This window comes from Primulina eburnea, chromosome 14 (genome assembly GCF_022965805.1).
Source record: "Primulina eburnea isolate SZY01 chromosome 14, ASM2296580v1, whole genome shotgun sequence".
NCBI classification, from domain to species: domain Eukaryota; kingdom Viridiplantae; phylum Streptophyta; class Magnoliopsida; order Lamiales; family Gesneriaceae; genus Primulina; species Primulina eburnea.
In genome coordinates, this window is record NC_133114.1 from 801046 (window position 1) to 872757 (window position 71712).

A 71712-nucleotide genomic window follows, 5' to 3' on the forward strand; every position below is an offset into this window, starting at 1 on the left:
CAGAGAGTGAAGGTACACCGATTGTTGTTGAGGAACCACATGTAGTATCCCGATGCCTAATTTGGATTAATTATATTTCGGTGGGATCGGAAGGACCGAACAGGGTTCGGATCGTCCGATCAGGGTTCGGATCGTCCGATCAGTATTCGGATTGTCCGAGACAGGTGGATGGAACCGTGGAAGACATGCAGGATTCGGATCGTCCGATCAGGGTTCGGATCGTCCGATCAGGGTTCGGATCGTCCGAGACAGGTGGCTGGACACGTAGAAGACATGCAAGGTTCGGATCGTCCGAAGTGGGTTCGGACCGTCCGAAGTGTACTGGATCGGATCTTCCGAAGTGGTTCGGATCGTCCGAACGTTGGCTATAAATAGAGGCGCGAGGCTTCATTTCTTACTCGCCAATTCCGAGTGTTCCAGAGCGTTTCAGTCGTTTCTGATAGGTTTCTAGTCTTTTTCCGAGGTTCAGGCACTAGCAGGGAGCTACTGGTTTTGTAGCGGAGCTGTGCTCTATTTGGGAGCTAGCGGCTTTCAGTGGGCTGACTGCGGACGCAGGCGTGAGTTTAGGGCTGATTGTTAGGATCTGCTGGTTCGAGGTACGAAAGTACTATCCGAGATATCCTGGTCGAGTATACATTCTTATATGTGTTGCATGATTATTTGCTGCATTGTTATATGTTATATAATGCATGCTATTATGTCACGCTTTATGATGCATGTTGCATTTCATGTTGAGCCGTATCTCCTTCGAGATAGCCTTTATTGTTGAGCCGTATCTCTTTCGAGATAAGCTATATCTTGTGGGGACGCTCAGCCCTGTCTTGTGGACGCATGGACACCGAGAGTACACAGTGGCCGACGGGTCCGGAGGGCTTCGGTGATCCGGGACATTTTAGGTCCACGTCTGATCTTGTAGTGGATGCAGTGACCCAGAGGAGTACCGCGCGGCACTATCCACTTGGCGCCTCTAGACTGAGCATATTGAGATCTTTTGTGACTCCTGTTTCTTGACTACCCTGGTATCATATCATAGCATGTGCATTTCATATAGGCTTGTATACTCATGCTTTTGTACTGGGCGTTCTTATCGCTCACGTCCTCGGTTTTGTTTATCTTGGACACCCCATTCCCACGGGGCAGGCCTCAGGTTGGATGGCTCAGGAGGAGGAGGAGGAGGACGTTGAGTAGCCGGTTGAGTTATTTCTTCAGTACTCTTTGATTTCGATATGGTTGTACCATATACTTTCATTTTAATTTGAGTTGTTCTGGATTTTCGATTGGGTTGTATAACTTTCATTTGTTGACCTTTTCCGCCATTATCTCTGATTGTTATTAATTAAGTTAATTGCATGCTTAGTTCTTGATTAGTAGGTGATTCTGGAACGGGTCACTACATTTATGGTATCAGAGCATGCGTATGATTTTGGGATATAGATTCTGTTTTGGGATTTTTCGTTGACCATTTTACCATTTTTTCCCCATTCTATGTTGTAGCGATGGCTGACCACTTTGGTGATGAGAGTAGCCAGGGGAGTGTAGGTCGTTGGGGTGACCAGGACGATCGTAGGCGTCATCGTGAACATCGTCATCGTCGTGATGGTCCTAGGCGTTTTGAGATGCACCGTTTCATTCAGATGGGGCCTAAGCCTTTAGTCGGTGGTGAGACTCCCGATGATGCTGAGGATTGGTTAGAGCGCATGGAGAGTTGTTTTCGTGCATTCCAGTGCACTGAAGAGCAGCAGATGAAGACCCTTAGTTTTCTTCTCGAGGGCCGTGCGCGTAAGTGGTGGCGATCGACTTCTGCGCCGATAGTCCAGTCTCAGGGTAGGGTGACTTGGGCCGATTTCCGTGCAGCTTTCATGCAGCTATACTTTCCTCCAGCCCTTCGCCAGGCAAAGACGATTGAACTTCTGAATCTTAAGCAGGGTAGTATGTCTGTTGATGAATATCAGCAGAAGTTCTTCGAGTTGTTACCCTTTGCTCCTCATATTAGTGGCAGTTCTGAGGTCAAGTATGACCATTTCCTTCAGGGTCTTAACCAGGAGATCTTTGATCGAGTCACTGTCTGCGATAATCCTACTTCTTATGATGGGTTAGTGAACCGGTGTCGCCAGGCAGAGATCAGTCTCCAGCGTGGTAGGTCTATTCTTTCTTCTAGACCTCCGAGTACTTTGAGCCCTCGATCTCAGTCTTTCAAGAAATCTGGTTCTTCTTCTTCTGGATCTGGATCACGGTCTAGCGGTGTTTTTCGCTTTGGTAAGAAGAAGGTTTCTTGTGTGCATTGTGGGAAGAACCATCCGTCGGAGCAGTGCCGATCAGCCGCGGGAGCTTGTTTTCAGTGTGGAGAGATGGGTCATCTTAAGAAGAATTGCCCTCAGTTGCGAGGTGGAGCAGGATCTGGTTCCGGATCTCAGACGACTGTTCAGCAGAGGATGCAGGGTCAGGCAATGGGTAGTTCAAATCTTCGACCTCGTGCCCAAGGTCAGGTTTTTGCGCTGAACCAGGATCAGGCTGCAGATGAGACAGAGAGAGTCATAGCAGGTACTTTTTGTTTATGCGGTATTCCTGCTTTTGTTCTTATTGATACCGGAGCATCACATTCATTCATTTCTGCAAGATTTGTTAAGCGTCATAAGTTACCGTATGTTTCTCTAGACGTCATTCTTTCCGTTTCTACTCCGATGGGTCATTCGGTGTTAGCAAAGCGTCTAGTGATGGGTTGTCCCTTAGATTTTGAGGGTAACGAATTGACTGCAAATCTTATGATCCTAGAGATAGAAGATTTTGATTGTATTTTGGGTATAGATATATTGACTACCTACCGAGCTACTGTGGATTGTTACCAGAAGCTTGTTCAGTTTCGTACGACTGAGAGCTCTAGTTGGTTTTTCTATGGTGAGGGAGCGCGACCTCCGATGCCAGTGGTATCTGCTCTGAAAGCCTGTCGTGCTTTAGAGTCGGGCGGGGAAGGCTACCTCATCTATGCGATTGATTCGTCCACAGGTAGTGTTGGTATAGATGATATTCCAGTGGTTTGTGAGTTTCCTGATGTTTTTCCAGATGAGATTCCTGGTTTTCCTCCGATTAGAGAGGTGGAATTTGGCATCGAGTTAATGCCAGGGACTACACTGATTTCTCGTGCCCCCTATCGTCTTGCTCCATCAGAGATGAGAGAATTGAAGCAGCAATTGCAGGATCTTCTTGATAAAGGTTATATTCGCCCGAGTGTTTCACCTTGGGGAGCTCCAGTCTTGTTTGTCAAGAAAAAGGATGGATCGATGCGATTGTGTATTGATTATCGCCAGCTGAATCGTGTGACGATCAAAAACAAGTATCCATTACCTCGTATTGATGACTTGTTCGATCAGCTTCAGGGTACCTCTGTTTATTCCAAGATTGACTTGCGATCGGGTTATCATCATATGAGAGTCAGAGATGATGATATTTCCAAGACTGCATTTCGTACTCGATATGGGCATTACGAATTTCTAGTTATGCCATTCGGATTGACAAATGCGCCAGCGGTGTTTATGGATCTGATGAACCGAGTCTTTCGGGATTTTCTAGATCAGTTTGTTGTGGTTTTCATCGACGATATCTTGATTTATTCTCACAGTGTGGAAGAGCATATCCATCACTTGAGGATTGTGTTGCAGATTCTTCGCGAGAAGCAATTGTATGCTAAGCTGAGTAAGTGCGAGTTCTGGATTGATCGTGTAGTATTCCTTGGTCATGTGATTTCCAAGGAAGGAATTTCTGTGGATCCTAGCAAGATTGAGGCAGTGCTGAATTGGTCACGTCCGACGACGGTGGCTGAGATCCGTAGTTTTCTAGGTCTGGCAGGGTATTATCGTCGCTTCATCGTGAATTTCTCTCAGGTAGCTAGACCATTGACGCAACTTACTCGGAAGGATGTGCCATTTGAGTGGTCATCTGAGTGCGAAGATAGTTTCAGAGAGCTTCGTCGACTTCTGACTTCTGCACCTGTTTTGGCGTTACCGTCAGGATCTGATGGTTTCAGTGTTTACACCGATGCCTCTTTTCAAGGCTTAGGGTGTGTGTTGACGCAGAATGGTCATGTGATCGCTTATGCTTCCAGACAGTTAAAATCTCACGAGGAGAAGTACCCTATTCATGATCTAGAATTAGCTGCTATTGTGTTTGCGCTAAAGATCTGGCGTCATTATTTGTATGGTGTTCAGTTTGAAATCTTTACTGATCATAAGAGTCTGAAGTATCTGTTCACTCAGGCTGCGTTGAACATGAGACAACGTCGTTGGATGGATCTACTTAAAGATTATGACTGTGTGATCAAGTACCATCCAGGTTCTGCGAATCTCACAGCCGATGCTCTTAGTCGCAAGGTGAGAGCCTCTGCACTTCAGACCAGTGCTATGTCTAGTACTGTCCAGGATTGTTGTTCGTTGGGGTTTAAGTTCAAACATCGGAAAGGTATGGAGAGCATTCGTGTTGCTACCATTTTATCTGAGCCAACTTTGTTCGCTCGGATTCGAGATGCTCAGATGTCTGATCTCAAGACTCAGAGATTAGCTCGGTTGGTTGGTGGAGATAGCAATTTCCATTATCAGTCTAATGGTCTTCTATGTTTGTCTAATCGGGTTGTAGTACCAGAGGATGATACTTTGAGGGAAGAGATCTTGTCTCAGGCTCATCGAAGCAAGCTGAGTATTCATCCGGGAAGCAATAAGATGTACAAAGATTTGAGGACACGATTTTGGTGGAAAGGGATGAAGCGCAGCATTTATCAGTTTGTCTCCAAGTGTCTAGTTTGTCAGCAGGTTAAGGCAGATCACCGTCGACCGGGAGGATTATTGTTGAACTTACCTATTCCTGAATGGAAGTGGGAGCATATCGCGATGGACTTCATTACTCACTTGCCATTGTCTTCGAGGAACAGTGATGCTATTTGGGTAGTGGTGGATCGACTCACCAAGTCTGCTCATTTTCTGCCATATAACCGTGATTTCACTTTCGATCGTATGGCTCGATTGTATATTCAAGAGATTTTACGTTTGCATGGAGTGCCAGTCAGTATTGTTAGTGACAGAGATCCTCGTTTTACCTCACGATTTTGGGGTAGTTTCCAGTCAGCATTGGGTACTTCACTAAGTTTGAGTACGGCTTATCATCCAGAGACCGACGGTCAAACAGAAAGGACTATCCGTACACTTGAGGATATGTTGCGAGCTTGTGTTATGGATTTCGGAACCGCTTGGCAGGATCATTTGCCTTTGATTGAGTTCGCGTACAACAACAGCTATCATCGTAGTATTGGTATGGCACCATTTGAGGCGTTGTATGGGCGACGTTGTCGTACTCCATTATTCTGGGATGAAGTTGGGGAACGACATGTTGAGGGACCGGAGTTAGTCCAGCAGGCTATTGATAAAGTTGCAGTAATCAAGAAGCGGATTAAGATTGCTCAGGATCGACAGGCTAGTTATGCGAACACCAAGCGTCGACCTCTTCATTTTCAGCCAGGTGAGAAAGTGTTTCTCCGAGTTTCGCCTTTTCGCAGGATTTTGAGATTTGGTCTCAAGGGTAAGCTGTCTCCGAGATTTATTGGTCCATTTGAAATATTGGAGAGCGTGGGAGATTTGGCTTACAGACTTGCATTGCCGCCGTACCTATCAAGTATTCATGATGTGTTCCACGTATCTTTGTTGAGACGATACGTAGCGGATGAGTCTCACATCTTACATCCCTCTGAAGTTCAACTTGATTCGGATTTGTCTTATGTGGAACGACCAGTTCGGATTCTAGATCGCAAAGACAAGGTGTTGCGGAATAAGATCATTCCTCTTGTATTAGTGCAGTGGCATCGCCGAGGCACTGAAGAAGCCACTTGGGAACTAGAGAGTCGTATGCGGTCAGAGCATCCAGAGTTGTTCTAGTTGTAGTATTTTCAGTTATGATTGTAATTTCTGTTGTACTTTCGGTTGTAAATCCTTCTTAAGTTGAATGTATTGTTGTTCAGAATTGTCATTCTTCAGTCACGATTTCGCGGACGAAATTCTTTTTAGGGGGGAAGAATGTAGTATCCCGATGCCTAATTTGGATTAATTATATTTCGGTGGGATCGGAAGGACCGAACAGGGTTCGGATCGTCCGATCAGGGTTCGGATCGTCCGATCAGTATTCGGATTGTCCGAGACAGGTGGATGGAACCGTGGAAGACATGCAGGATTCGGATCGTCCGATCAGGGTTTGGATCGTCCGATCAGAGTTCGGTTCGTCCGAGACAGGTGGCTGGACACGTAGAAGACATGCAAGGTTCGGATCGTCCGAAGTGGGTTCGGACCGTCCGAAGTGTACTGGATCGGATCTTCCGAAGTGGTTCGGATCGTCCGAACGTTGGCTATAAATAGAGGCGCGAGGCTTCATTTCTTACTCGCCAATTCCGAGTGTTCCAGAGCGTTTCAGTCGTTTCTGATAGGTTTCTAGTCTTTTTCCGAGGTTCAGGCACTAGCAGGGAGCTACTGGTTTTGTAGCGGAGCTGTGCTCTATTTGGGAGCTAGCGGCTTTCAGTGGGCTGACTGCGGACGCAGGCGTGAGTTTAGGGCTGATTGTTAGGATCTGCTGGTTCGAGGTACGAAAGTACTATCCGAGATATCCTGGTCGAGTATACATTCTTATATGTGTTGCATGATTATTTGCTGCATTGTTATATGTTATATAATGCATGATATTATGTCACGCTTTATGATGCATGTTGCATTTCATGTTGAGCCGTATCTCCTTCGAGATAGCCTTTATTGTTGAGCTGTATCTCTTTCGAGATAAGCTATATCTTGTGGGGCCGCTCAGCCCTGTCTTGTGGACGCATGGACACCGAGAGTACACAGTGGCCGACGGGTCCGGAGGGCTTCGGTGATCCGGGACATTTTAGGTCCACGTCTGATCTTGTAGTGGATGCAGTGACCCAGAGGAGTACCGCGCGGCACTATCCACTTGGCGCCTCTAGACTGAGCATATTGAGATCTTTTGTGACTCCTGTTTCTTGACTACCCTGGTATCATATCATAGCATGTGCATTTCATATAGGCTTGTATACTCATGCTTTTGTACTGGGCGTTCTTATCGCTCACGTCCTCGGTTTTGTTTATCTTGGACACCCCATTCCCACGGGGCAGGCCTCAGGTTGGATGGCTCAGGAGGAGGAGGAGGAGGACGTTGAGTAGCCGGTTGAGTTATTTCTTCAGTACTCTTTGATTTCGATATGGTTGTACCATATACTTTCATTTTAATTTGAGTTGTTCTGGATTTTCGATTGGGTTGTATAACTTTCATTTGTTGACCTTTTCCGCCATTATCTCTGATTGTTATTAATTAAGTTAATTGCATGCTTAGTTCTTGATTAGTAGGTGATTCTGGAACGGGTCACTACACCACATCTTCCTGAAGAAGCTCAGTACATCAACAACAAAAATTTTGGTGGCTATGGAGGATATCGAGGTAACCCTCCACTAATACTTATCATCCTGGTTTGAGAAATCATGAGAATTTTTCATATGCAAATAATAAAAATGTGTTGAATCCTCCACCGGGTTCCATACATCAAAAGAGGAAGGAAAGCATTCGTTTGAGGATTTGGTAGGGACGTTTGTTGCCGATACTGGAAAAAGAATGGCGAGGACTGAGTCTCGTCTTGACAATATGGAGACTCACATAGGAAATATGGGTGCCACGATGAAATTTTTGGAGACGAAAATCGGACATCTGGCTAACGCATTGAGATATCAGAACATGGGTCAATTTCCAAGTAATACTGAAGTTAACCCAAAGGAGCAGTGCAAGGCAGTTACTTTGAGGAGTGGAAAAGAATTGGAAGTTCAAAGTCCCCAATAAAAAGTGGACAGTGAGAAGGCAGTTCAAGAGGGTGAAACTGGGGATAGAAAGGAGAAGAAGACTAAGGAGTCCAAGACTGAAGTTGAAGTTGAAAGACCTCCTATATTGAAGCAGACCCTTCCATACCCTCAGATGTTCGAGAAGAAGAATTTGGATGATCAGTTTGCGAAGTTCCTAGAGATTTTCAAGAAAATTCACATCAACATACCATTTGCTGATGCTTTGGAGCAAATTCCAAACTATGCGAAGTTCATTAAAGATGTGATGTCTAAGAAAAGGAAGCTGCAGAAGTTTGAGACCGTTAAACTGACTGAAGAGTGTAGCGCCATTCTGCAAAAGAAGCTACCACAGAAATTAAAAGATCGAGGGAGTTTTAGTATTCCTTGCTTTATTGGTGGTTCTCAATGTAGTAGAGCTTTATGTGATTTAGGAGCAAGTATTAATTTGATGTCATTTTCTATTAACAGGGAATTGGAGCTTAGAGAGATTAAACCAACCACTATCACCTTAAAGCTTGCAGACAGAAGTCTCACGTATCCACGTGGGATCGTTGAGGATGTACTGATAAAATTTGATAAGTTTATTTTTCCTGCTGATTTTGTGATTTTAGATATGGAAGAAGATCATGATGCTCCATTAATCTTTGGGAGACCTTTCCTAGCGACTGGAAGGCCATTGATAGATGTGCATAAGGGTGAACTCACCTTGAGAGTTGGTGGAAAAGCAGTTATTTTTAATATCTATCATGCCATGAAGGGCTCAAATGAGTTAAGTACTTGTAAAAACATTGATGTTATAGACTCATGTGTATCTCTTGATTGTGCAGGAACTAGGGATCCTTTGGAGAGTTGTTTGATAGGTGCTACAGGAACTGCTGATGAAGATGATTGGGAAGTGAAAGAGCAACCTGTGGCTCTTGATGTATTACAGAAAGAAAGAAAAAAAAGATGCACCACTTGAGGAGTTGAACGTAGATGAAAAAACTGATGTAATACCATCTTCCCCTGACATGAAGGAACTGTCAAGCCACCTTTGCTATGCATTTTTAGGTGAGAAGTCGACATATCTGGTAATCATCTATTTCTCCCTTACTTGTGATGAAAAAGATAAATTATTGAGAGTATTGAGGAAATTTAAAACTGCATTAGGATGGCCGATTTCTGATATTAGGGGAATTAGCCCCACTATATGCATGCATAAAATTTTGATGGAGGAAAGACCAGAGAAAAATCCCCAACTCTGGGGGCAATTAAAATGATCTCCGGAGGATCAACCGATGGAGTATCTAACCAGGCCCGGAAAGCTTGGAGCCGGCGAGAAGTTTTGAATGTGAATGTCCTAGGTGGAGAGGAAGAACCAACCATTAGTTTCGGGCCTCATGATTTACAAGGAGTCATCCTACCTCACAAATGGTCATCCGAGCTAAAATTGCAAATTATGATATAATGCGAGTATTCGTGAACTCGGGCAGTTCCGTGAATGTCATATTCCAAGAATATGACCAGATTGACTACCTGGGCAGAACCTTCTAGTGTGGCCGCCGAGGCATATGCCTGAGCTTTAGCAGTTGCCTGTTGAACAAAAGCTTTCTTCTCAGAAGTGGCTTTCCGGGCAGCGCGTTTTTCCTCCTCAACCGCCTTTTCAGCTGCCCATCTTCGGGCGAATGCTTCTTGCATTTCCGAGTTATCTATCAAAAAACAGGGGAAGAGAAGGAATGTATGAGAAATCTGAAGCCACGACTAAATTGGTCCCTAAAAAAGTAAAAAAAAAAAACCCTCTGGGGGCTTATTAGCCCGATCAGAGGGACCGAGGATCCGAATTTGGTAAGAAGAAGGAATAGAGCCTAGGACTCTAAGATCTTCCTCAGCCCTGGGGCGTAGAATACTTTCCATGGCAGAAAAATAGAGAACACCCAGAGCCCCAAGATGAGGAGAACTAGGAGCCCAGACTTTACCATTCCCTTTTTTTAGAGCTAGGGAAGGGCCAGAAGCAGTGTGCTTGGTTTTTTGCTTTTTTGATTTTCCAGGGAAATGATCGGAAGAAAGTTTTTTGGGAGGGGAAGAGGAAGAATCAGAGTGCATCGCTGCAGACTCGTAACAAGACGAGCCATGCGCATTTGCCCCAGAAGTACAGGAGGTAGAATCCGACATTTTCTAGGAATAAAAAGAGTGAGAAGAACTTACGAGTTGACGAAGCTAGACGGAAGGAGTTGTGATCGTCGGAGGAAGAAGAATGCCGGAAACGAGAGAGGTTGCAAAGAGAGTACGAGAGCGTAAAAATGGAAAATAGGGGAGTCTATGGCCTTATATAGGCCGAGGAAATTCATCAGAACCATCAATCTAAAAACGAATGGATGGACGAGATGTCTCTCGAAAATTGTGCGAGGAATTTGAATAGGTGGGTACGAAATTCGAAGCGACATTCGACCTTTCGACTACTAGGGCTTACCTCATACTCACGTCAGCCCTATGCCCTATGAGTTTCCCGCCCAAACCTATTTCTTTTTATGCGGGTTTGCAAGTAGAACTCTAGCCCGACTATTTGAGGGAGGGAGTGGTGATATCCCGGGAAATACCCCATAATTATCGGGGTCATCACCAATTCAGAACTCGGGTAAGTAAGAGATCTGAGCCGCCTTGCTTCGTGTCAAGCAGGGGCCGAGCTCATATGTCATCCCGAGATAGAGCCCGGGCAGCCAAGAGACTGGAGTAGCGAGGATGGAGTTCATCTGTGAGCCCGAGAGGATAGAGCCCGGGCATTCCAAATACAGGTATCATGTCTTAGATTGTAGGTATTGGGCACCATGACTTGGTCATCATGAGGAGATTTTTTGGCATATAAAAGAGTGACCAGACTCAATCAAAGTAAGCATGAGTTGTCAGACTTAACAGTGTTAGTAAAACAGAAGCATGTGCAGCCATCCCATCATGAGTAGTAGCTGGGCATTGAAAAAAAAATCACCATTGATTTTCTTCCTATAAATATTAATGTTTATTTATTACTGAAGCATTCATATACATATTCTCTTGCAAAGGAAACATTTACTCTCCTCACAAAATATTGACTTGAACATCAGAATGGCTATGCCGAAAAACCATTCGACGCTCTACTAACGATCTCTGTTATTTTCTTGATTGTGCATGTATTTCAAAAGCAAGGAAAACCCCTTTTTTTGGACAATCATAGTCCGACCCGAAGAAATTTCTCACTCATCTCACACCTAATTCACCCGGTCACATCATATATATGTGTGTGTACCGTTGTTATATGGTTTGATTTTGGAGATATAAAATAATGAATATTTATATTGCAGATATATTAAACATATTTATAATTTGCATGGATAATGTGTATATTTTTACACAAACAATTTAGTCATTGCATTAATTTGTTTTTTTTTTTTGGATTGGGTGGTTTAAAAATTAATTTGGTATCATGATATTAATTTTTTAAAAAATATCCAAAATATCATAGTTACAATAACAAATCTAATCCATCATAATCTAAAAAAATATGATAAAAATTAACTCCTAAAAAATTTAATATTAGTTTATGAATGTTTTGGAAAAGTAAGCCAATATTTTTATTGGAATACAAAATGCATGCATTGTGTGATACTCCATATATAGACCAACGTAGCAGTACGTAGAAATATCGGGAAACAATTGGCGGTGTTTTTGGAAATTGGCCCCCTTGGGGTGCGGATGGGTGTAGCCAGTTGCCATGTGGTGAATCCAGTTGGGCTGTGTTTCAGTGAACACGTTGTTCGATTATATGCCATAAATCTAATGTAAATTATTGTTATAATTCTTGCCTTGCTCGATATTTTTCTTAGAATCATCCTCCGACGAGGTTTTATATATATATGAGTAGGTTTCTTGTAAGACGATTTCACGAATCTTTATCTGTGAGACGGGTCAATCCTACCGATATTCACAATAAAAAGTAATACTTTTAGCATAAAAAGTAATATTTTTTCATTGATGACTCAAATAAGAGATCCGTCTCACAAAATACGATCCGTGAGACCGTCTCACATAATTTTTTGCCTTATATATACTTGTATCATTATTATATATTATTAATAATTTTTAATATAAATTTGATTCAACACAATTTTATTATATTTAATTTTCCAACGGATAAAATAATTACTATTAGTGAAAATAATTACTATTAGTGAATGACAAAAGAGGACACGTATATTTAAAACATGCTCGATAGAAGATAATAAAGTAATAATGAAATGAACATTTATTTGCATCTGATTCTTTGTAGTCCATTCCAATGAGAATTATCGTGTTCCAATATTCAGGAAATGACAAAAACTTGTGTGAGAGGGTCTCACGGGTCGTATTTTGTAAGACAGATCTTTATTTCGGTCATCCATGAAAAAGTATTACTTTTTATGCTAAAAATATTAATTTTTATTTTGAATATCGGTAAGGTTGACCCGTCTCACAGATTAGGATCCGTGAGACGGTCTCACATTAGACCCACCCTCAAGAAAATAGTCATTTCATCCATTTACTCATCGTTTTTTATATTTATAAATTTTTTCCCTAATTTATCTTAGCTAGTATAAATATGTATCTTAATAATTATATAATTATTTAATAAATATTATGTACAATAATTTGAATGAAATAAACTAATCGTTTCATTCATATTTATTTCATTCATATTCTCTTTCCATTCAAAAATAAATTATATTCATACGTTATTTCATTTCAATATATCAATAATGACCATGGTGATCATGAATATCATATATCTTATATATATAGATACGCATACAGATTTGGTTTTAGAGAAAATATGTCGAAACTAACTTTGGTGTTATAGTTTATGTGATACTTATTGTCCCACATCTTAAAAAACTAAAAATTTAAAATGAGTTTATAATGGGCTACAATGGACTTCTATAGTAACTTGGGTTAATCATTTTCGTAAAGCAAGGACGAATACGAAGTAGTTGCTATAGAGACCCATTGTACAGTCACGCAGCCGCGAGCCCGGGCTCGGGACGTGACAGTTTTATATTTAAAATAAATTTAAAAAATAAATATCTCAAAGTACAAAACAATTTATGATTTTTTTATTTGATAAAAAAATCATAAAAATATATTTTATAAATTTGTAACTCATATCTCGTCAACTTCCATAAACTTTAAAATTACTAACATGTCTCATTATCTTTATCTACATTTTAAATTTCCAAATGATCATATATATATATATATATATATATATATATATATATATATATATATATATAGTTTTGATATGCTACACACCTACCGTGCACACTTATGTGAGCACCGATGAGGTCACAAAAAAGTTTGAGAGAAACACAACACTGAAAAGTGAGGTTCAACTGAAGGCAAATCTGGAGATCTCGTGCAAGGTTTTTACGTGCGCCTCAAATCCGAAGGTAACTCGATGTTGTCGGAAAATTTCTCACTCTCGATAGAATTTGTGTGTGAATGTGTTAGAAAACCTTGGGTATAAAAATATGTGCGTGAATGTAAATCGAAGTTGTTAGAAATAAAAATTTGGTTCGATGTATGTGTGAATGTAAGTGCAGCTCAAATAAAAATTTTTCCGTGCGCCTCAAAAGCACAGTTTGCTTGAAACCTCACAATTTTAATAAATGAAAAGAAATTTTAATATCTAAACAAAATTAATTTTGTTCATTTCATATTGTAGAATGGAAGAAAACAGCGGCGCTGAACTGTCATACATTCCCCAAGTTGGAGACAATCAAAAGCCAGAAATATGGATGAAATTCGAATCTTTGGAGGAGGCGTTTTCGTTCTACAACCAATACGCACGAGAATCTGGGTTGTGGGGCGGTAGGTTGGACGGGAGAATCGATTTTGTGAACGCCCCTCTGTCCCCCTCTGTCCGGCTTTTTTAAAAAAATTAAAACAACGTTTAGAGACGGTTTTTAAGTAATTCCCGATTTTTCAATCAATGTTTAGATTTGTATTAAAATCAATCGAATCGAAATTTTTTGTTTAATTTCATTTTTATATAAAACTGAATCGATAGACCGATTTTATTAATATAAAATTTATTTAATAAGTTTTGTTAATTTAGTATGAGTTTTTTGATATAATCTTTTTAAATTTTTATTTTATGTATATTTTTATATTAAGCAAGAGCCCCTTATACTAAACATAATTTGGTTTTGTGACGAACATGCGTCTATCAATAAATTCAAATACACATTCTTTAAATTGAAATATTCACATATTTCATTGAGATTTGTGCGCACCCGGACTCTTCTATTTTTATTTTACATTGAGATTTTAGTCCAAATAGCCCATGTAGCCAAAAAAAAAAAATTAAAAATAAAAATAAAAAATAGAAGCCTATTTGAACGACAAAAGCACCTCTTAAGCAGTGTTTCTTTAGAACACAAGTAAAAAGTAATTTATACTAGTTACTTTGTACAAGCAGTGCGTGTGTGTACAATCTTTTTTATAATTATCGAGAGACTAAAGTAAAATTTGACAAATTATCGAGAGCCTAAAGTGCTATTTGAATTGTTGAAAAAAAAATAAAGAAAAAGTGTTTGTTAAATTTTAAAAACAAAAAAAAATTATAACATTCCTATTATATAAGGGCAAAATTGAGAAAAAAATTGGTGTCTATTTTGTCTCTATTAGCAACATTCTTAATATATAGTATAGATTTGGATAAAACAATTAAATTTTTTAAAATAAGAAGTTGGAGTTGATAACTACTTTTTGTTTTTTTTATGACAATAGAACTAGCAACGGACATCTTCAGTGCGCATCAAAGAAAACACTCAAACTAATGTAATAGTCTGCAAACTATGTTGGTTAGGTAAACTGTTCTGGGCAAACTATGTTTGATAGACTTGCGAGAGAAAATGTTGATAGCGAGAATCAAACCAATGATCATTGGTGAAACATTCAGATGTTCCCACCAACTTGGATACTTATCCGTGATGACCAACATCATCCTTTGTGTATTGTATCTATATCCTTTCACACGTACATCGATACATGTTAGGATGACCCCTAGCGTCTTGTTATTTTTCTCTAAGGAGTGTACTACCTCGTTATGAACCTGAGTGCCGTTTCATCAGAGAAATTTGTGAATTTGTCAGACTAATCATTGAGCCCTCCTCTGTTTCCTAGGATATTCACCCGTCCGTGCAGCCGGTACGGAAGAGGAACGGTCCGGACACTCCTGTGCACGGGAGGGACGTGCCCGATCACTCACAGTGATAAATGTATAAAAAACAAAAAAATTGCTCAGCATTTTCCGGCTTAGATCTACCTGCGGCTCGCTGCCGCAGGGTAGGTCACTCCGTTGTTTCCTCACCATGCTCCAATGTATGAATATCTTGAGAGTGTCTGTAAAACTTTGCTATCTAGGTGATTCCTAGATTTATTTGATGGACAGAACAAATAAAAAGTATTTGAAATAATAGCTAAAATTTTAATGGGGTTTCTATCTTAATTTTGTAAATGACGTCAGTTCTTCAATCAGCATCATTTCTCTGTCTTTATCTAAATTTGGACTCTATTGCCAATTCTTACATTTTTTCATTTTAACTAAAACACTTGTTTTATGTTTTAGATGTGTTGAATGTTACTGTTTTCTCATTTATTTCCATTGACACGGGATTTATACTAGTTTTAAATGGATGATGGGTTACAACTGGCATTTACTAATTTTATGCCTATTTACGTTTATTAAAACATTAATTCAACTATGACTTCACACCAATGTCTAGAACTCACCGCGACATTTTCCTTGCTCATCCAATTCCTCGACATTTCAATTGACAATGAGCTCTGATACAATCTATATTATCATATGGCACCCCTACTCCAGTTTGGTTACTAAAGGACGATTTCATCGTTTTTAATTGGTCAAATAAAATAATTGAACCGATCATTGTTTTATATACTAATCAAAGTATTATACATATCGATTCTCGATAACAAGAGCATTGAATAAATTATAGACGTGTCATGCAGAAAATTCTTATATGTAACACCCCTTCCTAAAAGCCTAAATTTTTGAAGTGTATAGTCAATTTAAAATAATAATGATAATAATAAATAAATAAATAAAACTATTTCGTGTTGCAAATTAAAAGATATTTGTTTTAGACATTAATGTTTAAAAAGGTTAGAATGAAATAAATAAAAATGCTTCTAAACAAATATCATTTAATGAATTTTATTGTCCTACAAATGAAGTTTTACACTACAAACACATAAAATATGGTTCTAAAATAATATAATCTAAATAATCAAATAAATAAATCAAAACAATATATATAAATATATTAAATAAAATTTAAAAATTAAAATAGGATGGAAAATAGAGAAACATAGAAAATCATCTCCAAAAATTCTCAAATTTTTTATACAACTAATCTTTTCATACCGAGAAACAAACATGTTTAGGTGGTGTAATAAAATAATCAACTGATTTTTCTCAAAAAATCAAAAATCACGAAAAACAGTTTTGGAAAAATTCGAACTTGTGTTTCAGGTGCTAGTTTTTTAAATCTAAATATTGTTGAGTAGGTCTCTTGTGAGACGGTCTCACGAATCTTTATCTGTGAGACAGGTTAACCTTACCGATATTTACAATAAAAAGTAATACTCTTAGCATAAAAAATAATATTTTTTTATGGATGACGCAAATAAGAGATCTGTATCACAAAATACGACCTCTGAAACCATCTCACACAAGTTTTTGTCAATCTTGTTTGTATGTTTAGGTCACATTGGATGTTTCTTTTTTCATAGGTTTCGGGGATATATTTTACTCCCCCATTTCCATGTGTTCCTCCAATTTGCTTCTGGAATCAAACAGTTCATACTTGCGAGCTTTAATATTTGCAGTTGGATAAATCTTTCTTCATTCATTCATTTATTTATTTTATCTCTTTGGCTCATTTGCATCTTCCTTGGAACGAAAAGGTCCTTGCACATTTCCACGTACCTCCACAGCCGATAATTGGAGAGAAAACGTGGAGAGAAAGGAACGATTTCTCATATTCTTTTTATGTGAGATGGAAATGATTTCTCTTATTCTTCTCTCTTTTTTTTTTTTAAAAAATATATCTTCTTCTTTCGAGGAATTTTCCCAAGGAAGCACTCTATTCTGCAAGGAAGCACTCTATTCTGCAATTTTGCAAACAGATCAAAAATAATTTTGTTTATATGTTCAATCATTCAAAATGCAACCAAAAGGAAGATGAGAAATAAAATCAAGAACACAGCCTAAAATGATTGAAAAATTACTTTAAAAAGCCATCCAAATGACACTGCAAGTTTAAGATTGATATTCTTTATAAGTCAGTTTGTGTAGCGTTAGCATAGAGGGAATAATCTGTTGTATAGGAAATCCACTAGTATGTAACAAGCAATGTATCCTTCATCATCCAACAGAACATGGAGAAAATAAAAGACACCAAATGGATTCCAATCTATTCCCCCTTTGGCCCGAAATAAAGTTGGTATTCTACCTTTCACGTGGCTTACTGATTAAGCCGCGTTTCATTCACACAGAACACCTTGGAATATTCAGAAATTTCTTGACTTGAGTTTCATACTTGGCGATAAGAATAATGTGCTTTCGACCTATTATACCAATGAGGCAAGCCTTTGATGATGGTGAAACCAGCTTTAATGTTCACTGCACAAATCAAAATGAAAATGATGTGTCTTCTCCGCATCCAGCTTCTGGATGCTGTAACTTCATCTCTGGGAAGTTCAGTCTTTTTCTTTTTGATATTCTCCAATCAAACTGTCAGACAACGACCTTTACGCCTGTCATCCAGGGATCAATAGATGATTAGCAGTGAATGTTAATTATGAAGTTTTGAAATCCATATTAGTTGCTAACATGTGGGCAATCCTAGACGAGCATTCATAATCTCATTGGCATAAACAGTGCATTTAACAAACAAATATTTATTACACACCATTTAATACAACCTTTATTCAATAGTTTTATGCCAAATGCCACAGTTCAAACTAGAACCTCAAAGAATCCTCCTCTTGCTCTCCCAGATTCAAGGACGCTACATCGAAATAAAACAATTGTATATATAAATATATATTAATAGAAAAGCATGGAAGTAATAATGCTATTTAAAATGCATGATCATGTGTGCATGCGGATGATGCAAATTTCTTAAGGGCAAAGGGAGGTCATAATTCTAGGTATATTTCGAATATAAGGAGAGAGAAATCACTGCTCAAAGTGACCAAGTTGACATCTAAAGAGATGTGTAGCATTTTGGTACATAGGATTGTTCACTGAATCGTCACATCTAATAACGGTATTGTTGCACTCTGGCCCATAGGATCAGTTGGAGGCTCGCCAATGCTGCAATATTACAAGAAGCAAGGGGAAGCTCATTGGTCTCCAACAAGTATCAACACATATTACAAGTATGATAAAAAAGTTGGTGCTTCAAAATATTCAAGGTCAATATGTCGTGGACCCAATTATTATTGGGCCTAGATCTAAACAGCTCAGGACTCACAAGCCATAGAAGTGTCCAGAAAGAGGGAAGAGAATAAAAATGTGAGGGAGAGACCTGTTATTCATTCTAATTATTTTGTTGCTTGAGGGCTGTAACTAGCTTGGGCTAGGGAGAAGAAGTTGCTAGCTGTTAGCTAGGGATTTTGTTCAGAGTTCATCTCTAGGCAAACATTTCTATTTTGGCCACACGACTTCAAACATGAATGCAAATGATAATTTCATTAACACTAGGGATATGAAATGATTGTCATAAGATTGATTGCCCTGTGCTAAGTTGCATGCACATCACGAGCCCCAAAACTAGAAGCCAGTTAGCCACACTGCACAAGGACCTTCTGAAGTTGCTAGCAAGCTGCAAATTCTTTTCTTTCTTGAGAAACTGTCAAGTGCACAACTTCCTTCATTCCTCTATTACTAAAACAAAAAAGAATTAGATAGAAGAGCTGAAGATAGAGAAACATACTTTATTGCGCAAGAATTACTTTCATTTGATGCTTTCAGTAGCAGAATCTGAAGTAGCCAATTTACAGCTTAAGTAAGCCAGCGCCAATGTTGATGTATACATGATGAAGATCATGATTCATGAGTGGAAAGGCTGGAAGGATATTTAGACGGCCCGGCCTTAAAAATTTTATGTAGACTAATATGTGTGTTACCAATAAATAGCAGTAAATCAATGCATCTGTTTGGAAAAGCTGGCAAATCCTGGCACCATCTTTAAACCTTTTCAAATAGATGATGCATGCCTCCAATTGTAGTGCTGAATAATGGAGGGATTGAACATAGATAATTAACATCCTTAAAAGTGTTGTCGAGGTACGCAGAAGAAATCAAACTTATATGATTACTATAGATCAATAAAGAACACCAAACAGTAGAATAATAGTTAAACTCAACGTAAAAAAAAAGGCAAAAACAATTTTGTAACACCAAGATTTGGAAAAAAAAAACTGATGAATTGACAAGAATCCATGTCAAGACCCACTGATCTGCATGAATTCAGCATGAAATGTTTGCACTCTGGGAATCTAGATGCAACTTTTACAGTCTGATTTCAGGCTGACAGTGCATTCCCAGTTGCTTCTGAAATATGAATTTACATGCTGGAGTTAATGGAACGTCTAAACATTAAAGGAAAGAAGTAGATACAAGATGGAATTCATACGAGAAATCTGAAACCGAGTGGATAGAATAAAAGTACACATTATCTCTCACACATGCATGTGACTATAACCCACTTAAGGGTAGAAAAAATAAACAGAACTTGTTACCTATCTAAAAGAGCTGTAACAAATAAATAATGAATCATAACTAAATGCTGATATGATATGATCAATCGATTTACCAATAAGAATGATATGATCAATGGATTTACCATCTACACAGCATAAAAACTAGAACATCAGTAACTCCAAGATGTTGGCTCATGCACTTGAAGTTTTAGCAGGGATGTTCTGTTTCAACTTCAACTTTCCACTGATAAGAAGATCATAAGTCGCATCATCAGGAGTGAGACCTCTATCAAGCATTTCATCATGCAATCTAAAAGCATCTATCAAATTTCCATCCCTGAAATATCCAGCAATCAACGTATTATAAATAAGTATGTTAGGCGATATGCTCTTTTTCTTCATCTCTTCCAGGATTTTGGCAGCATTTTCCACCTGTCCTTTGTTACAAAGACCATTCACTAGAACCGAGTATGTGATAACATCTGGATGAATGTTCTTGACAAGCATTTCTTGATAGAAATCTGAAGCGAGAATTATATTTCCCTCCTTTAGGAGCCCATCTATCAAAGTGGTATAAGTTTCCAAATCACCCTTAATTTCCTGATTCTTCATTTTATCATACAAGTCAAGTGCTGATTCCATATTACAAAGGTTTTTGTAGCCATTGATCATGATGTTGTAAATAACTTTATTTGGGGATAGACCGGCTTGAAAAATTTCATCGAAAAGCTCGGATGCACTATTCATGTCACTTCTTTTGCTATATGCATTTATGAGTGCACCATATGCAGTTATATCCATGTCAACACCTTTCGCCCGCATTTCATTTAACATTTTCAAAGCAAGATCTGCCTTTTTGTGCTTGCAAAATCCGTCAATTAAAGTGGTATAAGTTATAACGTTGGGTATAATTCCTGTTTCCAACATCTCCTGATAAACATTCACTGCAGAATCAACATTACCTTCCTTTATAAACCCATCAATTATGCTATTATAAGTCATGCACATGGGACTAAAACCAGCCTCCACAAACTTTTGCATTCTATCTTTTGCTTCAGTTGTTCGGCCTGCTTTGCATAAACCACTGACAAATGTGTTGTACGTGAAATCAGAGGGGGAAATTCCCAAGTGCACCATTCGGTTAAACATTTCAACAGCCTTTTCGGTTTCATATTTCTTGAAATACCCATCAACCAATATACTATATGTGACAACATTTGCTTTCAAATTCTTTACTCCCATTTCAGAAAGTAAGGCTATAGCCACATCCATGTTCCCCTTTTTGCAGTGCCCCAGAATCATGTTGTTATAGGAAACCACAGTCGGTTCAACTCCCTGATCAATCATCTTGCACCAAATTTTATGCGCTTCATCTACCCAAAACCCTTTACAGAACCAGGAAATTAGATTATTGTACGTAAAAGAATTGGCAATTCGAGCTTCAATAGCCTCATCAAAGAGCTTGAGTGCTTCGTCCAGCATTTGAGCCTTCAGGTACCCTTTAATTAAAGAATTTACAATATATACAGTGGGAAGAATACCGGCCAATTTCATTTGGAAATATAAATCTCGTGCTTTCCCCATATTTCCATTCCTACAACATCCTTCTATGAGGACTGCATAGGTGACCTTGTTAGGAATAAGCCCATCCTCAACAATTTTATCAAACAACGCCAAAGCAGCATTCAAATCTCCCTGCTGATAATAGCCCTTCATCAAGCTAGTAGCAACAACCAGATTCAGGGAATGCCCACTGCTAATCATATCATCCTTCAACCTTAACGCCTCTATCATGTTCCTCTGCTTCACACATGTACAAATTACATTCGTAAACATACCCTCAGAGGGAATCCAACCCTTTTCCTTCACCTCACTCAACAAGGCAGAGGCGGCAATGGAATCCAATTTCATACAAGAAGCACGAATAGCTGCAGAATAAAGAGGTTTGGTCAGATTAATACCTCTACCCTTTGCCTCCAGAAAGTATTTATCAGCTTCGTCAGCCTTACCCTCTTTAAGGAAGGCACGCATCATCTCATTCACGGTGCCACAGTCATAACTTATATTCTTTACACACAAGTCGTTGAACAATTCCCGTGCAACATCAATCTTGTTTGCTTTGATCAATTTTCTCAACAAGTTATTTAAAACAAATATAAATGGCGTTATACCATTACAAACCAATGAATGGTAGCAATCCATCGCATCTTTTAACCTCCCTTCTCTAATACATCCATCCAACAGGTAACTAAAAACACGCGGCTCCAGCTCAAAACTAAACCTCTCAGCACAATCGATCAAGTGATCAACAAGCGCACTGGATGAGGTGGGCGAATCATCAGACAAGTAACCATGCACCAAATTCCTAGCTACAGTATAATGTCCCTGGGAACTCATTAGTATATGGAGCAATATGCATAAAGTGCCCGGTATTCCACGCGCGAAATCACGCTGTTTCTCGACCCATTTGAAATAATTGAGCGCATAAACGGGATCATTTCTATGAGCTAGAAGGGTTTCTATGACATGGGTTTGGCTCAAGTCAGATTTTCCTGAAATGGAGGTTTGAAAAGTTTGGATTTTGATCGAGTTTTGTGGCTCCAGGGTTGAATGTGGCTTAGCAGGGTCGAGCTGTGAAACAAGTGCTGGATCTGTAGTGGAGATGGAAGAAGATGATGATGATAAAGATTTGTAGCGAATTAATGAAATCAGTGATTTTTGAGGAAACGATGAAGCTGAGGATTTCATTTTCTCGGGCTGTTCTCTGTACACCAGATTTGCAATTGCGGCATAAACCCCCTCGCGACAGGGTTCGGGGCAGATGAATAATCCACTATTAAATATTTTAATTAATTTTTCCTTTTCAATCAGAAAGCAAAGTGATAAAAACTAGGTTTATCAGATGACATCTTGCTAATGCGTTTTAGTCCAACAATTTATTCAATGTGATACACGCATTGAAGGGGCGGATTCTACTGTCATAACTAAAAGAAAGTGACAATATCGATTCATTAGTCCATCTCATCGTATCTAATCCGTTGAAATGACGGTTCGATGGATTGTAGATGTCTCGTACTGTTAATCCGTTTTGACACAGCTAGACTCAAATTTCAAAATTATAAATTATTATATAATAAACAATCTTATTTCATGCATTTGATTATTATAATCACATCATCTTTCATTCTCCAGAGATGAGCCCATCCAAATCGAGTCCACACTGGATTATGAGCCCCGATCCATCCCTAGCCAAGGTAGAAGGCCCAGGTATTCTCCCAGGTGTGAGTGTCCAACTCATTCATATTCACTATATTACTTTTCAGCAGCACTGCTCTCTTTTATATCCTTAATCTTTGACTTGAGCGTCGGAGGGCAACGCCAAGACACCCTCTCGGCCCTTTTCTAATGATCTACTTTTTAGGCTCAGAGCAAATTCGAAGTCTGTGTCTAAACTAACATACTTGTTGGAATCAGTCCCTAAATTTTCAGTAAGTATCAATCTTGAAGAACCAGAATTAATTTTGTAAATCATCAGGGAATATATGAATGTAAGCTGCATTAAGTCGTCCAGCAAATTGTACGTGAGCTTCAATTGCTAACTGAGAAGAATTAACAAATACAATATGGTAAATAAAAAATTAAAAATAAATAATAAATAATAAATAAAATTGAAAAAGGGTGGTGAGTGGCTCTCGCATCGTATCTGATGATACCCCCGTAAGAGCTCGAGTCATGGATGACCCGGAATATCAAATGGATTCCCAAATCCGAGTAAGTCTGCAAGTGGATTCTTCTGGAGCCGGGCAGGTGCAAGCCCATGCTCTACTCTCCGGGCAGTCATAGGCCCGGGCTCTTGTATAAATCTCCAGGGAGGCGTTCTACCCGGCCACCTCGGTATGAGCACCGCACTCGAGTATACTAGCAGAATAGGATGTGGGCGACTGTCCCATCTCTGACATCGTGCCGATGAGTTGACATGTCAGAATATAGGGTGTGCTCAGCCGTTCTACTATAATTAGTAGGTAGCACGGAGAACGAGGTCATCATTACTCCTCATACTATAAATACTAGGTTATCTCTTTACATTTACATTGGATTCATTCACACCAATATCACAGCCATCACTTGGCTACATTGGTTTTATTGCTTGAGTACTCTGCTGACTTAAGCATCGGAGTGGTCACGCCGGACACCCCTCCGGCGCCCATTCACGAGTTCCTCTCCTTCTCTGCAGGTCATAGTGGAAGCTATAGCTCACAAGTTCATATACTTTGCTCATTTTCCTGAACAACACTATAAATTATTGATTCGATCCGGTGGAGCACCCGACCCAGCTCACCCATTTCACTAGGATCGCATCATTGGCGCCGTCTGTGGGAAATTGAGCTCAAGACGTAGATATGGTTTCCATTCAAAAATAAGCCCAACTCTGCTTGGCAAACATACAAGTCCGACCAGCTCGGCACTCAGATCTTATATGTGGATTTTATACGGGCTCAAAGTTCAGCAGCTATCCCGGATTGAGGTGGAAGACCATTTGTTGTGCACTCAGCAGCATACAGCTATATTAGTCAACTAATATAGCTCAACCAGAGAAGTTTCACTCTACCGAAAATGAATTTGGATTCAGTATTTCCAGGTTAGTGATTTGGTTTTTAATAAAACTAATACAGCAGGAGAAACAAAATCTATTAAGTCCGGGAGGTACGAGGCCCCGGCACGTTCTATTAAGTCCGGGAGGCATGAGGCCCCGGCATATTCTGTTAAGCCCGGGAGGTATGAGGCCCCGACACATTCTTGAAAGTCCAGGGTTCTTAAACCTGGCTCGGGACCCCGTACCTCGACCATTCATGAAGGCCAAGGCTCCGCGCCTTGATTATTTATAAGCCCAGGGTTCTCAAACCTGGCTCGGGGCTCCGTACCTCGACCATTTATGAAGGTCAGGGCTCCGCACCCTGGTTATCTATTAAGTCCAGGGTTCTCAAACCTGGCTCGGGGCTCCGTACCTCGACCATTTATGAAGGCCAGGGCTCCGCACCCTGGTTAGCTATTAAGTCCAGGGATCCGTACCCTGGCTCGGGGCTCCGTACCTCGACCATTTATGAAGGCCGGGGCTCCGCACCCTGGTTATCTATTAAGTCCAGGGATCCGTACCCTGGCTCGGGGCTCCGTACCTCGACCATTTATGAAGGCCGGGGCTCCGCACCCTGTTATCTATTAAGTCCAGGGTTCTCAAATCTGGCTCGGGGCTCCGTACCTCGACCATTTATGAAGGCCAGGGCTCCGCACCCTGGTTATCTATTAAGTCCAGGGATCCGTACCCTGGCTCGGGGCTCCGTACCTCGACCATTTATGAAGGCCAGGGCTCCGCACCCTGGTTATCTATTAAGTCCAAGGATCCGTACCCTGGTTCGGGGCTCTGTACCTCGACCATTTATGAAGGCCAGGGCTCCGCACTCTGGTTATCTATTAAGTCCAGGGATCCGTACCCTGGCTCGGGGCTCCGTACCTCGACCATTCCTAAGTCCGGGAGATATGAGGTCCTGGCATCTTATGCAAAGACCGGGAGGCACAAGGCCCCGACATCTTATCTCAAGTCCATGAGACACGAGACTCCGGCATTTCATCTCATTTCTGGGAGACAGGAAGCCCCCGATGCTTTTATAGAACAAGATTGATTATCTCTTTGGGAATCCAAGCATGACTGATCGGGACAGCGAGTATGACTCTAGCCCGACTATTTAAGGGATGTGTGATGATACCCCCGTAAGAGCTCGAGTCATGGATGACCCGGAATATCAAATGGATTCCCAAATCCGAGTAAGTCTGCAAGTGGATTCTTCTGGAGCCGGGCAGGTGCAAGCCCATGCTCTACTCTCCGGGCAGTCATAGGCCCGGGCTCTTGTATAAATCTTCAGGGAGGCGTTCTACCCGGCCACCTCGGTATGAGCACCGCACTCGAGTATACTAGCAGAATAGGATGTGGGCGACTGTCCCATCTCTGACACCGTGCCGATGAGTTGACATGTCAGAATATAGGGTGTGCTCAGCCGTCCTACTATAATTAGTAGGTAGCACGGAGAACGAGGTCATCATTACTCCTCATACTATAAATACTAGGTTATCTCTTTACATTTACATTGGATTCATTCACACCAATATCACAGCCATCACTTGGCTACGTTTTATTGCTTGAGTACTCTGCTGACTTAAGCATCGGAGTGGTCACGCCGGACACCCCTCCGACGCCCATTCACGAGTTCCTCTCTTTCTCTGCAGGTCATAGTGGAAGCTATAGCTCACAAGTTCATATACTTTGCTCATTTTCCTGAACAACACTATAAATTATTGATTCGATCCGATGGAGCACCCGACCCAGCTCACCCATTTCACTAAGATCGCATCAGTATCTATGGAATTAACACCTCCCGGCCCCGCCCCACCAAAGATTCTTAAACAATCGCCCGGGATAAAAAGGTCATTTCACTGCGAGGCTAGGTTTTTCGGAGGATTAATCAATTCAGTGGAGGAGCGGTTTGCTTGTTCAGCTGCACTGCACCGATTGCCAAGGTACTCGAAACCCTAATCTATAGTCTGATTATCTTCCTTGAGATTCGCTAATCTGGAACTGTTTATTCGTTCGATTCTTCCGTTTCTGCTTCGCCTCGTGGGATTTCGAGGTTCAAATCGTGTTGTCATTAGTATTTTAGCCGTCGGTTGTTCTAGATCACCACTTTTGTTTTTCGATTTAGAGTAATTGTCCCTTGTTCGTTTTTTTTGGGTACTGATTTGGTTGTATGGAGTGATAGCCTGAGCTTTGGGTTTTCTTTTCAGTGATATATTTTAGTTGTGTTGTAATTGGCTCTTGGAGCTATTAATCGTTACTGCGATTGGGGTTTTCAGTGTCAATTTCTGGTAAGGAAGCGGGCTTGTTTTTTAATTTCAGTGTCCCTGTTGTTTCTTTGTATGATATTTTGATACGCCGGGCATATTTTTCTGTGTGGAAGTTTCGAGGAATATTGTGGTGGTTTGGTGTTAGATACGACATGAAGAATGTATTCTACAACATGGGCTCGTAAGATCTGATAATCTTGAATAGGGGGGACGCATCTGTGCCTTAAATCTAATGGTATTTTCATAGATCTGCTAACTTTTGTTCTATCTGTTCAACACCTGTAGACATTGTTGATTTAGCTAAGTTTGCGAAGTTGGAGCATGGAGAAAACGAATAAGAAAAGACCTCTTGTGTTTTTAGATGTCTCAATTGATGGAGACGTTTTCGAGAGGATGGTGTTCGAGGTATTGTTGGTTTTTTTTAACTCAATATCAATCACCCCATGCATTTTCAATTCAAGTTTAACTCCATCCTTATCTTTCAATTATTCTCTCACAAGAAAGTATATTTTTAACCTCTGCCATTGTCTTCTGCGGGAATGCAGCTTTTCACTGATGTTGCTCCGAAGACAGCTGAAAACTTTCGTGCTCTTTGTACTGGTAAGCTTTCCATTCCGTTTTTGATTTAACCTATTACACCGGTGATCATAGTTGCTCTTAAATTCTATGCGCTCTATATTTTTTTTCCTTCTCAATCTCTAGATATATTTTTCCCACTATTTATGTGCTTGTTAACTTTTCTCTTTAGATGTCGAAAATCCAAGTCTAGTTTGGTGGTTCTTTCTTCGGTTTTAGAAGGATGATATCATCTCCTCGAATGTCCAAATCTAATAGTATGAAGTAGTTTGAACATAAGAACTTTGGTCTGTTCATGGATATAAATCCTATTATAACACGATCTGTTGATCTTTTGATCTCACATGTTTCAAATTATCGTTTGTTTCAGGAGAAAAAGGTGTCAGCCCTAAAACTGGGAAGCCTCTCCATTACAAGGGAACCTTTTTCCATCGTATCGTCAAAGGATATGCAGCTCAGGTATGCTTACTTTTTTACTTGTCCTTTTAGTCTTCTGAATAACGAGCTTAATCCGATAATTCTGTGGTTGTGTAGTTTTGCCAAGTATAAGTTAGAAGTAGCCTTTATCTTTTAGCCAAATATGTCTGTTTATCGTGTGACAGGGCTGAAGGTCATGACTGCCTTTCTTGTGATATTGTTTGAGGTTGTATTTTATGGGTTGTCCATTTTTAGAATACACTCTCTCCTAGCTTAAATAGCTTGGATTTGTCTAATTGTTTGTGTTTACTGAAAATTGATTGACATTCTATAAATGTTTTGCAGGGTGGGGACTTTCTTCGTCAAGATGGTATGTTGTGCCAGTGAATGTTTCAATATCCCAGTTTCTCTTTTGGATGGTTAAAGTTGAATCTTGTATCACTTTGCAGGCAATTTTGGAGAAAGTATATACGATGGAAGATTTCCAGGTGAAAAACTATTCTTTTCTCATCATCTAATTTATTACGTTGTTTATCTTTTGGCTTAGATTGAATGACCTTCTGCAAAATACACACATATCTGTCATTCTTGAATCCAATTTGTGATTCATTCAATTATATTAAGTAAAAAAGACAAAAGCAGGCCCATTCATATATTTCTTTATTTTCATATTCTTTTTATCTTGAGAGCAAGTGGGTTTCCTTTTGTATTGCCTATGAAGGTTGGGGCTGACTTTGATCTTATTCTCGCTGCATTGGAGCTTCAATTCAAATGATATTGACGAATGGTAGGGAATCTAAATGTTTTGCCTGCCTTATATGTCCTCTATATTTGTTTCGAATTGTGGTAAATTCACTTTTGTTTGGCTTTCATTTCATTTGTTTTTAACAACAAACCATTAACCATGGTTAATTTCAGTAATCATGGGCCCCTTTTTACTCGTGTCCTACTTTTTTATTTGATTTTTTGCATTTTTTATGATAAATAGTTTTCGGTGTGATGAGCAACGTTGAGTGTATGAATTTGAAGTAATGTCTCTCTTTCTGATCGCAATCAATGGGATTTTGGATTAGTAAATTTTAATGTGTTTCTTTGCATTTTTTTTATGTTCATTGCTGGTGAACTTGTTCAGCACTTCCTTACCTATATGTTGAAGAATGATACATATTTTTTTCATTGTTGAGTCTGGCTTGAGGTGCTGAGGCTTAACAAGCTTAGATGTTGGCCATATTCATTTTATGGTGAAGCAATTCTTTTTGAATTATTCGGTAATATATGTGAATTTTCTACTTGATTGAACTGGGTTTCGTTCTTATTTGTTAGCTTCTTGGAAGCCTGTGTTTATATGACGACAGGGAAGCTTATTCACAAATGATGAATATGCTGTTTGTGGAGTTTGGTTGTTGTAATGTTTAAGTTAGTTCGCCCTGACATCTCTTTCAAGGCTCAAAGCTGTATCACTACTTTTTGCTGTACTTCTGACAATTGTGTTAGAATAATATGAGCACAATTTTCTCGAAACCTTGGATATGTTGTTGCTCTTGATATGCAATTGAGGTTGATAAATATCGTCCTTTATAATAGTGATAGCTAGTTTATTTGTTGGAAGGTGGGGCTGCAAAATTGATCGAATGGTGCAGCATTTAACATTTCATCATTTATTTGTAATTCTAATGGAACATTTAGTAGATTTAAAAATAGGAGCCACTGTGTATGTTATTGTTGCTCTGTTCTGTTGTTGGTTTGACTGGAGAGTTAACGATGCACTGCTATCTGGTTTTGTTTTCGTGCATGCATTCAAGAAACTTGGAATTTGATTGCAGCTTAGGATTTGAGAAGCACGTGTGATTAGCATGTGAATTATTCTGACAGAGTAACTATTCTTGATCTAGTATTAATGAAGTTGGAACTTTTTATGTTTCCAGATGAATTTCCGAAGCTGAAACATGATGGACCGGGTTTATTATCTATGGCAATTGCTGATCGTGATGAACGTGGCTCATTGTTCAGTATCACCTTAAAAGCTGATCATCATCTTGACAGGTTTGATTTTTCTAAGTCTGTTAGCTCTTCAATTATTTATTATTATTTCCTTCTATAGAAATTTGCCCAATCACAGCAATTATGCCTGTCATTCTTGTGTCATTGTTAAAAAATCTTTCTTATTTTGAGATGTCTATTTTATTTTTATGCCCGCTCTTACGATGTGTCATTCAGAAATATCCTTTTACCTGTTGCCTCTCCAGCAAAAGTGAGTCTTGATTATTTTCGCGCGTCTTATCCTTTTTCGCTGTTGATTCTCCGGAGAAGATCTGAGGTGAAAAATGAGTTGTCAACTTCCTTTGTAGTCATAGTTATAAAAGACGAACTAGACTCTCCCAGGTGCAGCCAGGCACGACCCTGCACCTGGTGGCACCCTAAGGCCCGGAAGGCCGGTTCAGTTAGACTTGCACAGTTGCACTTTACATGTGCTTTGGGATACGGCTCACACCTTACATGCGCTATGAGAAAAACTCAAGGTGTCTATGGGATCCTGTTTGACGGAGAAAATGCTTCACTTTTTTGTCAAAATGAACAAATAAGTAAATAAAACATGGTTTTGAAGTGCTAAAAAATGAATAAAATAAAACCATATATCTCTCCAACCCTAGTCATCAGTGCAACATTTCTTTTTGCTGAATCCACGTCGAAACCAATTACGAAATGTCTATCTAATCCTCTCCCATGTCTAAAATTGCAATCACGCTCCTCTGTTGAATTTATATCTGAACCTGAAATTGAACAAGTTTTTGAGGTCTTATTTTACGAGATTGGAACTCGAAACTTCATTAGAAGACCAAAGGTAACAATAGTTAAGTGACACGACAAAGCAGAGGTTGGTACTAATTTATTTTGATGTGCTACTAGACTTATAAATATAAAAATTATTTAAGTGTTGAAATTTGAAATAAACACTGTGAACTTTTTTTCTAACCTACCACCACCTTATTTTATTTTTCTACTTTTTTTGTCTGTAATTGACATTTTATCCTGTTTGATATTTAGATGATTGAACTGCTGTACCTTGTTTAATTATAATTCCACTAGATAATTAATTTGATGTAAAATGCCAGACAACAATTCATACATGCTTATTATTTTGGTAGTAAGCTATTAAATATTTAATTTTTTTATGTTTAATATTTTACATGTAAACATAAGATACTATACAACATAATTTTCTTTGTAATCTGAAAATTTAGGTATTTTATCTTTGCGAGCTTTAGTTTAATAAAACAGGTGCATTACCTTGCTCCTTTTTCCTAGGCCGCCCTCAGGCCTTTAAATATTACTTTTAGTACATGTACTGTAATCTATAGAATTCTAAGAGTTAGGTAGATTAATTACTTTGTCACTTGGATGTTTTAAATATAAAATTATTTTTTCCAATTCTGTTTGATCTGCTTAGCTTTTCGTTCCACTCCGAGCATAGTTCATACATGGGCGTCCCTAGATACTGCGCAGCCAGGCACTGCCCATGCGCGCACCTGCGCCTCCGCGGGTTGTCCATGCGCCTGGGTTGCAGGTGCAGTTAAGACTTTGACACTGTGTGCTTGAAGAAAACTCGGTCCGATTGTTTCAATAAATGAAAAGAAAACATAAGCCCATCCCAAACAAATTGAAGCCCATTAACCAAAAGGCACACAATTGTTGACTGAAATTCTTGGTTGCTTTTTGAACATGGCCGTGTCTCCATTTTATTTATTTTCCCATAACTACTCTCTTTTATTACAACAAACTAAGTACTGCCCCAGAAAATTACAGCGGCCATATTCTATTCTCAATTTTTTCTTCTGCAATATAATTCCAACAACTTATTTAATTTCTACAATTCCATTCTCTCTTTTAACTTCTGCAATTTACTTCCTACAGCATACTTAATTTCTAAATAACTTCAAATCCTTCGTGGCACTTTTGATAATGCTATGCATTTACTAATGAACATTTTACATTATTATTTAGTATTTTCTGAAATTTATTTGTTGCAATGTTATATTTTCGTAATATTAACTTTACATATGTATATAAAAAAACCATGTTTGATGCGCCTTACTTTGATAAGGCTCGCACCTTGCCTTGTGTGCCTCAGGCTCTACGACACCATGCGCCTTAAATTACTATGACTCATAGATTTGCCTCATCAATACTTTTTACGAACCAGTTCTTTCAGATTTATGTGCCCCTATAGCATGAAATAGGTGAACGCCCTTGGTTGCGCATCGATGAATGCTGATATGCAAATTTTTTCCAGGGTCCTCAACATGTTTATGATCTTTATCCACAGGAAATGTATTGTCTTTGGTGAGCTTGTGGATGGGAATGATGTGTTGAAGAAGATTGAGAATGCTGGGGATGAAGATGGGAGACCTGCCGTTACTGTGAAAATTATTAATTCTGGAGAAATAAATGATGGTTTGTATCTAAAAACTTTTAATGAGTAATCTTTTTGCCCGGGTAAAAATGTTCTGGTACATATTTATAATAGTGTCGCCGTGTTATGTTGTATATGTTAGTTTTCTTTTTCCCTTTTGTTTTTTCCTCTTTCTTAGAACTATTGAGTTTGTAGTTGCCTTCATAAGCCTCTCTCACTCTCCCCCACCTCCCCCCCACCCCCCGCCTTCCTTTTTTTCCCTTTGAATTGGTTCTTAATGCTTTCGTATGATTTTTACATGTATCACATGCCTACAGATAAAAGAAATGGGAATAAATTGAAAATAGTGGACACCATGGAGGCAAACAATCACGAAGTAAAGCGCAAGGGGAAACACAAAAAATCTTCAAAAAGGAGGAAAAGGAGAAGACGTCATTATTCGTCCGAATCAGATAGTTCAACAGATACTGACTTGGAGTCTTCAGAATCTGATAGTGATTCTGACTCAGATGCATCCTCTTTAAGTGACACTAGCTCTTCTAGTGATGAAAAACGTAAGAAAAGGAAGAGATCTAAGAGGGATAGACATAAACGTGGAAAGGGGAAGGATAGGCGACGTGAAAAACGACGCAAAAGACGAGATAAAAAGTCCAAACGTAGAGCTAAAAGGTAGCAACTATATAAACATGTCATATTTTAGTTGTCCTCTGATATTTCATAGATACTTATAAATAATTCCCAGTTGTTTGAATTCATATTTTAGTTGTCCTCTGATATTTCATAGATGCTTAATCAAATCCTCCCAGCTATTCAAATTCAATGTGGCAAAAAAATATATAATTTTTCTATTTGAGTTGCATTAGCAATGCAATTTGACTGCAAGTGACAATTTCAGATTGCTGGTCACCATATTTTGCGAAGCCAAGAAACTATATAATGTTGCTTCATGAGTGCAGATAATATCTGTGAATCTTGGCCTCACATCCCTATAATTTGAAACTCAAAATTTGTGGAAATACTGTAGGGATGATGTCTCAGATAGTGAAAGCAACAGTAGAAGTGGAAGTAGCTCTGAAGAAAATAATGATGATTCGGTTGGAGCCTTTGATAAAAAGCAGAAAAGTGCTGGTACGATAGTCATTACTAATTATTTGATCTTTTCATTTCTTTCCTTGTCATTTTTATTAGTTATGTTCTGCAATCTTCCTTGTTGCATTCCACAAAAGGAAGTCAATCTTATCTTGTTGAGAATTGGGAAACCACAACTGTAGATCATAGGAAGGGGAATGCAGCTGACATATTCGATGCGGAGGAGGGTGAATTCCCCGAGGAGAATGGAGAACATCAAAACAATGGTGTTGGAATCGAAATGGGACCAGACAGAATGGCTGACAGACACCCTGATGTAGTAGCCGATGTTCCTGGCAAATCTAGGTGCATAATCCCTTTCTATGGTGTTACCTCTTTATTATTCTTTGTCCTCCAAGTCCCCGAGGTTTATTGTTTGTTGATGCACAGGAGCCGAAGCTTAAGTCCTAGAAGAGCCTTGAGTAAGAGTATGAGCTTAAGTCCTCAGAGAACTGCTGGAAGAAGTCCTAGTGTTGTTGCAAAGCATAACAGGAACAGGAGCCCATGTGTTAGTCGAAGTCCCCAGGTGCAGCAGATCTCTGATAAGGGCAGAAGTATGAGTCCAGTTAGAAGTGGAAGCAGAAGTATGAGTCCAGTTAGAAGTCCCACAAGAAGGCAGGACAGAAATGTAAGTGTGAGCCCTCCAGCTAGGTCTCGTTCACCAAATAGCCGTAGTAGAAGTGCCACAGTTTCTCCTCCCAGAATAAGAGTTACGCGGAGCCCGCTCAGAACTTCATCCAGGAGGTCATCATTGAGGTCGGCGAGTCGCAGTCCTGTGAGACCTTCTCGAAGGAGCTTAAGCAAAAGTCCAGTTAGATTATCCCAGAGAAGTGTTAGCAGAAGCTCAGGTAGGGCACCCTCCAGAAGAAGCCCTAGTCGTAGTCCAGTAAGGGCACCTATCAGGACTAGGCGCCGAAGCTACTCAAGGAGTCCTGTAATATCAGGCCGGAGAGCAAGATCACCTGTTTCTAATCGTGGTGGGAGTTCTTCAAGAAGCCCTTCTGCTGATGGATCACCTAAACGGATCAGAAGAGGTAGGGGTTTTAGTGATCGATATGCTTACGTACGGCGTTACAGGAGTCGCTCCCGCTCTCCTGATCGTTCTCCCATAAGGTCATATCGATATGATGGTAGAAGTGAGCGTGATCGGTAAGAAACAATCAGATCTCTCGTCCCCCATTGACTTGAGCCCAGAATTTCTTGATATTGTGTTTAGTAACTTAATGCCTCTGTTTTTGTTGTTAGATATCCAAATTTTAGAAGATCCCCAAGGCGTTATAGGAGCCCACCTCGTGGAAGAACTCCTTTGAGGTACATGATAGTTGTCTCCGACTATTATTTTGGTTTCAAGAATAATCTTGTTTTGAAATAGTCATAAAGCTTATTTAAGGATAAGTCGCAGCTTATGAAATTATTTGAACATTTCATTGAGACTTCTGAACTTGAAACTGCCTCAAAATTATGTTGGCTGTTTCTTTCTTGCATTTCGCGCGTTATTCATTGAAGCTCATTCTTACATGGCATCTTACAGATATAGGGGCAGAAGAAGCAGGTCTCGTAGCCCCAGCGTGTCTCGCAGTCCAATACGCTACCGCAACCGACGTTACAGCCGAAGCCCCATTCGAAGCCGCTCTCCGGTGGAGAGGTATCGTGGGTCCCCACGTGGTGAGAAGCGACGATCACCTTCACGTAGCCGAAGCCCATCTGCATCACAATCCCCTCATGAATCACAATCTCCCAGGCGTGCTACAAAAGGGAACTCAAGATCGTCATCTGGTAGCCCTCCTAGGAAGACAGGTTTGGTTTCTTATGGAGACGTGTCACCCAATTCTAGTCATGAATAACCAACCACATATCCACAATGATTGTTATGGTATCGTAAATCTGCCGAAAGCTGGGTAAATCTTTTGTGACATTTTCCTTCTCCGTGGATGTTCGCCCATGCTGGAACATTGGCATGAAATTCTATGGACAATATCAGCTTGTGGTAACCGACAATTGATCTTGACCAATGTAAAACCTAATGTTTGGATCTTGTTTGGGAGTGTTTTTAGTTCGGAAGTTAGACCTCTATGCCCTTGTTTGGAACTCTCGATTGTTGTTTTTGGACAACGGTTCTTTTCCGATTTTATTAGTTACTAATATGATAAAGATGTTTCCAAAGTATATTATGGGCTTCAACATATTTAATGAATCAAGATTAAATATTTCGAATCAAATTTAAATATTATCGATTGATCTGAGAATGGCAGAAACAAAAAATTCAAACTGTTATCAATCGATAAGAGTTTTTGGCGATACGAGTACAGAATTCTCCCTAAGAAACTTGGTGAATCCTGCTGCGCCTTTTCTGCCTCTTCTAAGGATTGGGGTGGGGGGGGGGGGGGGGTGGGGTGGGGTATTGGTTTGAGGTGGGTAATATCCAACTCCTCCAACTCGATTTCAGATCTATACATACCTAGGCACATTAACAACATGGCTACCCGATATAAGATCTGGTGTGTATTTGGCCAATGTACTGGTATTGATGGTTTCAAGTACGTTAAATGTATGGTAGGTGAAATGCAGAAAAGCCATTAGGCCCGAGAAGTCGAACTTTGCCAAGTTAGTCGAAACCCATTCGGTTTGCTTGCCTAGAAGCTCCATACAAATTTAACTCTAGTCGATGAATCATGTTGACATCACTCAGGATCGTTCAGATAATTTATCTACGGCTCCTATCTACTGTATGATTAGCTGTCCAAGTACATCAAAGTTGGTGGGAAGTAAATTGATGGAAGCACGCGGGACCCAACCCCAAGATGCCTCATTGTGATTTTAGGGTCAAAAGCTTTGCTCCTTGGGCATACCATGCCTCCATTTATGCTCATTTAGCTAAGAACGATCAATTCCTAACTTCGAATATAGCATATGAGCATCGTGAAAATCTACTTTACATATATACTTTGCCAATCACAATACCAAAATTCGAGATAAAAAAAGCTTTTCGAATAAATAATTTGTTCGATTAAAAATTGACTCGTCGAACATCAACAATAACTTTTTATGTGACATCCATACACCTTGTTCAGAACTTCACAACTATTTCCCCTGCATCATGAACTGAAATCATGTGGTACGATCCGAACCGATTGATGTCGAAACTGGAAAGTCTGTGTTAGTACTTCAAATTTTGATTCTAACTCAAACGTTTTTTTTAATGAGTCCGTGATTCTGGCGTAATATTAGGTTTGAGGTTTGGCAAAGGTCAGACAATTTCAAAAGTAATCCGAGTTTCGGCTCTTAATTAAGCCAAAGGTCATAATGTGGTGGGACTCTCGTAAGCGAACTTTACTACATTCGAGCTCTTTTTTTTAAATATATTAATGGAGACAAAACACGATAATTTGATTATAATTTTAGTTTTTCAAAATAATTTATATTGTTTAACGACCATGAATAGCAAGCGGGTTCGGAATATCAGATGTTAAAAAGATGGTTTGCTCGTGTTCGAAAGTACACAAGGCCTCCCAATGCAGCTCGAGTGTGGAAACTGGAAAGAGTAAAGCAAAAAACTAAAAGAAAAATTTATATAACATTTTAATATGTCATTCAAAATGAAATGATTACTTTTGATTCTTTGAAGCGGTAAAAATCCATAAAATATGAACACGACGAATGGTAAAAGAACAAAATTGTAGTGAATTGTAGATTTACATAGACAGACCAGTATAAAGGTAGGGGGAGAAAAAGCCTACACCCTTTTTGGTTGTGTTCAATCTAGAACCTCATCAGGTCCAGGTTGGTAAAGAAAAGCTTAAACCCCACTTGTCATCTTTCACACCTGTAAATTTATGTCCTTTTTCAATTTAAAAAACAGATCTTTATGCTATATATCTGCAATTTTCATGCTACACATGTGTTCTGGTGTTTCATTAAACAACAGTTTGTGCTTGTAAAGTTTTTGATTCTTTAGAACCTTGTCCACTGGAAAGTGGGAAACATCTCTTCTTACTTGGTGTGAAAGTGTGAATGTACACTGGTTGTATGCATTTCTTTTTCTTTTTGTTAAAAGGGTTTGTTTTCTTGTTATATTCTTGGTTGAATGGTGGCAAGTTCTAATCTTTCCCACTGTGACCCCTGGTATTGATTCTTGAATGTGCATTGCATAACCAATAAGTATTCTGTGGCTGGCTCAGGCGTCATTTATTGAATTTTCATGTTTCTTTATGTGGTCAGGAAGATCACAACTTTTTATTAATGTTTTTAGCCGTTTTCTTGCTTCTTTGGCCCATGTTTGTGTTTCATTCTCATGGGTTATTATCTCCTTTTGATTTTTATATCGTTCACGGCGGATGCTAAAACTAGCCTGTTCATATTTTATTTTGTATTCCATTTTCACCGTTTGAATTGAGCAAAAATAAATCTGTTTTTTTTCTAAAATTTCTCATTCATTGCAGGAGCTGTTTTTAACAACTTATACTTTAATTCTCGGACATTCACATTTGAAAAAGAAGAAATATGAGCTTCAAAGGCTCTGCTGGGGGTCTGTTAGTCTCTCATTTCCTTTGTTTAAATATCATACGAGATGTAAATATGTTAGTCTTTTGTTATTTAAACGAATATGGGTACAAAGTTTTAAATTTTGTTTCTTAAATGTTTTAGGTAGCCAAACATCTAGAATGGCGTATGAATTTGGAAGGACTCATGTGGTCAGGCCAAAAGGACAACATCAAGCTACAATAGTTTGGCTACATGGCCTTGGTGATAAAGGCTCGAGGTATGAAATCTGTTTAGCTGTCAACAAGAAAACATTTTTACATTATTTCGGTTCCATCGACTCTGTATATAGTTGAAATAAGCGATAAGCAAATTCATTTTAATCAGAAGAAAGTTCATTGTCACAAATACTTGCAATTTACGAGCGCGAAGTCATTGAATGTGTGCTCAACTACTATTTCTTGGACATGACTATGGCAAGAATACATATTTCAACTTTACCAGATACCTTATATACATTGACTAACATCAATCTGGCATGTGAAGTGTAGGTGAAAGAATGCCAATTTTTTGTCTTGTGTTCTAGTATATTCTCATTAGGACAAATGGTATTGGATGCTTCAAAATGATGCCTTCTACTTGTCCTTTATTGCATTCTTAATATAATCGATTGGATTTTAGCATGGTTTCAAATGCATGAAGTAATTTGGAAGATCTAGAGCTGGGACCACTTCCCCGATAGTGACGCCTTAAGAATAATAATATGTAGTTGCTTTATCGTTTTCAATGGCATCTTCTTGCAAATGGGGTCCCAAATCTATATAGACAACTGAATCTTGTTTTAATTATGTTTAGTCATGTGAGCTTAACAAGAAACCTGTTACAACTTTTCGGTTTGATTAAAAAGGTTATCATATGATGCCAAATTGCTATATTTTACCAAGTTATGTTCATTCCGGTTATCTTTCTGCAGCTGGTCACAGCTTCTGGAAAGTCTTCCCCTTCCAAATGTGAGGACTAATATGGATTTTCACTCACTTGGTAGCTCTGTGAAACCGCTTCGTCTAACTTGCATATGGTTAATAAATTCATGATCTTGTTTTATAACCAACTCCATGCAGATAAAGTGGATATGTCCGACCGCGCCTACGCGTCCAGTGTCTCTATTTGGGGGATTTCCTAGCACTGCTTGTAAGATATTTACATGCATAACTCACAATTTTATCTTTATAAACTCTAATATTGGTACTGTGCTTCAAGTTCTAATAGTGCCAGAGAACGAACTTGTCTTTTCCAGGGTTTGATGCACAAGATATCTCGGATGATGTCCTTGATGATATACCAGGATTGGACGCATCAGCAGCACATGTTGCGAATCTCTTGTTGACCGAGCCTGCTGATAGTAAGTTTGTGGTTTAATGCATTTTATTCACGCTCAAAAACAGCACAAGATTTTGTAGTTTCGTCTAATGGTCGAAAGTGAAAGAAGAAAAATGTAATTCCTGTGTTAAAATTATGTCTTTTGCTGTTTTCTTTATGGTTTTTTAAATTAGAGTGTGCTCGCCAAGGCCAAAGCTTCGATTTTAGTTTTTATTTTGCCTTTCTGTTATATAATTCACAGGTCAAGAAATCTTAAGTTTTTGTCCTAATGTATATCGTTTCTTGATATATCTCCTCTTGATAATTTTCTGTAGTCAAGATAGGTGTTGGAGGCTTTAGCATGGGTGCTGCAATTGCACTTTACTCAGCCACATGCCACGTTTTTCGGCAATACGGAAACAGGCACCCATACTTGATTAACCTGAGCTCGATTGTCTGTCTCAGTGGCTGGCTTCCATGTTCAAGGTAGGAAATATATCCCTTATGCTCCCAATTCATTTACACTGCAAAAGAATGTCTTTCTTTCGTTGCTGCTGCACTTAGCAACTTACTGCTCTCCAGGACACTGAGGAACTTGATGGAAACATCGAATGAAACTATTAGGCGTGCGGCATCACTGCCCATTTTGCTTTGTCACGGCACTGGTACATACATCTTTATGTGCTCCTACAATCGTAGATGCTGCTTTCATCTGACTTCTAGTCTAACATAGATCAACAACGCAACGTGGTTCAGCGGAAAACAAGATTCGTATTGAATTCTCATGTTAAAATTCATCTGTTTAACGTATAACAGCTATTCTGTTTCTTGGTTATTTTTGTCTTTCAGGGGACGATGTTGTGGCTTATAAACACGGAGAAAAATCAGCTTGTACCTTAAATTCAGCTGGATTTCAAAATCTTACGTTTAAAACATACGAGGGGTAACCATATAATCGGAAACTTTGCCGACAGCTCATTCCATGATGCAAATACTTCGGTTTTTATTTATTTTTGTTTTCTTGTTCCTCATATCAACTCAGGCTTGGGCATTACACAATTCCTGAAGAGATGGATGAAGTTTGTCGCTGGTTAACCGCAACATTGGGGCTTCAAGGGTCGTAGTTTCGAGATTTGGGGAAGCAACTTTGGGTATACATGGGAAGAAATAAGGTTGAAATATAATGAGGATAAGAAGCAGGAATTTTAGCAGAGATTGGATGAGCATAAGGCATACAAATAACATAGTACGAGGCTACATTATAATATCTTTTTGCTGTTTGTTTGGAATAAACAGTGTATTTTTATTGGTGAGGGCCAGTAGATTTTTAAAGATTAAGGTCGTGAGACTCGGTTATTCTTACAAAAATACACGACGTCCTTTTAAATATCGATCAAACTCGAATGCAAGAAGGTTATTTCAAATATTTGGTACTACTACATCGATCTTCTACTATATTGTCTCCCAGAACTTAAAAACTTTAAAAGGCAGCTAAAAACTATCATTCTTGAAAACGTTTGGAAAAAGTTGGATTCTTCGGACCATTGGCTTGTTATTATCGTCAGCGTATAGTGTGAAATATGAGCTTTTCAGACCTGTTGCAACAGATCATGCGAGCTCAAGATTGCTGCCAATAATCAATGAACACTTTTTATAGACTAAACAAGATTATATGTTTCTATTTTGAGCTCGAGTGTCAAGATATACATTGAAATCGTGTTGCTCATTTGTTGCCACCTCGATCTTGAGGATCTTTCATCTGCTGAACCGGGGATGCGAAAACTGATTTAGTACGCCTACTGGTGAGTTTGAACCAAATTTTTGAACTAGGTCATGAGTAGGAGACACTCGTTTCTTGTTTTGGGAGCTTGCTTTAACGTTATTGAGAGGTATGGGAGGGTACTCAAGTGTCTCTGGCTGGTTATCTTTCAAGATGTTATGTAACTCGCACTCCTAGGCAACCACTTGATGAAGTTCAGTCCCTCTAAAATCAGGCACAGAGGAGATTCGCGAACCATGCCAAGTTGGAGAACTATCACAAGAATAATGACTACTTCCAGAGGGAAATAGAAGTGCTGAGCTATTTGTCCATCCGATGTGCCTCATAGAAGAGTAGATTACACCGACAATCTCCTCCCAACAATTGTATCAACTTGCCCCATCATAATTAAACACACGACCTTCTAATAAAGTTAATGGGACAGACATCACAAACCTGATAACAATCACAGTACTTTTTGAGACACGTCGACTTCTTGCAATTGCATCCTGTTATGTGCTTTGCACTTTGCAGAAGATGGTGAGAAACGGGTTCCATCTTCCTGAATATATCTTAATCATTCAATCAGTATATCACAAATATGCAGCATGATTATAAACTGCAGATGGCTCAATGCTAGCTATGCTGGACCACTTTAGGTGCAAATGCATTGCGAGATTCAATTAGTTCTCCTGCCTCAAGAACTTCATAATCACATTCATTTACGTTCAGGCAACCGTGGCAAGAACAAGTTTCCGAACAATATAAACCATCAGCAAAGCACCTGCAGTAACTGGAAGGTAACAAATTACAAATATGTATTACAGAAAATTCTTAAAAAAGAAAAGCAAAGTTTAAAAGGTGTGACTCTTGTTACAGCCTTCATCATGGTTGCCCACGACGGTTCAGTAAAATTTGTCCTGCTTTACATTAACATCATCCCAAATTATATCTTGAATGAAGACAGTCAAAAGATATTCAACAAGGAACAAATCCACTATACACCTTGGTAAGAGGAGTCCTCTGGCAATTGGGATTGACTCGCGGACCGCGGTGATATTAGTCGATGGCGAAAGGATTGAACCAGAAAATTCTCTGTGCATGGGGAAACACATTGAAAGGCCGTGCGGGAGACAGGTTGCTAGTTTTACTAAAGTTAGGCGAGTATTGAGATCCAGGGAAAAAAACATGTAAGATCACGCTGCCTCCCTTATCATATAGAGCCCATGCAAGTTTTTCTTCTTCCTTTTTTTTTTCTTTTTTAATGCTAAAATAATAAATAACAGTGTTTTTAATATATTAAATTAATTGTAAATAAAGCGTGAATGCTTTATTTATATAATTTATAAAATATGGAAATATTTTCATTTTAAAAAATCATACAAATATTTTATTTATCTAGTTAAGAAAAATGTCTATATTAATCACTAATAAAAATATAAAAATATTGCTGGAAAACAAGTCACAGGAAATTGTACGCCATTTGAGTTTCGTGCTACGAATTTGTATTGTCATTGGACCAAGCCCAGAGTTATTCTTTATTTATTGGACCCGACCCGACTTGTAGTAGTAAGAAAAAAATGATTTTTTTAGTTCATTAATATATTTAATTTTGAGTTTTGGATAATTAAATTTTCAGATTTTAATTTTGACACACTAACGTTTAATTTTTTTATTATTTTGGTACAATTACTGTCGTGACATATGACAAGTTAGTAATTTTTGTTACATCCCGCCACCATTTTCTCGTGTTTCATATGCGTGTTTTCCAGTGTTACTTAGACTAAAATAGCTGCAAATTAAAAGTTAATGTATCAAAACCAAATTTTGAAAATTTAAAAAATTAAAATCCAAAATTGATTAAAACAAAAGTATTTTTCATAGTATTAAAATAAACTTCAAATCCTAAACATCAAATTCTAAAATATATAATAATAACATTAAAAACAGCAATACTATATTATTATTGAAACATCTTCAATTAAACATTCAAAGTTCACCATCCATTCCATCCACACTGATAGTTGCTGACATCAATACACGTTTTTTCGAATTTTTTTTTATGAAAGTTCAGATATCGCCATCGTTAGCCGTTAAATCGGCTTTCTAAAAGCGTTCTTGTAAGTTCGGCTGCATCGGTTGCACGCGAAAGGAGAAAGGCATGTGAGCTTCGTAGTCGGGAACATGAGCTTGTTGATGATGATCGTACGCACCGTGGTTCTCCATCACATGTTGTTCATCCATGGGGTTCAAGTGGAGTTGGCCCTGTTATACATGAACATTCAAAATGATATATGGATAATCCTATTATCAAATTATCTACGTTTTACGGAAAAATTGAAATTTTGGTATTGTATATTTGCTTATTGCGTGTTTTTTTCTCCATGTTGCCAAATTTCATTTTAGTATTTTTTTCAGAGTGACACTGACATGTATAATGTTATATCAGTATTCAATTGAAAAAATGAATAAAATTGTCAAAAATTGAAAGATATTAGAAATTACGAAGACTGCAATTTTCTCGTCTTCCGTCTGCTGAATCCGAGAACATAATAATAAAAAAATATCATAATACCTCAATACGAGGAGAAACATTAATTTGGTAGAAAAACTTGAATGGAAATGACACTGTAGGGAGCTAACATACCAACTTAAATTGGAGACTCTGATTCTCGTCCTCCATCATTTCTGTCTGAACCATTCCAAGAAAAAACAAATCATTGATCGAAGAATAATAATTAAATAAGCACAAATGTAGTAAGTATATTTCATAAAAAAATTTCAAATTTTTTTTATTTGATTTATAGAAATTCATGATTATTGTGCTAAAGATCAAAATGAATGGAAGATAAATGACACTTGAATAATAATGTAAGAGGAAAAATATCGAAAGCTGGACAATGCCATAAGTATTTGTACATGTTTCCTCATCATCCGCACAAATTCCATCTGCCACAATCAAAAGAAAAATTTTCAGATTCTTAATAATTATGAAGAACATGAACCAAGAAACTAAAATCTAATGATTAAGAAAATAGACACCATTATATTAACAAAAAAGAATATTACGATATCGATCACTTATTAATCTACTAAAAGTCATCGTAGATGAAATTTTGCAATTTAAATCTTTTAAACTATACAGAATAGTAATATTTACTACTCAAAAACTATTCCTCATCCAATAATTGTATTAAAGTGACTAATTAATTTGTAGGTCGATGAAATAAAAAGAAACATAAGTAAAATTTAAGTTTATTTATTACCTGTTTGATTTTGAGAGCAGAAGTCCCATTTTCAAGGGCATCCTCCAACACCATCAGTTCTTTATAGTTCAAACTTGTGACATCTTCTCCTTTCAGATGCCTAAAATTAATTTTATAATCAAAAAAATTAATTTATAAAGTTGAAGATAAATATAAATTATGATCGATTAAGAGAGAAATTAATTATGAGATTCTTGAACCTGAGTTCAATCTGCATGCTGTCATTCTCCTTCTTGATTCTGTTGATTTCATTGTCCAATTGCTATATATATGCATTTATTTCAAATAAACAATTTTCAAACTCAAATGCGAGTAAATTCATGTGAAATCCATCATAAGATAGCTTAAATCAACTCGTCAAATTAATTAATACTCACCACATAAGTAGTAAAAATCAGTTAAATAAATCCTTAATTCAATGAGAAAATAGATCTCTTAAGCACGTGTTTTAAAATCTTAAGCACAAAAAAAAAAAAAAAAAACACATACGACAAGGGTGCGTGTGTACAAGATTTGAAAATATAAAGAGTTAACATATTTCTTTCCACAGAGGTTTTTAGCGATGTTTGGATTTTACAGAAGTAGTGTATCCATTTACTTTTTTATAGTTATAAGTAGTTTTTCTCCTCATATGTAATTTTTTGCATTGCGACAATTTTGAATAAATCCCTAGTTCTACTAAAATGCCTAGGTTGATCTACTTTCAAGTCACTAGCCATAAGTTAACTAGTTATAAAAATGTGGGAAGTTCCCTTCTTAATTTTTACTATTTCAACCTTAGAACCAGAGGGCAAAAAGAAGTTGGATCATCAGATAGCTCGTTTGCACAAAAGAGGGAGCTCAAATATTATATATCCAAGATCTATATATTAGGGCATTTTCAAAACATTAAATTTCCTTTAATGTGCTAGGAAACTGAAGTGACACCCCTAGGTTGTTTCCTTAATCTTGCAACATAAAGATTTGCCATTTTTCTTACCAGATCTGTCAACAGATGTAACATTTCAGGCAGTTCATTCTCGTGTTTCATGGTCAGAATACTACCAAAACATGAGTTGAAAATGAGATCAGAAATTATAAAAGAGAACAAGTCCAGATCTAGAACAAGCAAATCTCCTAACAAATACTTGTTATTCATATTTCAACAAATTCAAAGTTTTGAGAAATTTTACGTTAATTTCAGCTAAAAAAACTGTACTTCCTAGGTTTTTTTTCCTTATATAATATAATTAATTACCTCATGTTTAGCATCCCAAAGCCTTTTCCCAGAGAGCTTATGATACTGATCCAACATGTCAACAAACCTTCAAATCAAGAATCAAGAAAACCCTAATCACAATTTCCTCGGATCCCAAAGAAAGAGAAAACAAAACAAAAAAAGAACCTAAAAACACACACAAGCTAGGTATTTATTCATTTCTTGATTTTCGGAGAAAACTATTAATGAACGAACTAAAAACATACGTTGTCGAAGGGCTGCAAAACTCATGCATCTTGCCAGAATTAGCAAGAATTATCACAGAAACCTGAGCATCGCAAAGAACACTAATCTCCTTGGCCTTCTTCATGAGCCCATTTCTCCTTTTCGAGTAAGTAACCTGTCTGTTGCTCGAGTTCTCGATCCTCTTGATCTCAATCTTGCCTCTTCCCATAGTTTTTTTTATCTTCAACAACAAATCGTAGCAGAGGCAAACTGTCCTGAAAAACTATTAATAACCAAATGAATGGCTGTGGATCGATGAAAAGAGTTGGGCCAAAACATTAGTGGGTGCCCGGGGGGGGGGGGAGAGAGAGAGATTGGCGTAATGGCATTTTCCTTACAAGGGTTGGGAGATGAGAAACTTTACAAGGCTCAGACAAATAAGGTATATATTGATATTGCCAAGCCAACTCACTTAATAAATCTTGTGTATGAAATATTTGATTTTGTTACAAGTTTGATCCGAGGTTGCATCATCTAATTATCCTTTGGTTTCTTGGCTCTTTTGTAATAAAATTAGTGTCTTTTAATCTTTTGTTGCAGAAAGATCACATTAAACTTGATTTCGGAATATTGTAGATCAATAGCTAGCTAGGGACTAGTTGCATCATATGTCATCTCTAATCAATTAAAAAATGGATATGTTTATCCCCAATCATTTTTTTAAAAAAAAGAATACGAATTTTTTGGTTTTGCTTAAAATTTTCTATGTGAAATTCGTCTCACGAATCTTTATCTGTGAGACAGGTCATATCTACCGATATTCATAATAAAAAGTAATATTTTTAGCATAAAAAATAATATTTTTCATGGATGATCCAAATAAGAGATATGTCTCACAAAATACGACGTTTCGTGAGACCGTCACACAAGTTTTTGCCTTTGAAAAGTAACCTAGGATAAATACTTTTTTACAAAATATATAGCTTATGAAGGTAACAATGCTCGAAACCCTCTTAAATAAGCTAATAAATTTTTTTAACCAAACAACCTCCTAATTGGAAGTTGAAACTGTTATTTTCAAAGATAAATAATTATGCTCGATACTATACTTTATTAATTCTCACCGAAATTAACTTGGTTTTATTTAAAATATTAATGATTAGAATAAAATTAGAAGTTGGTCTTTGAAGTGAGTTTTCAAGCATTTAATTGGGATTGCGCACACGTGCCTTAGAAAAATTATAATTTTCAAATTGATTGTCAGCCAGTTAATATTATAGCTATTAAGTAATAAAAATATAACAATTTTATAAAATTCAATATTAAAAAATCAAATCGATGAATTTTTTAGGGTTACAAAGAATGACTGATGGCGAAAAAGATGAGATGGGACTGGAAATTCTTACACTGCCTTAGAGGCCTTATTTTTTTTGAGTCAAACTGCCAAAACTAGATTGACTTTGGTAATGGTCAAGAACTCACGGTTACTTACGAGAGTTATGATTTTATATTATAATGATGTGATTTATTTATTTATTTTGTTTAATTTTTATAAAACTTGAAAATTTATGATACAAGGTTGATTACAATAATTGTATTTGCTTAAATATTGATCGAACTGTAGTGCTTGAGTTGTTATACAGTTTAAGCGATTTGAGTTACACAGTTACAACCAACTATAATTTTTGGTAAAGTGGCAATCGCTCGCTCATACAACTGGTATCAGTGCCAACCAAGATCACGGGTTTGGTTCTCATTGACCGCAAGGAATGCAATTATTAGGAGTGAGATTGTTAGATGCGATAAATGTCTTTGTTGTAAGAGCAATCGAACCGTGATACTTGAGTTTTTGTACATTTTAAAATATTTTAGTTGCACTGTTACTACCAGTTATAGCTTTAGATAAAACGACTAACGCTCGATAATAAGTAAGCACGATAAATTGTTGTTTCAAAAAGATATAACAAAATTTCAACATATTTTAAATATATATTTTTTATTTTGTAACATATAAAGCCTTTTTCTTAACATGTGTAGGATTTTTTTTCCCTCTTGAAGGTGAATGTATTATATATTTTGCTTGGCATTGTTGGGCTTTGGATTGTATGTGGGTCAAGAGCAACAAATGATGTAATCCAAGCCCCATCTAGTTTGAGGTCAAATTGGGTTTTTATTTTGCTTTTCACACTAATATTTATTTATTTATTTTTAGCTGAATTTTATTATAATTGAGCGTCGAACTTAAAAATCCGTCACAAATTTGAATCTTGATGTCAAATAGACTATAAATCATCGGTTATTTTTTATTTAACTTTTTGAAAATAAAATTTTTTTCCCAAAATATTTTGGTCGGGACCCAACCCAACCCAACTCGTGAATAAAATGTTGGATCCAAAATAATTTAGAGTAGGTCTCATGTGATACCGTCTCACGGATCCTAATCTGTGAGACATGTCAACCCTACCCATAATCACAATAAAAGTAATACTCTTACCATAAAAAATAATATTTTTTTCACGGATGACTCAAATAAGAGATACGTCTAACAAATACGACCCATGAGACTGTCTCACACAAGTTTTTGTCAATAATTTAGAGTCGAGTTGGATCAAACGGGAACCTCTTTCAACTCGTATCTTCCTCTATAAAGGACTCGGATATGATATCTTCCTTGAGAGAAACCGGACTATCATACTATGGTTTTGATTTCGGTACATTCAATATACTTGAGAATGAGATTTCCATTTGCTTTTGAATTCGAAAAAAAAAAAACAAATTACCGATAAATTATAAGTTTATATCCGGTTAACTAATTTTCTAGACATGTGAAATTTTAAAATTTAGAATACTATGTTACAACGTCATCCTAAAAAATATTTCTTTATCTATAGTTACAAATTTTTAAACGATCATATCACCTAGAAGACAAGAATTATAATGAAAACCCATTTTTAATAACTTTCACCTTTAATAGAATATATATTTTTTACACGCAAAATTTTTAATACCTACGTACCAAGTGTATATGTCCACTTAGAATCTTTATTTTCTTGTATTTAAAATTCGTAGATACGTCCCATATAACTTTTCATAGGGCATACTACGCCTACAATCGATGTAACATTCCCATGTAATTTCTTCCATTGTCCATACAAATACGGTTGAGTTTTGTATAAGAGAAATAGTGACAATTATTGTTAGAGGTGGGAAAAAATACCGAATTTTCGGTATACCGAGATTACCGTACCGAAAAAATGCCGTATTTATCGAATTTTCGGTACACCGAAGATTTCGGTACGGTACGGTAACGGTATGCAATTTAAAAATTTCGATATATACCGAATTACTAAATACCGAAAAAATATAAAAAAAATTTAAAATCTATAATATTTTAAAACAATAAATTCATCGGTATAAAACAGTATATACTGATACAATAGCGAAATCTCGGTATACCATACAATTTCGGTATAATCGATATGCTATTTATATTTACCGAAATGTTCGGTATAGTACGGTATTGGTATGAGTTTTTTTATACCGAAATTTTCAGTACAACATACGATATATGATTTTTCGGTACGATACGATATAAATACCACCCATAATTATTGTACACAAAAAGCTCTGACCAGATGTCAACAAAATTGGCTTCTAATTTTGAGTTCCTTTTAAAATTTTACACATTCTCCCAACCTGTATATTTTTTGACATGATAATCTGAACATGAACCCAAAAAGTAGGGGCGATGAAATATAAAATCAATGAAATTATTTATTTATTATGTAATAAACAAATAAATTTAAGTCAATACAAGACTAAAGACCATCTTTTTCCATCAATTAATATCAAATTTCGGAACAAACTTCCGACATAAAATAAAGTTGAAACTTTCACGGAATGGAAGTCGTGCTATAGAAAAGGGCGACTTTTGCACTTTTTTGTTATTTTTGAAAACAATTATTTCTTTCTTATATGTTGCCACATTTCAATCAACACCGCTCGTGAAATGTCTGCCCAGCATTCTCAGCCGTTGATGGAAATTCGCCCGCAATCTCCCACAAGTCAAATCCTAGATTATTAAAGTGTGTAGGTATACCTAATGATGTGATGGAGATTGTAGACCTTTATTTTCCAATTTAAACATTTAAATCCGAATTGAGCCGAAATATCAAGAAATTATTATCATAAAAGAGTTCGAGTTCGAATCTAATTTTGAAATTTTTGAACATTCATGTTTGTGAACGCGAAAACATATACTCGAAAAATGTTATATATGTGATACATCTTGTTTCACGTGGTAAAAATTAAAAATTTATAATGAATTACATTGAAAATCAACTTAAGTTTATTATTTTTGTAAAATAAGTACAAATACGAAGTAATTATTATAGGAGTTTATTGTGCAGTCACACAGACATGATATCCTTGTAAAGATTACAAAACAAATTTATGTTATGTATCATAGAACTTATAGTTTTTTTTTATTTTAGGAACATAACATAATATTAAAAAAATAAAGATATTTTAACAATCAATATTTTGTGGCTGATGTAGTTATTTGAAATAACTCACACTTGATGATAGTGATAATAATAATAATAATAATAATATAGACACGTGTAGTAATATCTTTTGGTAATTATTTAATATATTTAATTTGTATTAAGAAATAAAAAAAACGTGTCTTTACTAATATATATATATATATATATATATATAAAAGTTTTGATATCCTGCACACTTACCGTGTACACCTTTGTGAGCACCGATGTGGTGTCACTCACCCATTGGATGTGATGAAATATAGAAAAATTACGCATCCAATGAGTGAGTGACACTTCATCGGTGCTCACAAAATTGTGCACGGTATGTGTACAGGATATCAAAACTGATATATACATTGTATCAAATTCACACTATTACAATTCAAAATATTTCGGAATCGAATTTGACTGGAAAAAGTTTGATGTTTAAGTTTGCTATTCAAAATTTTTTTTTGAGACGATTCAATTCATTTACGCACCTAGCTGATACCCACATGAAAGGAACTATTTAAAAATATCCTACGTAGTCGTGAAATCTTCCTCAAATTTAGCACACAAAAAATTTTGAGACGATAGCATGAAAAGGACCACGAGACTCAATGCCCCACCCTACCGCCCCGTCATGTTCCTATCGCCAGCGATGCGATGGATTCTAATTCAACCTTTCGGCCCACCCGCTAGCTAAATCTACGCTCATTTGGACTTTGTCCTCTCATCTGTTTCAACACGCTGAGACTTCACTTTTTGACGTCTGTGTGTGTGGGTGTGTGTGTATATATGTGCATCAATTCTCTCTGTCGCCTTTCAAGGGGACTGCAACCGTTTTGTGATAACCTTAACTTCTTTCCTTTTTTTTGTTATTTCTTGATTTGGCATCGAGAAATTGAAAGAAATGGTTAAGACAGGAGATTCATCTTCGTCCGGTAATGTGTCGAAGAGTAATGAGGTGGAGTTCAAGTACACGGGCGTGCGGAAGCGGAAGTGGGGGAAATATGTGTCGGAGATACGGCTTCCCAACAGCAGGGAGAGGATATGGCTCGGCTCGTACGACACGGCCGAGAAGGCCGCGCGGTCGTTTGACGCCGCCCTTTTTTGCCTTCGGGGACCTAATGCTAGGTTCAACTTCCCTGACGACCCGCCGAATATTCCCGGCGGCACTTCGCTGTCACCTGCTGAAATACTGGTCGTTTCGCAGCAGTATGGTAATAGCAGCTGCTCGGGCCTGCCGACGGGGGGAGATGCTGAGTTTGATCAGGCTCAGGTTGGGGGCGATGATCAGGAAATGGAAGGGACTTCACCGTCGTGGAATTCGGAAGGAGATGGATCTTTGAATTCGATCGATTGGTCTTTTCTTAATATGCTGAATTCATCGGATGAAAATGCTGGCAGCGAAATTTTGGGCCATGTTCCAGATTTTGAGCTTTTTCACGAGCCCGGTTATGATGTTTACTTGCCGCCACATATCGCCGCCGGAAACGACGACGTCGACGACCACAACATTATATTTGAAAATGAGCCATCTTTTCTTTGGAATTTTTGAGGAATATATATCTTAATTTCGTCGGAACGAGACATAAACATTTTATGTTATGCACACACACAGACACACACATATATATATATATATGTATATATATAAAATTTTGTGTTTCACCACCTTCAACATGTCTCCTTTTTTGGGATCACGGGAAATTTTGAAAATTGACTTTTAATTTTTTTTTTTGACTTCCTTTTATATATGTTTTTACAGAGGAAAGTCATAAATTTGGAAAAACATTATGTTATGTGGAGTTATATTTCATTCTATCCAATGATCTATTCAGTATTCTAAAATTTTGTTTTGAAAAATATTGTAAGTTTTATGTGAAACAAATGAGGTATATTTTAAAAAATATTAGTTTAAATAAAAAAAACTCCAGTTTTTGGGGAGTTGTATTATAAAATATACAGTATAATTGGGGGGAAAAAATCTTAAATTCAAGAATGTGAAAAACCATGATGCCACATTAAATTTAGAAAAATCCATATTTATTTACTAGCTATTTTAAATGTTTAACGAAACAATACTTTGTTACTTTACTTTCTTTTTATTCTGCATTCCTCAATCAAAATTGTGATTATTTTTGTAACGCTCCGAAAATTTTAAGGTCCACGTAAACCACATGCATGCAATTATTAAATTCTTTTGTATTTTGATTAAATATTTTAATTGTATTAATTAATTATGTTGTGCATAATTGCATGTTTAAAATATACTTTTCTACATGATTGCATTAAAATGTATTTTTAAGGTTATTCGCGCTACGATCGAGGAACGGAGATCGATGGCTAAAAATGAAAAATGATTTTATTAAATAAATGTTTTTAATTATTTAAATTAAGGGTGATGTTTTTTTTCTTATTTTCGAAAACATGGGGTTTTGAGGTGATTTTATACGTCGGGACGTAAATTTTATCGGTGTTTATTTTCAACAAAAATACGAACTTCTTGGCAACCCGGCTAATAAATTCACATGTTTAATTAATCCAAACTTTGGTTAAATTTTATTAATCCTAATTAAAACTAATGAGCTTTAGTTTTAAGGCTTAATAGGCCTAAAGCCTAGTTAGTAGTTAATTAGATATAAAATATGTTAAACCCTATTCTTCATCATCAAACCATCGGCCACCTAAATTTTTATTCTGAAAACTCCCCACCTCACACTCAACCTCACGGCACTCACACACTCACAAATTGGAGAGGATTTTCGAAGGGCTCTAGAGGAAACAAGCCAACGTTTGCGTCCCGTTCTTCGTCATCAACGAATATTCGAGCGTATATAACGCAAAGGCATGCCTTAATCTTCCTTTTCTCATCCATCATATCATATAATTGTTTTAAATATTGGTTGCATGAAGATCATAAAGTAATTCTCTGAAATTTTCGGTTTTCTGCACTCTTGTATATTAAACTCATGATTTTAATTCCATAAACTGGCATATGCATGAATAAGGGACTGCCATGATGTAGGCCGTGATCAGGTAGGTTGTGCACATGTTTTAGAGTCACCCATGCACGCACTAAACACCACAAACAGGAGGAGGCAAACCACGAAAGCTACAAACGAGAGTTACTGTCATGGGGGTCAAGGGTTGAGGGTTTGGTACTCCACGGCTGGGCGAAGGTTGGCTTCTGTATGGAGGCTAGCCAGGGTCGTGGGGGAGTCTAGGGAAGAGTCCTAGCCATGCTAGGACTCAAGCTAGGGGCTGGGGAAGAGTCCTAGCCATGCTAGGACTCTACCCGAGAAAGCGCCCAGCATGCGCAGGAAGCTGAGGCTTCCAGGGGCTTGAGGGCTCGGCCTGGGGTTCAAGGGTCGGGGCAAGGCGATGCACTAGAGTCCTAGGAAGGTGGGTGAGTGACTGGTTCAAGGTCTGGGCTCACGGGTAGGGGCCTGGACGCACAAGAAGAGTCCTAGCTATTAGGGGATTTCTCGGCCGTTTTCAAGGGTGACTTGGGGTGGCTCGTTTTTGGGTATTGGGTTGATTTCTTGGTAAAATTAGGGTCCATTAGGCTAATTTATGATGTTGGGCAAGTTTTGGACCAACATGGTTCGGGGGTAACTCGTGAAAATCGGAAGTTGGCTCGGGGTTGAAATTTATGTGTCAAATAGGGCTTTTAGATAAAGAAAAAAATTAGAAAACGACTCACGGGGGTCGAGTCATGGTCCATAAGGGCTAAAATATATAAAAGACAGAATTTAGAATTTAGGAATTTTATATTAAAGTTTGGGATTTTTCAGGATTAAAACACCGTCAAAACAATTAATTAAAGATAAATGAAAAGGTCTAATATTTAAGTTAAATAAAAATATGAGAAAATTCATATAGACTTAAATAATTATTTGGGACATGTTAGAGTCAGTGAAATTAAGAAAAAGGTCAAAAACGAGAAATTTTACATATAGGGGTAAAACAGTTTTTTTACACCTAGAAATAGTAAGCGTCATGGCAGTGTCCTGAATGCTATTTATATGCTAATATGATTATTTTTAATGATTATGAATTTTTATATGTTAATATGTCAATTTTAAATATTTAGGAATTTTTAAGATGTTAAAACGTTTATTTTAAATGTTTACGGATTTTTAATATGCTAAAATATTTATTTTAAAATGTTTATGGATGTCTATGATTTTAATATGTTAAATTATGATTTTTAAATGTCTATGATTTTTATGATTTAAATATGGGCATTTAAAAGATGTGTTGCATGCTTGGTTTCAAAATGAAGAAAAAAATGTAAATATTATTCATGATTTTTCTAAAGTGATGTCAATGAAAAATGTTGAAGAAAGTGAAGTGATTGTGACTAATTCGTTAATATTGGCGACGTCATGAGAGTTATGGTCCCAGTGGGAGCCCGACGATCGTGTTTCCATCATTGCGAATGTATGTGGTAACGGTTTTGTGGTAACGGTAAGAATGTGAATGTCGTGAGGGGAAAAGGTCCCAGAGAGAACCCGTTTCTGGGAAAAGGCCCCGAGAGAACCCCGACGATCGTATTTCTATTCGATCATGATAGGCCAAGGCTCAGTTGATCGGTGAGAGTGTCGTTGATGTCCCCGCCGTCCAGTACTGAGGTTTCACGTAAATGGATCCATCGATTTTCATGTCATGTCATGTTGAGGAAAGTCACAATTATGAATTAACGATCTAAATTCAACAAAGGAAAAAGAAAAGGAATAGAAAAAGGAAAATTTTATGATCATGTTAAAATGTTTTTATGTCATGGTAAGGAAAAAAATTAAAGTTATTTATGCATATCATGAAATGTTTTTTTTACCTAAAAGTATTTTCACTGTTGCATATGGTTTTATATATATTATTTGCTATAAATATTATGATATGTTGAGTCTTTAGACTCACTAGGTGTGATGGATGCAAGTGAGGTTGAGGGAGGCTTTGACGGATGATTATACTGGACTGTCGTTGCACACAACCCGAGGACCAGCGCTTCTACTTTTTCGCATTTACGATTATGACTTATGAATTATGTTAAAGATTTTAAGACTACTTATTTTTGCTTTTTGAGAGATTTTTGAGAGGTTTAGTATGGGCTACACTTTTCAAACTTATTAATTTTTTGGGTTTGATAAAACAGTTGACGATTTCATTTTATGACTATTGCACTTGATTTTTAAAATGCTAGATAGTTGGTATTTTATTTTTAAAAGAGTGAAGTATTTTATAAAAATATTTTCATGAGGGTTATGTATATGGCCAAAATTGAGTGTTTTTTTTTTTAAAAAATTCTAGTACTTTTAAAGCAATAAAAGAGGCAGACGTTTCAATTTTAATTGTAAGAATAACATTACATGTAAAAAAGGTGAGTTGCATTTTTTTGCTCTAAATAGAAATATATCTTTGGACATTTAAATTTTTAGTTTTATATAGATTTATTTATTTATCTATCTTGTTTATTTATACATTGTTGATTGTGCTTGTATATTGATAACAAAAGTATCTATTGACCACATGATAAAAAAGATAAAGGCCAAACAGATAAAGATTGATTGGGACTTCAATCAATTAATATTTCAGCTCGAAAAATCTGGTGCGATATCTCACACGATAACACGTATACGATCAACGATGTCTCAAAAAACTTTATCTATGAAATAATTTGAATTTTTTCATATTTATTATTAAAAAAAAAATTTGACATAAAAATATTGTCTAGATTTATGTGTTAATGCCCTATTTCTTGCAAAGATTGCAATATAGTACTATAAATGGGATCTTTTCTGGAATATGATAATTTAGCTAAGAGTGAGTCTCATGTGAGACCGTCTCACGGATCTTAATCTGTGAGACGGGTCAATCCTACTCATATTCACAATAAAAAGTAATACTCTTAGCCTAAAAAGTAATATTTTTTCATGGATAACCCAAATAAGAGATCTGTCTCACAAATATGACCCGTGAGACCGTTTCACAAGTTTTTGCCTTTAGCTAAATATGGTGCGTTATCTCACACGATAGCACGTATTCGAAGCACACGTTGCGTATTTGCATAATATTTTTTTATGATTTATTTGGTTTATATTTAAATATGATTATAAGAGATAGCGAATGACAATAATGTAGTTTTGATATATAAATTTAAAAAATAAATAAATAAAGAAAAAAAGACCAAAATAAGAATTGAACCTACAATTTGATGTTTAGAAAACAAATACTCTATTTGCTGAGCTACATATGAATTATAATTATTAAAACAGACCATGACATCAAAAGTTAGTTATTCTAAATGTCTCAAACTTAATAATATACTAGTTACTTTGCACACGCGTTACGTGTAAGTACAATCTTTTTTATTATTATCGATGAACTAAATTTAAAATTGACAAATTATGGAGGGACTGAATTGATATTTGAATGATTGAAATAAAAAAAATAAAAATAAAAGTGTGTGTTGAAAAAAAAAAACAAAAGTGTAATATTAGTAGCATATAAGGGTAAAACTGAAAAAAAAGATGATATCCTCCTTGGCAGTTTTTATAAGGTGCTCAACCTTAATAAATAGTATATATATATATATATATATATATATATATATATATATATATATATATATATATATATGAGTTGTAACCGGCCAAATGTCAAGCTGGGATTACAAATATGAACTCAATCTCTTCACTCACTCATACGCCAAACTTGATTGTAATAAAATTCCGAAGTTTCCTCGTACGAGCTTTTCGCTATTTGATTGGAACTTTGTGTGTGTGTGCGTGAAACGCACCATGTTTTTAATATGAAACGTGCTGAAGTTACATATTGGACAAAAACTTGTATGAGACGGTCTCACAGGTCGTATTTATAAGACGGATCTTTTATTTGGGTCATCCATTAAAAAGTATTATTTTTTAGAATAGGTCTCTTATGAGACGGTCTCACTAATCTTTATCTATGAGATGAGTCAACCCTATCGATATTTACAATAAAAAATAATACTCTTAGCATAAAAAGTAATATTTTTCCATGGATGACTCAAATAAAAGATCAGTCTCACAAAATACGACCCGTGAGACCGTCTCACACAAGTTTTTGTCTATTTTTTTATACTAAGAGTATTACTTTTTTATTGTGAATATGAGTAGGGTTGACCCGTCTCACAGATTATCCGTAAGACGGTCTCACATGAGACCCACTCTACATATTAATGACTCAAATCAGAAGACAAGGAATTGCGTGTGTGAAACACACCATGTTTTAAATCAGCGTACGTGTATTATTATTATATATGACATCTACTTCATGGAGGAACATAAGGTTTTTGACTTTTTTCTTTTTTAAAAAAAAAAATAATTTGGGAGTTTTAGGTCTTCAACTTATGACCTCTTCCACTTTGGAAGATTTACGAACAATCCGTGGTCCAGAACATATATAAGATTTCGACACTATTGATATTTACTCATAATAAGAAGACAAGAGGTATTTAACATATTCTAATTTCTCAAAAATTTGCGTCATATTTGTATAAGCTTTGAATAGAATTGGGCATAAATAATTTTGAGTACAAAGCCTAGCTACTTAAAACTAGATATTTGAGAAAAATTACATTTTTCGTCTTTTCATTTTTTTTTGTTATGTTATTGGTAAATTTACAATCTTAGTCAACTATTTATATTTTTTCTATTTCAGTCATTTTTAATCGGAATGTTGATATTTCAAAGAAATTATGACGACGTTTCTGGTATATCCGATGTCACATGCATCAACAATTGGGTAAAAAAATACCAAACAATTAAAATAAAATTACAAATCTATGTACTAAGACGGCGAATTGACGGCTGACAATAAAAATAGTGAAATCATCCATTTTTTAAACATTTGAAACTTTTATTGTGTGTATTTTTGTTTAGTTTTTGTTTTTTTATGTGTATAAAATTTAATTATATGTAATCATAATTACTTTTAATTATGTTCAATGTTATTTTGTTTTGAATGAAATAAAAATTCATATTTCAACGTCATCTTTGCAATCATGGGCGGAGCTATATCAGGGGCTGGGTTAGGCTCCAGCCATCCGGCCCCACCTAATTTAAAAAAAAAAATTAATATGTTTTATTTTAAAAAAATTGTTGATTAGCCCCAAGACCCAATCACTTGTCTGCTGCTTAATCTCTATTTTTTCTCTCAAAGTATCACAATTTTCATTACTTCAAATGACCGTAACTTCATCATCGATCGTCAGTTTTCCAAATCGATTGTAGATTCGGAAATCCCACGACAAAAGCTTTCTTTTAATACCAAATTTTTTAAACTTATTTGTCGTCTTGAAATCACCTGTCGCTCATCGGTCGGCGTTTTCACCGAAAATCACGAGAAAATCTTAGTGTTAGACTTTCTACAGCTCGTTCTTATTGTTCTTAGTTAGATTTCGAATTTTAAAAGTAATTTCGGATTTTAGTGTTTCGAAATTTGGGTATTATAGTTTTTTGAATTTTGATAATTGATATATATATATATATATATATATATATATATATATATATATATATATATATTAAATTGTTGATTGTAGGTACTATATTTGAGCCCATTGATGGTATCGATGATTTTTTGGAATTTATTTGAGCATTATTTCGAATTTCCAGATTTTATATTGAGGATTGTCGATTTTTAGTGTTGATTATTTATTATTTGGATGTTTAGATGATATAGAAAATATAAATGCGAATTTATTATTTTGTAGGAATTTTTAAAAAATTCAGAATTATGTAAATGGGATCTTCGAACTTATAAGGTTGTAAAAATTTTATATTTAAATATATTATGCCTTAAGATTGTCAAATGATAACTTCGGAATTGTTTTGGAATAATTATAATTGTTGGAGATTTATTGGATTAAAGTAACAAATATTTAGTGCTGGTAATGTTGATTTGATTCAGTTAGCCATAATAAGTTAAACTAAAGTGATATTTTATAGTGTAGACGGCACCAAGGACAAAAGAAACTCAAGAATGAAGAAAAGGAAAACCAGTTTGATTCATTTTGTTTTAATTCTCTCCGTTTCTACATCAACAACGGAACGAGCATTTTCAACAATGAAACTTGTTAAAACAGCTCTTCGTAACAAGATGGAAGCAGCGTTTTTCGGAGATTCTGTGGTAATCTACATCGAACGAGATTTTGTTAAAAAAATTGATAACAATTTAATAATTAATGAGTTTTATTCTAAGAAGAATCGAATATCACAACTTCAGTAGTGTTTTAGCTCCATGTTTTTGAAAGTATTAAATATTAAATACTCTTGTTCAATGTTTTCATGAAGTCAATATTTACATATTTTTTATTTTAATTTTTTTGTTAATTATTTATTTTATTAAATAGAGCATGGGACGGAGCCAGTCCCAGATAATTTTGAATCCTGGCTCCGCCTCTGTTTATATGAAAAAAGTCTTTGGGCCAGGGCCTTTATTCAGCTACAACCATATTGCAATTTTTTCCGCACCCTCTCCAAGTTCAAATATAAATATATGATTATTTTCAATATTTTCACATAACAACTTCATCTTCCAGTTCTAAATTTCTTTACACTCAGTATCATATTCGTTATTATTTACTAAATTTTATTTCAATAGAGACATCATCTGATAAATAGTACAAACAAAACAAATGTCATTAGTCCCTTTTAAAGGTTATGCGATTTGATTTAGTCTGACATGTTATTATAAGAGACTAACATAATGGTTAATGTTTCTGGTTTTGAACTACTGAATTCTAAGTGCGCTAATGTCTGATATTGAATGTCTATCGGTGTTTCTTCTTAAGGTGTTCTAGATTTTCTTAAGCTGCACATCACCATAAAAACAACATATCACCACGACTAAGTTATGGTTTTCCTTAAGCAACACATCACCACAATTAAGATAATCATTAATAGCGAACAAAAAACTAAACCACAATTAAGATATTCTTAACACGGAATAATCATTAATAGCGAACAAAAAACTAATTCAAACATGTATGTGATTATTCATGTGCATAGATTTTTGAGTTGAATTAATTATACTTAGAACTTTTTAATCACTAAATATTATTAGAATTCAAAATGATGTATCACATAAATTTTTATAAATTTAATAATATTATATTTAAGGGTGAAACAATAATTTAATAATTTTAATGAATTTGGATTTTTGGCTGAAAGGAAAAATTTTGGAAATTTAAAAATGAGAAATGATAGTTTATACGAGTCAAAATTTCCTAGAATTGATTTTTATAGTATCTTTTATTGAATGAAAAACAAATAACTTTTCGAATTGGAAAGGGGAATTTTTGTGAAATGAGTTTGCAATTTTCAATTTCAATGAAAAATAACATTATTTGAAATGTTTCTTGGATATCTGGCTCCACCGGCTAATGGAATTGGTCCATAATGTGATTCTACGTGGACCTAAGGCACGAAATTGGGCTTTAGATAAAGTACGCATAACCTAAACAAATATAAGATTGATTAGAGTAACAATGTGTTATGACCGGAAAAATTTATTTCAATTATATTAGTAACACTAAAATTTTATTCTTGTCAGTTGGAATCTCAGTAAGTCAATCAGTATAGAATTTGCAGAAGTAAACTGACTAAGACTGTTTGAACAAATTACTTATCAAGAAAATCAGTTGGGTTATACTAAATAGTATTTATTGTAGGTAAAGTGAGAAGTAAATAGGCACGAAATTGTTTTTGAATACCTACGTCATCTTTTTCCTCACAGAAGAATTACACTAAAAGACTTTGATAATTACAAGAAATTTAAAACCACCTACTTTAATAGGACTTAACATTGCCTAAGTGAAACTTTTATTAAACTTCAATCTAAAATAATTTGAGTAGTAAGACTTCTCACTGATCTCAATTATACAAATTTCACAAGGAAATTCTAAGAACAAATTTAATTCTTACAATCATCAGATACTAACTTATCAACATGTGTTGGCTTTTCAGTTTAGCTCGCAAAAAGGTTTTTTCAGAGAAGATCAGTTAGTTTTCAATGGTTCGGAGATCGATTATGTAATTGTGTAACCTTCATAGTTTGTTCAAATGATCAATTTATGGTTTAATCAGCAACGGTAATCTTTTCAAAATAATATATCCGTTTCCAAATACAAATTTCGTTGTTGTCATCGTCCTTTCTGATATGTCCTCGTAGTGTGCATAAACCTAGCATCATGTTAAGATTCAGTGACGGTTGGTACGAAAACTTTATCCGTTTATTTCAGCTGAGCTCTGATCTTTTATCAATGATTATACTGATCTTTCATGGAATGTTTGAATTTAGACTGACTGATCGACTTAGATAGACTGTCAGTCGGGCTTCATTAGTATCCTTGAATCGGTTTTGCTATTAGTATCATTCTTATGCATTCAATTTACGTATGATGATGCTTCTCATGGGTAGAAATAGAGTAATTATCTTTTTTAGTGGCCCTTATTTTTTGAACCAGATTGTTGAGTCGTTTATGCCGCAAACATGAAAATGAAGGTGCTATTATTGAACATAAATGACGTTTTAAGTCATAGGTGGATATCATTAAAAAAAACAACTTGAATCATCAAGAAATTGCGTGCGTGTCATGGAATAGAGACTGATTGACTCAAGGAAACAAGTGTGATAGAGATACTTGAAAACCACATGCTTTTACAAGACTGATGTGACCTATTTGAATTCCAAATTTCATCTTAATTTGATAAATTTTTTTTAAAAAAAATTAGATTAAGACTTGGAAAGATTATGAAGATTAATAATATAATCTACTTTTATATATTTGATTTTTAGAAATATTAATATTATATTGTTTTGCATATTTTTTATTTAAATGTTATGGTCTATTTAAATAGATAGGATGCGAATTTTATTTTATTTTGAATTGAATATGGTTACTTGTAATTATCATATAATATTTATTTTAATTTCAAAATATATGTAGGACTATAGAGTAGTCTTTCTCACCATTTGAAATTCTCAATATTTTTTTCCCAAACATACTTTATATCGAACGATTTATAATACATTTTGGGACTAATGTTTGAACAAAATATTAATGCCCCAATTTTATATTTTTCATTAAACCCAACTTCTTTCGAATCATATAATCCAGATAATTAAAATTCTTGTAGGACCGAGCGTTTGCCGCTTTACCAAAAGTTATAGCTGGTGGTAATGGTGCAATTCAAATATTTTAAATTAAACCGCATAGCAGCTCAAGCACCACGGTTCAATCGCTTTACCACACAGGGACAATTATTGCACCTAACAATTGCTTTTCGAATAATCAACTAAATAACCAAAATGTTAGTAATAATATTTTAATTAAAATGTCACCTACCATTTGAATTATATGCATGTGGTTAGTCTTGTTGCAAATGTAATTAATATTGCCACCTCTAGCTAGCAATTGTTCCACTTGTTTTACATCAAAGATTTCTACGTGTACTATTTTTTATTCTCCATTTTTTTATTAGATCCAAAATAAATTGAAATGGAGTTAGATCGGACCTGAAATACGGGGCGAACATCTGCATTATTTATTCGTAATAATCGAACTTGAGATTTCGTATGACAAAAATCAAATTATTTGCCACTTTGATATCTAGTATTCACCGCGAACATAAGTCTTTTTTGTGTCTGATATACAAGTAATCTTGATTTTTATGGGTTTTAAGATAAAAAATTTCGAAAACATCCTTATATGAATGGAGAAAAGCAATAAAAAAATACATGAAATAACTATAATTAGAGTTGAAATTGAAGAAATAGAGAGTGAGCGAAAAACTCAAGCTGCAGTATTGCCAACTGAATAAAGAATACAAATGCTTATGTTTATATAGCTAGGATAAAGACTAAAAGATTAAAATGATTAATTTACTCTTGAGAACTAACAATAATATATTCTAACAGAAATTATGTTTTTTTGAAAGCAATGTTTTTCATGTTATATTTTTTGTTTTGAAACTTGATTATTTTTACGGCGTTATTTTCTGATATCTTGTCAGCGTTTTGATAAAAAATATTAAAATTGAAAAAAAAAAACGCTAAGTTAAGGGTTTTATGCTCAAATTTACAGGGTTACAAACGATCATTTATTTTACACAAAGGTTTTATGCTCTTTTTTACTTTCACATGTACAAAAAATAATATTTTCCGGAGACAAACTTGCATCATAATTAACTCAATAAATTAATTTAAGTAATATGTGTTTACAAAAGGGGAAATTTATAATTATAAAATGTGTTTGAGGAGCACGCATTTGATGTATTGCAATAACTATATGTTTAACCAATATTTTGATTTTTTTAGTTTTTTGTGTTTTAAATTAATTTTTTGATCAAGTTTATTTTGTTCATTTTTAGGTAAAATTAATAATATATTTTGTGTTTTATTGTTTTATATATATATATATATACATATATATATATATATATATATATATATATATATATATATATATCAGTTTTGATATCCTGCACACCTACCGTGCACACCTTTGTGAGCACCGATGAGGTGTCACTCATCTATTGGATGCGCAATTTTTCTATATTTCATCGCATCCAATGGGTGATTGACACCTCATCGGTGCTCACAAAGGTGTGCACGGCAGGTGTGCAGGATATCAAAACCGTATATATATATATATATACATATACATATATATATATATATATATCAGTTTTGATATGCTGCATACCTACCGTACACACCTATATATGTAAGCACCGATGAGGTGTCACTCATCTATTGGATGCGCAATTTTTCTATATTTCATCACATCCAATAGATGAGTGACACATCATCGGTGTTCAAATATGTGTGCACGGTAGACGTACATCATATCAAAACTATATATATGTCCTACATTAATTGAAAATAAAAATTGAACATGATTAATTGGTTGTATTGAATTTCTATAACAACTCGAGTTTATCTTTACGAAAATGATAATGAAATAGTGATTACAACATTGTGTACAGTCACGTTTACACGGACTTGGACCGAAACGTGACATGGACCCTCATACTCGATAGATATCCTTGTCAATTAAGAAGATAAGTCTACGTTGTTCTAGAAAAAAATTAGGCTTTAATATGTGAGGCTTTAGCCAAATTGACTATATTTTAGGTCAATCATGACTTTCGTTTTCTTTATATTTAAAATGAAGATAGCTTTCATTATCCAAGAAATCTAGTGCATGCATACTTTTTATTAGCTAAAATTAATTTTTTTATATAGCTAATTTCCGTGTTGATTTCAAATATTTCAATATTAAAAGTAGGTATCTTGTGAGACGGTCTCACGGATCTTTATCTGTGATATGGGTCAATCCTACCGATATTCACAATAAAAAATAATACTCTTAGCATAAAAAATAATATTTTTTCATGGATGACTCAAATAAGATATCCGTCTCACAAAATACGACCCGTGAGACCGTCTTTTACAAGTTTTTACCGTTACTTTTATTGTGAATATTGGTAGGGTTGACCCGTCTCATAGATAAAGAGTCGTGATACCGTCTCACAAGAGACCTACTCAAAAGTAATATTTTTCATGGATGACTCAAATAAGAGATATGTTTCACATAATACGATCTGTGAGACCGTCTCACACAAATTTTTGTCCAACATTAATCGGTCATTAAATATGAAATAGAAACTCAATATTTGACAACACGTAAGATAACATTAATTTCATTAAAAAAGTCAACAGAAGTGACCTTTTTTTTAGTTTTCTTTTGGTGTGCTGTAAACACGATAATAATGGCCCCAAGCAGTTGGTTGATCTTTGATTGTTGATCTTTCACTTTAGTGGACATCAGCCTCTAATTAATTGTTAGACCAAGTTTGGAAGATTTAGGAAAATAGACTCCAACGAAAAATCAATTAAAAATTTGACCTCCCCAAAATTCATTTTGATAAGTAACCTCCTTTTCAATTTTAAAATCTTAATTAATTATCTTAATACTAAACCGCTTTAAAATGGTATCAGAGCTTATAAAAAGCCCTGAGCTTCTATCGTGTGATCTGACACGAAGCACGACTCTCCGTAGGGGATAACCTTTGCTCTGCTACAGAGATGAGGTTAGCAAACTGATAGGTATCTTTGTGGGTGTCACCCTGTGATTGATCCTTGGATCCCTCATCTCCTTATCCGAAAGCCGGAGCTCTGAGTTGTGGCACTGTACACAAATGGTATCACTTTAAATAGGGTAGCCATTTCAACACTCAAGATACAGAAAGAAGAAGAAATACACTCAAGCTCTGTATAGTCTTGAATTACATGATATATGTTTGGTGGATGAATACATTATGTTATTCACTAAATATAGATGGAATTCAGGAGTCGAAGAAGATATAGCTATGCAGCTTTTCTTCGCAAAAATGTCAAGCCCTTGGAGAGAAATGCTCATAAGAGAATATGTACCTGGAAATCCAGATATATTGGCACGAAGAGCCTCTTTCCTTAAAAGAAAATTGACAGAATGGTGCCATTTGACAGCATTACAAAATAATTACAAACGATTAAGGGGTATAAACAAAAGAACTCCTTTGTGTTGTAAAGAAAATGATCTTCCAACTATTATTGGAAGTAAACCACAGAAGCATAAAAGGAAAAGTTTTAGGACTCATCCTTATGCCCGAAGTGGAAGAGGTTCTTGGAAACCAAGAACTGTATGGTATAGACAAAAACCCAGATCTTACAAATCTGGACAAAGAAGCAGACCATCAAGAAGTAGGATATCATCCCAACCATCGAGTACATCTCGAAGCACAGGAAGAACACCTACGAAGAGAACTTTCAGAAGAGCTCATACTCGAGCCAATGAAAGTTTCAAGGATTGTAATTCCTGGACATGCGGAGAAAGAGGTCATATCTCGACCAACTGTCCAGAAAACGAAAAAAGAGGTATTCAATGCTTCGATTCTACTCCAGATATTGAAGAAGCAGTTTATTACCAAGATCTAATTCAAGTATACCGATTTGAGGACAATACCTCAGATGAAAGTATATATGAAGAAGAAGAAGTCTTAAGTCAGGAAGAATCTGATGGAACAGAATCGGAATCTGACTGAAGACGAGGTGTTTCGACATGAAACACATGAAGATCTGTCTGGGTTTTTCAGCCAGACAACAATATCTCATAACATGGTTCAAAGAATCATGAGAGAAAATCCGAGTCTACAGAGATATCAAGGTTTCTCTGCAGGACATGTAGAAAAGTTCTTAGGAAGTCTTGGCCTAAGAAACAGAAAGCATCATCTAATCTATAAAGTTTCTAGGAGGGAAATGACAATCCCGATGGAACTTACAGGAAATAGAATGGAGATGCAGTTAATTCCTTCCGAAAAAATTAAGGATGAATTACAAAAACTCAAGATAGGAGTAGCAAGGACTATGTCCTGGATTCATATTGGAGCAATCCAGATTATGATAAAGGTTACTTTTAAAGAAGGGATAGATTCACCGATCGATATTGCTATATGCAATAAAAGAATGGGGAATCTACAAGATTCAGTACTGGGAACCATCTCAGGAAATCTCTGTGCAGGAAAGATTGTAGGAGTAATCTATCCAAGGATAGCCTACAACCTGGCAGATCGAGATTTCAGCTGAGTCTTGACATTGCATCAGAACTTCAAGGAAAAAAGGTTGATGAAAGAAGGTAATATGCCATATTCTATTACCTAGCAAATTTCATATGCTCTATCTAATACACATCATTCTGAACTGTTTATTAGAAATGAGTTTATTGAAATCCCTGAAATATTCGGAAAAGTTGCTCAGGCAATTTATCCAGAAAGAATCGAGTTTCCTTTAATACAGGAAACAGATATCCAGATCCAAGACAAACCGATTCTACAGAGAAATCAAAGTCTTAGATTGGAATCAAGAAGAATATCTTTTCAGGGAGATATAATAACAAGTTAAGGGTGAGGAAAAACGCCTATCATAGAAACTCAACAGGAGCTAAAAAGTTTTTCTACAATAGGAAAACTTAGATGCCCAGAAGGGTGGAAGGAAGTAGAAATAGTATTTGATATTACGAAACAAAGGAATCAATTTCCTTGTAATACCATATACTATTTGGAACAACCTACGATAGGAACTTACCAATGACTGATTAATATCGGAGAATTGGAAGTCCATGTCCAAGGGATTCCAGGGAAAGAATCAGATCGACTGATTCTTGGACTAGAGTTTCTTGAGGAACATAAACCTTGGAAACGTCTGGAGTATGGAATGGAGTTTATGGCAGAGGATAAAATGTGGAAAATCCAATGACCACAAGTCCATTCTCTATATATATTCCAGTAGGAATGTTATATGAACAATATAAGACAGAATATTTTGCTGCTTATATTGATTCAGGAGCTGGAATATGTACAGCAAAACGAGGAGTTTTTCCAAATAATTTGGAAGAAGAACTACCAAAGATTGCTGGAAGAGATTTTTCCAGAAAAATATTAATTCTATGTAAAAGGATTAAGATGACTGAAATTATGATTGGCGGTGCTGGGCAAACACCTTTGTACAAGGTAAAGACACCACCAATTTATTTTCATGATACAGGAGCTGACATATTGTTAGGAAATAATTTCCTACAGATGTTCACGTCATATACACAAGAAAATGAGACTAGAAGATTAGTGTTCACAACACAATGTGCTCACAAAATCATAGTCCATAGACTACGAGAGGCATTTCACAGAAAATTGTCAATCCAGTTTCACAGCAAGCGTGGTGATTCAGGAAAACTTCTGAACCCAAAAATGAAATATTCTAGATGGTTTGGAGACACAATGCTCCAGTTGAGAGCTGATAAAGAACTCTAACCAGAAGATATATAATGCCTTAAGATAACTCTACATACAAATGAAGTAGAGTTTGAAGCTAAGGTATCATTAGAAGATGTCAAGAGGAGAATCAAAGAAAATTACAATGAAGATCCTTTGGCATTGTGAGACAGGAATCAACTCAAGGCTTGCCTTAAAATCAAAGAAGACAAAGAGTATGAATTTGTCCGTTGTAAACCCATCCCAATGAACATCATTGATCAAAGGGATATGCAGATTATAATCAAGGAACATTTGGACCTTAGTCTGATCAAAGCAGGAATGTCACCATATAGCAGTCAGGTTTTCTGGTAAGAAATCATGGTGAGATTAAACGAGGAAAACCCAGATTGGTTATTAATTACCAAGAAATTAATAAAATTCTGGAGTTTGATTGGTATTTTATACCTAGTAGAGAACACTTGATCAGTTGCATTCGCAATGCCAAGATATTCTCTAAATTTGATTGCAAGTCCGGATTCTATCAAATTCGGATGCAGGAAGAAAGCAAGAAATTCACAGCTTTCTCCACACCTCAAGGACATTATATTTGGGAAGTATTACCAATGGGATTGGCTAATTCACCTCAGATATTTCAAAGAAAGATAGGATAATCTTTTTAAAGATTATTTTAAGTTTATGCTTGTTTATATTGATGATGTTTTAATAGCATCTAAAGATATGAATGAACATGTTAAACGTTTGGAGATCTTCTCCAATGTTTGCAAGAAAGAAGGACTGGTTTTATCTTAAAAGAAAGCAGTCATTGCTACAAGGAAGATTGAATTCTTCGGAATTGAGATCGATGAGTCAGGAATAATTCTGCAAGAACACATAGTGGAGAAGGTGCAAAATTTTCCAGAAAATCTCAAAGACAAGAAGCAACTTCAAAGTTTCTTAGGAGTTGTTAATTTTGCTGGGATGTTTATCAAAAACCTAGCAAAACACAGGAAGGTGTTCAGTCCATTGTTGAAAAAAGATGTTAGATTTATATGGACAGACGAACACACAAAATGACTTATCCATTTAAAGGAGGTTTGCAAAAACCTTCCAAAGATGGCTATTCCTCAGGATGAGGATGATATGGTATTGTATACCGATGCCAGTGATCATTGGTGGGCTGCAGTATTAACAAAGCTCACACCAGATGGAGAACAACCTTGTCGGTATTGTAGTGGTTTATTCTCCGATGCAGAGGCCATAAGATGACATATCAACGAAAAAGAATTTTATGCAGTAAAAAGGGCTTTTGAAAAATGGCCATTATTTTTACTTGCAAAGAAATTTACTTTGAAAGTTGATAATACACAAGTAAAAGCTTTTTTAAGGAATAAAATTGAGTCTAAACCTGAGAGACTAGATTATTATGATGGCAAACACTATGTCAGAATTATATTTTTGATATTGTGATAATAAAATCTCATGAAAATATTCTTCCAGATTTTTTAACTAGAGATGGACATCATTGACATAGATGTTATTATCAAGATGCAGAGGCATTTGAGGGAACACCTTGAAATGCTTCAAACCGAGTTCAACAAGTTAGCTGTAAACGCAGAAGTTGCGGGAAGGCTACAACAAGCTGATAAGAGAATTGCCTCTGATCGAATTACAGGGTGTTTACAGGCATATACTCAGCTATGGTCTGTAATGCAAAGGCCTATCCTCCAAGGCATTGAGAAACCACTGGTTTCTTAAATGGAGAGTTTTCGAGTACATGACTCTATACCTGTAGCGGGGGATTCAAATACCCCTTGCACAAGTGTTAAGTCGGGATCATCACCAGATGAGTCGGCTGAAACAAAAATTGAGACTCCTGATCCTTATCTTGAGTCCTCAAGTCAACCCTTCACCTCGGAGATTGAAGAGGGAGAGATCAACCTTAGGCCTCGTATTGACAAAGGCAAAGCTAAGGTTGGTACTAATGAAGGTGTAATTTCTCCATTTCAGGTTTATCAACAAAATTGGGAGAAATTGAAAACAAGAATTGGCATTAACCCATCTACCAATAGGGTTGATGTTTCAGGAAAATATCCAAGGGTACGGATGAAACAAAATTCATATCCAAAGAAAGTTAAAGCATGGTATGAATTCGGGGCTCTTGCCTCAGTTTATACTACATCACTCAGCTTTTCGGAAATATCAGGGCTACCAAAATGGATCCAGGAAGCTGTTCATGAGACTTGGGCAAACAATGATAATTTGTCAAGAGAAGATGTTTTGGAGCTATACTTCTTTAGTGCAGCACCAGAACCAGCAGGAAAAGGCTCCCATGAAGCCTTTCATTTTATTAAACTAAGGAGGCCGGATACAAATGTTCAAAAATTTATCAAAGACCCTCCGACAGAAGAAACACCCCTGGTTGCTTCAATTTCAGAAGATGATATTTCTACTAGAAGAGCTTGGGGTCTATGGGTCTGTCTCACTGAGATGGACAAAGTCAAGTTTCCGTTTAAATTTTATAACCATTCAGTGAACGGATCATTTCTGTTAAATACCATGACAGAAAAAACTACAAGTTTTGCAGAAGATTTATTCGAGAAAAAGAGAAATCTTTTGTGGAACAGCAAGCTGCCGGCTAGTAAAGAGACTCGCCGATAATTCTGTAACATGGCACATATAAGAAGATGGTCAGAAAACATCTGCCTTGAATGTCAAAACCAGAAGGAACCGGAATTCGGTAAAGGATTCAAGCCGAGATCTGATCAGAAACACTTTACCGACACAAGCACAAGTAGGGAGGGACCACAATCACGTTTTCCTCGAGGACAGCGAAAGCCAAAGATTCCTCGATAAAATTAAAGGTGTGCATGTGATCAACCCACTAGCAAAAAAAAAACCCACCATGTGAGTGGAAAGACAAGGACCACCAATAATATGTGGTAGGTGACTCGTTAACCACTAATAATAAAGTGGAAAAAAGACAAGAGAACATTGGATACCAAAACTAAAAAGAATCCAATGAAGAAAAGGCAAAATAACTGGTCCCGAAATTTTATCTATAAATAAGGACATAATGGAACCAGTTAAAGAAACCAAGATCAAAACTTTAAAAGATGTATCGGCTATATCTAAAAGTTTTGAAAAAGAGAATCAGTTACAAGAGGAAACAAGCGGATGCTCTGAAATGGCTAGTAAATTGTTTCCAGGAAAAAGGAGTCAAAATTACCGCAGACATCCTATATACTCATCGCCAATGGTATCTCAGGGAGATAAAGGAGGATGAGAAGTTAATTTCTAGATTAATAATCTAGAAAAAGAAGGGACCACTCAACCACCGCAGGGTCCATATGCAAGCTGTAAAGGCTTATCAAGATTTGAAGTCCGAGTTTTAAATCCGAAGGAGCCTTCTATAAATAAAGAAGCAGAAGGAAGATGAAGGCATCGATCAACCTCTTCGTTTTTCTTCTAAATCATTTGTAATATTTCTCTTTCATGTGTGTAGTGAGTTCAGCTACTGTGAGTAGCTAAACAAGTTTCTCCTCCTCTACAGAAGGTTTCAATGTAATAATAAATATGTGTGTTTGAATAAAGAGATCTTTGCTCTTAGTCCCTCTCATGCATTATTTTCAAAATTTTATTTTTTACTATACACTCTAAGGTAGGAAACGAATTAGAGTTGTGCTAAGTACTGCTGAAGGAATCTACGTCAGTAACCATCGGTTGCGATCGCGTGGTTGGGATATTGTGAGGAGCAGTTCGTAAAAAACGGTGGATATAACCCGATAGCATTCTGGTCAAAAAGATAAAAGATTTAATTTAATTTCGGAAGCATGATGAACCTTTAAGGGAGTTAATTAAGTTTAATAGGAGATTACTGTTCTTTTAAAAAGTAAGGGTCAAATATTGAAAAGAATATTGTCAGGAGGCTATAAACTTAAATGTCCCGACCAAGTTTAGCACATTCACATAATACAAATAT

The 71712-nt window shown here is 36.3% G+C and overlaps 5 protein-coding genes and 1 long non-coding RNA gene across 13 annotated transcripts; 3 read left to right on the top strand and 3 right to left on the bottom strand.

Annotated features, from left to right (window-relative positions):
* Window positions 1-17322: 17322 nt before the first annotated feature.
* On the bottom strand, window positions 17323-19402 carry LOC140813238 (uncharacterized). Of its 2 annotated transcripts, none has more exons than XR_012113857.1 (2): window positions 17868-19402; window positions 17323-17699 (listed from the first exon to the last, which is right to left on the bottom strand). It is a non-coding gene; the product is annotated as an uncharacterized lncRNA (long non-coding RNA). The 2 variants fall into 2 exon arrangements; XR_012113858.1 differs by having other exon boundaries at window positions 17855-19402.
* Window position 19403: 1 nt separating this feature from the next.
* On the bottom strand, window positions 19404-22492 carry LOC140813237 (uncharacterized). 2 transcript variants are annotated; one of them, XM_073171723.1, is made up of 2 exons: window positions 19796-22492; window positions 19404-19503 (listed from the first exon to the last, which is right to left on the bottom strand). In XM_073171723.1, exon 1 carries the CDS (start codon window positions 22398-22400, stop codon window positions 19845-19847), a length of 2556 nt encoding a protein of 851 aa, XP_073027824.1. In that variant the 5' UTR covers window positions 22401-22492; the 3' UTR covers window positions 19404-19503; window positions 19796-19844. The 2 variants fall into 2 exon arrangements, 1 of the variants encoding a protein (XP_073027824.1); XR_012113856.1 differs by having other exon boundaries at window positions 19411-19503; window positions 19766-22492.
* Window positions 22493-26067: 3575 nt separating this feature from the next.
* LOC140813355 (uncharacterized) lies at window positions 26068-35244 on the top strand. 5 transcript variants are annotated; one of them, XM_073171867.1, is made up of 14 exons: window positions 26068-26222; window positions 26832-26951; window positions 27092-27146; window positions 27493-27581; window positions 27885-27909; window positions 27989-28027; window positions 29465-29582; window positions 31864-31991; window positions 32268-32619; window positions 32975-33078; window positions 33177-33384; window positions 33469-34227; window positions 34324-34389; window positions 34610-35244. In XM_073171867.1, the coding sequence occupies exons 2-14, from the start codon at window positions 26868-26870 to the stop codon at window positions 34920-34922; spliced, it is 2340 nt and encodes a 779-aa protein (XP_073027968.1). In that variant the 5' UTR covers window positions 26068-26222; window positions 26832-26867; the 3' UTR covers window positions 34923-35244. The 5 variants fall into 5 exon arrangements, with proteins under 5 accessions (XP_073027968.1, XP_073027967.1, XP_073027969.1 ...); XM_073171866.1 differs by having other exon boundaries at window positions 26145-26332; XM_073171868.1 differs by having other exon boundaries at window positions 26147-26332; window positions 33222-33384.
* Window positions 35245-36647: 1403 nt separating this feature from the next.
* Window positions 36648-40358, top strand: LOC140813262 (uncharacterized). Of its 2 annotated transcripts, none has more exons than XM_073171757.1 (10): window positions 36648-36858; window positions 37518-37603; window positions 37723-37837; window positions 38531-38567; window positions 38679-38748; window positions 38855-38959; window positions 39252-39402; window positions 39499-39581; window positions 39766-39859; window positions 39959-40356. In XM_073171757.1, exons 2-10 carry the CDS (start codon window positions 37579-37581, stop codon window positions 40038-40040), a joined length of 762 nt encoding a protein of 253 aa, XP_073027858.1. In that variant the 5' UTR covers window positions 36648-36858; window positions 37518-37578; the 3' UTR covers window positions 40041-40356. The 2 variants fall into 2 exon arrangements, with proteins under 2 accessions (XP_073027858.1, XP_073027860.1); XM_073171759.1 differs by lacking the exon at window positions 36648-36858 and adding an exon at window positions 37079-37200 and having other exon boundaries at window positions 37518-37607; window positions 39959-40358.
* Window positions 40359-42615: 2257 nt separating this feature from the next.
* On the bottom strand, window positions 42616-45711 carry LOC140812185 (floral homeotic protein GLOBOSA-like). Its single transcript, XM_073170401.1, has 7 exons — window positions 45406-45711; window positions 45179-45245; window positions 44142-44203; window positions 43942-44041; window positions 43595-43624; window positions 43323-43367; window positions 42616-42940 (listed from the first exon to the last, which is right to left on the bottom strand). The coding sequence occupies exons 1-7, from the start codon at window positions 45591-45593 to the stop codon at window positions 42782-42784; spliced, it is 651 nt and encodes a 216-aa protein (XP_073026502.1). The 5' UTR covers window positions 45594-45711; the 3' UTR covers window positions 42616-42781.
* Window positions 45712-50670: 4959 nt separating this feature from the next.
* Window positions 50671-51905, top strand: LOC140812660 (ethylene-responsive transcription factor ERF017-like). Its single transcript, XM_073170990.1, has one exon. It carries the CDS (start codon window positions 50804-50806, stop codon window positions 51449-51451), a length of 648 nt encoding a protein of 215 aa, XP_073027091.1. The 5' UTR covers window positions 50671-50803; the 3' UTR covers window positions 51452-51905.
* The last annotated feature ends 19807 nt before the right edge of the window (window positions 51906-71712 follow it).

Excerpts from the sequence above, each read along its gene's own strand:
- LOC140813262 (XM_073171757.1), top strand. The coding sequence starts at position 37,579 with ATGAGCTTCAAAGGCTCTGCTGGGG. Across the intron at positions 37,838-38,530 it reads CTTGGTGATAAAGGCTCGAG|CTGGTCACAGCTTCTGGAAA; the intron begins GTATGAAATCTG and ends ATCTTTCTGCAG. Across the intron at positions 38,960-39,251 it reads GTTGACCGAGCCTGCTGATA|TCAAGATAGGTGTTGGAGGC; the intron begins GTAAGTTTGTGG and ends AATTTTCTGTAG.
- LOC140812660 (XM_073170990.1), top strand. The coding sequence starts at position 50,804 with ATGGTTAAGACAGGAGATTCATCTTCGTCCGGTAATGTGTCGAAGAGT.
- LOC140812185 (XM_073170401.1), bottom strand. The coding sequence starts at position 45,593 with ATGGGAAGAGGCAAGATTGAGATCAAGAGGATCGAGAACTCGAGCAAC. Across the intron at positions 45,246-45,405 it reads TTTTGCAGCCCTTCGACAAC|GTTTGTTGACATGTTGGATC; the intron begins GTATGTTTTTAG and ends CTTGATTTGAAG. Across the intron at positions 42,941-43,322 it reads AGAGTCTCCAATTTAAGTTG|GGCCAACTCCACTTGAACCC; the intron begins GTATGTTAGCTC and ends CATGTATAACAG.
- LOC140813355 (XM_073171867.1), top strand. The coding sequence starts at position 26,868 with ATGGAGAAAACGAATAAGAAAAGACCTCTTGTGTTTTTAGATGTCTCA. Across the intron at positions 27,582-27,884 it reads TCAAAGGATATGCAGCTCAG|GGTGGGGACTTTCTTCGTCA; the intron begins GTATGCTTACTT and ends AATGTTTTGCAG. Across the intron at positions 32,620-32,974 it reads TCCAAACGTAGAGCTAAAAG|GGATGATGTCTCAGATAGTG; the intron begins GTAGCAACTATA and ends GAAATACTGTAG.
- LOC140813237 (XM_073171723.1), bottom strand. The coding sequence starts at position 22,400 with ATGAAATCCTCAGCTTCATCGTTTCCTCAAAAATCACTGATTTCATTA.